At 44.3% G+C, this 72,089-nt stretch overlaps 1 long non-coding RNA gene across 1 annotated transcript; it reads right to left on the bottom strand.

Annotated features, from left to right (window-relative positions):
- Nucleotides 1-14,422: 14,422 nt before the first annotated feature.
- On the bottom strand, nucleotides 14,423-48,567 carry LOC142767120 (uncharacterized). The gene is made up of 3 exons (XR_012884763.1): nucleotides 48,445-48,567; nucleotides 46,337-46,454; nucleotides 14,423-14,680 (listed from the first exon to the last, which is right to left on the bottom strand). It is a non-coding gene; the product is annotated as an uncharacterized LOC142767120 (long non-coding RNA).
- Between the last annotated feature and the right edge of the window lie 23,522 nt (nucleotides 48,568-72,089).

Here is a 72,089-nt window from a genome sequence, read left to right as displayed (position 1 = left end):
CAATGGGCAACTGCTTTGAGTACTTGCTTCAGTGGTGAAGCGCTCAGTTTGTACGGTAGGCTGACGCCCACCGATGCAGCCAACTATGCAAAAGTGAAAGCTGCTTTGCTGAAGCGATTTAGATTTACTGTGGAAGGATTCCGGGACAGATTTCGAACTGGAGAGCCAGCTGATGGTGAGACGGCTACGCAGTATGCCGCCCGACTTTGCCATTATTTCGACAGATGGATTGAACTTTCAGGGACAGCGCAGGAGTACGATGAACTCATTATTACGTTAAGTTTTATTGGCGCAAGGGCATCCAAGGCCAAAGAGCGCCAGTACAAGTGTTATTTCATTTCGTTTATTAGTTTAAAATTAAAACAAATGATTAAAACATGAATAAAAATTAAAATAAATATCTACGAACCATTTAAAACGCAGTACATTTAAAAGAATGTCATTTTGTTTAAAAAAGAAATGTCACTTTGCTAAAACCTTCATTTTGTTGGCTGAAGTCTGTGCTGAAAAATTTGTCTGCAAGGCCCAAGACCCTCGTAGCTGAAGTCCTTGCCTGAGCAAGAACTGCGAAGGCTCAGACATACTTTTTATGCACCAGGGGGTACCTCACACTTGAGGCGCAGCCTGGTGCCTAGGATGGAATGATATCATTGTTAAAAATTTCACTTTCCCAAGATAATGAATAAGTCTCTTAAGGTCAACGACTGCATCAAGTGATAAAAACAGCGCTGGATGAAGTGGGATATGATATCGATAGAGCTCCCTGAAATGGGTCAGTCGTGCTTGGTGAAGCACAGGACATTGTATGAGGACATGCACAATGGTTAGACTCTCTCCACAGTGTATACATGTAGGTGGATCAGTGCCTGTCAAAAGGTGTTTATGTGTGGCATAAGTGTGGCCTATTCTGAGCCGTGTTAGAGTGACTTCGGCGAACCTGTTGAGTTTTTGGGGGATAACATTTCTCAGCTGGGGTTTTACAAGGTGGAGTTTGTTGTCGACTTCTCTGTCCCATTCAGCTTGCCAGTGGTTGCGTAGACCTCTACGTACAACAGGTTTTAGATCTACACCCGGAACAGAGGTTATATCTAAGGTTTGCCGACCAGCGGCTTCTCGTGCATTCTTGTCCACTATTTCATTGCCCGCAATTCCAGAATGACCTGAAACCCAGCAAATAACAATAGAAAGTTTTAAGTTGTAAGCTTCATAGATTTCATTAAGAAGCTTGTTGAAAGTAGGGTTCTTGCTGTACTTGCCACAAGACAGGGCCCTGACAACACTTAAAGAATCTGTGTACACTATAGACTTTTGTATCTTGTGTTGTTTAATGTGTTGTATAATAAGCAGGATACCATAGGCTTCCGCTGTTAAAATGCTGGTATGTGTATGCATGGTTCTGGTGTCCGAGAACTTTTGTCCATAGGCTGCACAGGATACAGATATTTGAGATTTTGAGCCATCAGAAAAGAACGCGGTTGAACGATATTTGTGTTCAAGGGCCAAGAAATGTTGCTCCATAAGTGCACTTGGACAATTTTTCTTTATGATGTCTTTGAAAGACCAGTCACAAGTGACTGGAAATTGCTGCCAGGGAGGGATGTGTTCGACATGGTCACTTTCCTCTAAGTCATTGAAGAAAATTGCAAGTTTTTCTACTGCAGGTCTTATTGCGAATGGAAACGGTGGGGCGATAGAAGGACGATTTAGGTATAACTGGGTAGTATACACATCGTTCATAAGTGTTTTACATGGGTGCTGCTTCAGGGACATGATCTTAACTGCATAGTTGACTCCTAGATACGTGCGCTGATAGTCTAGTGGCCACTCATCTGACTCTGCATAAAGGCTTTGAATAGGGCTGGTACGGAAGGCACCAAGAGCCAGCCGGATACCTAGGTGGTATACAGGGTCCAACATTTTCAGTACTGACCTTGAAGCTGACTGATATACTATGCATCCATAGTCTATGCGTGACAGAACCAGGCTTCGAAACAGAGATATCTCCCCGACGACTGATGCGATAAAATCTTTAAAAGGTTCATTGTCTTGAGACATTTTAACTTCAGCTGTTTTATGTGCTGGATGAAGGTGAGTTTGGAATCAAAAATTACACCGAGGAATTTTTGTTCTTTCGCGATGACTATGTTTTGTCCATACATTAGTATGCAGAGGTCAGGATGCACACCTCGTCGTCTCGAGAACAGCACACTAGTAGTCTTGTCAGTGTTAAGCTTAAAACCATTCTCGTCAGCCCATTTTGCAAGTCGGTTAACACCTAACTGTATCTGGCGTTCGCATACAGTCAAGTTACACGATTTGAAACTAATTTGAATGTCGTCCACGAATAGAGAGTACGATATCGCAGGTGGAATAACAGAGCGAAGAGAGTTCATTTTAACTATAAATAGTGTGCAGCTTAATACTCCTCCCTGCGGCACTTCATTTTCTTGAAGAAATGTGCGCGATAACACAGTACCTATTCTTACATGGAACTTCCTTTCAGACAGGTAATCTTTTAAGATGGTAATCAACCTGCCACATATACCGAAAGACAGTAGATCTTGCAATATTCCATATCGCCAGGCAGTATCATATGCCTTCTCAAGATCGAAGAAAACAGACAGACAGTATTGATTGTGTACAAACGCGTCACGTATATACGACTCGAGTAGGACAAGATTCTCGGTTGTGGATCTAGCTGTACGGAAACCAGACTGGCACGGGTCCAATATGCCATTGTATTCCAAGTAATAGACCAAGCGGCGGTTGATAATTTTTTCAAACACTTTGAGTGGACAGCTTGTGAGGGCGATAGGCCTGTAACTATTTACCGAAGAGGGATCTTTGCCCTGTTTAAGGATTGGTAGTACTATTGCCTCTTTCCAAGCAGAGGGTATTTTGCCGGTACTGAAAATCTTGTTGTAAAGTGCAAAAACGCAGTTCAGGGTTTCATAAGGGAGATTTCTGATCATTTCATAAGTAATTGTATCAGAACCAGGAGCAGAACTTCCACAGGAACCAAGGGCGAGCTTCAGTTCATATACAGTTAGTGGTTTATTGTATCCGTCTGATCGAGGCTTGTTCCGGCACAGAGGTACACTTTCAGCTATACTTTTGTGGCGTAAGAACTTAGAGGTATAGTTTTCTGAGCTTGACATTTTCTCGAAGTGTTCGCCAAGAGCGTTTGCCTGTTCTTCTATTCTATCACCGCAGTCATTCACCAAAGGGAAGGGATTTGGGCTTTGTCCTTTAAGTTTATGCACCCTATTATAAACCTTGCTGACGTCTGTGTAGAAGTTTATTGAGGATATATAGCGTGTCCAGCTTTCCCGTTTGGCTATACGGCGAACACGCCTTCGATTCGCTTTGCAACTTTTAAAGGTTATCAAGTTTTCTGCTGTTGGGTAGCGAGAAAAAACCCTCCATGCTTTGTTTTGCCGTGTTTTAGCAATTTCACACTCCCGATTCCACCATGGCTTTGCGTTAACCTTATCATTCCTGGACTGCGGTATGCACTTTTTTGCACAAGTAAGAACATATTCCGCAATATAGTTGGCCATCTCTTCTACTTCCAAATGGTCTACCTTTTCGAGGTGTAGTGTACATAGCTCTCTGAAATTCACCCAGTTTGCAACATGAAAGTTCCACTTTTTGGGATAAGACGGCCGGTCATCCCGTTGTTTTGTTACTAAAAGAGTTGGAAAATGGTCACTTCCATATGGATTATTAATAACTTTCCAATCTAAGTAAGGTAAGAGTGACGGTGGCCCAATGGCTAAATCTATGCATGAATATGTATTGTGTGTGGTACTGAAGTATGTTGGCTCTGCCTTATTGAGCAGGCAGGCTCCAGATGAGAGAAGAAAGTTTTCTATTGCACGACCTCTCGCATCACATTTGGTATCACCCCATAGCAAACTGTGAGCATTAAAATCTCCAATTAACACATATGGTTCTGGAAGCTGATCAATAAGCTTTTCGAACTCTGTTTTATTGAATGGTTCGTCAGGGGCTATGTAAATCGAGCGGATAGATATAAGACGGTTGAATAGAATAGCGCGAACAGCCACAACCTCAAGAGAGCTTTGTAGCACAATATGCTGGCATGCTACGCTTCTATGTGCAATGATGGCCACACCTCCAGAAGAGAAATTGCCCCCATTTCGATCTTTACGAAAAACCACGTATTAATTTAAGAAATTCGCATGAGTCGACTTTAAACGAGTTTCTTGAACACAGAACACTTTTGGCTGATAGTCATTAAGCAAGTCTTTGATATCATCTAAGTTATTAAATAGGCCTCTGGCATTCCACTGTAGTATTTGTGTGTCCATTTTAGGTGTGTTTTGTGTTCTGTGCTCAAGGATGGAAAGTAAGCTCACGGACCCTTTCCAGGGGCCGTGACACGAGATTTTTCTTTTTTGGATCGGTCGACAGAGTCGTGCCGATCCTTAGGTGCTGGCTGCGCCCTCACGCTCGGTGTTGTGTTCATTGCATCTTGCGAGGCGCTGGACACGCGCTCTTGCGAGCGCTGCATTTGTTTTGAGGGCCTCGCCTCAAAGGACGAGACCTTCGTGGCCCCCAGCCCGGAGGTTGGTGGGTCTTTCTTGGATGGCGGAGCAGCACTGGCTGCAACCGCCGAGGGGGCGGATGGCGTCACCGCTGGCTCACTACGCGTGTGCCAGACAGGCGCCGGAAGCCGTCGTGGCGCTGCCCCCTGACGCGCCACTTCGGCAAAGCTGGTTTCTGGCAGGTAGGACACCTGCCTTCGTGCCTCCTTAAATGAAATGTTTTGTTTTACTTTAACCGTGACGATTTCCTTTTCTTTCTTCCAGCTTGGGCATGACCGTGAGTATGCGGCATGCTCCCCGTTACAATTCGCACAATGAGGAGAGTTTTCACAGGCATCAGACGTGTGTTCGTCAGCACTGCATTTCGCACAAGTTAGGCGGCCTCGGCAGTTCTGAGAACTGTGGCCGAACCGCTGGCATTTGAAACATCGGAGAGGGTTCGGTATATATGGCCTCACTCGAAGCTTGATGTACCCAGCCTCAACGGAGTCGGGCAGTACACTTGAATTGAAAGTAAGTATCAGGTGCTTAGTCTGGATTTCTTTGCCATCACGCCTCATCCTAATTCGTTTCACGTTGATGACATTCTGTTCGCTAAAACCCTTCAGGAGTTCAGCCTCCGTCAGCCCTAACAGGTCATCATCTGAGACAACGCCACGGGTGGTGTTCATGGTTCGGTGTGGGGTTACTATTAATTTGGTATCTCCAAATTTCACTAGTTTAGACAATTTTTCATATTGTTTCTGGTCGCGGAGCTCCAACAGGAGGTCACCACTTGCCATTCTCGACGCTTTATATCCTGGGCCAAAGATTTCTGTCAAAGACTTTGAAACAAGAAAAGGTGAAATTGTTCTCACTGGTTTGCCGGGTGTGTCAGCGTGGACAACGTGAAATCGGGGAAAGGATACTCTCTGGTGACCATAAAACTGGAAGACTTCATCGGTGCGCCCTCTTTTCTGAGGGCGATCAGGGAGTGGGGGGAAGGAACTAGCCATAAGAAAAGGTTTCTTTTCGGCAGCGGTGCCAGCCACCCACCATGGAGTCCTACAAGGGGACGCTGCAGGGTCTGGAAGCACAGGCCCTGCAGACGCCAGCTGTACACCACCACTATAACCGAATATGGTGTATCCAAGGTAGGATAGCCACACAGGGTTAACCCTTGCCGCCAGGAAACACGGAAGTCAACGGAAGAGAGTAGAGAACACGAAAGATTTAAAGTAAGAGGAAAGACGAAGATGTGAGGGGGAGACAGGAAAAGGCGACTGCCGATTCCCCCCAGGCGGGTCAATCCGAGGGTGCCGTCTACGTGAAGCCAGGGCCAAAGGGGTGTGTTGCCTCTGCCGGGGGGCCTTACAGGTCCAATCATCCAGCGTCGGCTCAACCCCCAGGATCCCCTTTTCCCCGGACACGGCAAAGCCACGCACGGCTAGGCGTGGGAGGGAGTCAAAACTCCCCCGTTAGCTCGGGTCCATGGTGTCGCTACACACCAAACGCCTACTTGCGCAGGCGCCCCTGCGGGGAGTACGATGAACTTAGAGAGCTCCTTATTAGAGAGCAGTTTCTCACTAGTTGCCACCCAAGCCTGTCACTGTACTTGAAAGAGAGGAAAGCTAAGTCACTTGAGGACATGCTTGAATTAGCTGATCAATTCTTGGAAGCGCTAGGTGGCACTAATTTGGCCAAGGTCAAGAAGGATTGTCCCGAAGATTCGAAGAAATTGGCTCCCGAAGAAAAGAAGCGTGCACCAGAGAGCATTCCGCGATGTTTTCTGTGTAACCGAGTGGGTCATCGCGCGAAAAACTGTCGAACGATCTTTACGAGCCCTAAGGTAGTAAAATGTTTTAAGTGCGGACAGACTGGGCACAAAGCAGGCACATGTCGAAACGGAGCGAGTCAAACTCACCAGGTATCTTGTGTGCAAGCGGCACCGAAATCCGGTAATAATGCCGTCACAGATAGATTCGTAGAGTTGAAAAATGGGGAGAAAGTTCCTATTGTGGGTGCTGTAATGACAAAGCAGCCAACCGGTGTTACGAAGGGAATGCCAACGCTGCCTGGAAAAGTTGCGGGCAAAAAAGTTACGGTGTTAAGAGACACTGGTAGCTCCACGGTTATCGTGCGGAGAAATTTGGTACGGGAAAGTGAGTTAACAGGCAAAACGAAACCGGTTTGCCTAATTGACCGTACAGTTCGGATGCTTCCCGAAGCAGAAATTGAGGTTGAAACCCCGTACTTCAGCGGGAAGGTTACTGCTTTATGCAAGACGACCCCCCTGTACGACCTCGTCATCGGAAACATCGACGGGGCGCGAGGGCCGAATGATCCAGAACGTTTGGGGGAAGACCCGAAGATAGAGCCCTCGCCAACCCAGCGACCGCGAGATACAGTGGAGGAGCAGCCCGTGACGGATCTCACCAGAGCCCAAGATGAAGCCGCAGTGCAAGAGACAGTGAATGAGAAGATGATCGTGTTGAATGAGTTCACGTGGTGGGCAGCTGGACGTACGTCGGCACAACCTCAACCGACCGGCAGTGTAAAGGTGACGGAGTCGGCCAGCCGGGCCAAATGTAGAGACAAGAACAAGCTGGTAAATAAACAGACAGGACCCGTCGAATGTTATGACCCGTTAACGGTGTCGGAAGTGACAACGATGGCTGAGACGCCGCCTCAGATACCGTCGTTGGGAAGGCCTCACCGAAAGAGAACGAGGAAAAACAAGAAGAGGTCGAGCGAGCACCGCAAGAAAGGGCGCAAGCGCCGCTCGAAATGCACCAAATAGGTGTCGAAGTCGATTTGGGAATGTGTTTGACAGTGCTATATGTTAAGTTAATGTGATTGTTTTCCTGTGCCACAACTGTATGTCGAGTGAGTCAAAATGTTTGTTACGGTGATGTGATGTATAGTATTGTGTAATTGTTGTAATGAGAGAACTTTGTACATTTGTATTGTTTGGAATATGTGATGGAGTGTTGCACTCATGTACCTGTGGTTATATTTCATGTGTTGTGGAATTGAATTACAATGTACAATTGTATTGAGCGATCTATTGTGAATGTGAAGTGTCATGAGCGACGGATTGTGTTACAGTCTGTGAGAGTGTGCGGTGTCTGTTCGCGCTCGTTTGTGTGGTTTTGAATATTATAAAATAATATTCTTAAAGTGGGGGGAAGTGTCACAGAACGAGCGCTCAAAAAGAGCGCGCCGCCAACTCCTCGCGACGAAACGCCGGAGTGACGCCGCGAGGTCAACGATAAAAAAAAGAAGAAAACAAACATCCAGACTCCCCGGGCGCGACTCTCTCCCTCGGAAGCGTAGATTCACCGACAAACTTCCTCACACCACAATGGCGGCCGAGCAAGCACTCGAACTTTCTAGATGGAAAGGGGCGTGGTAAGGCCGGGTTGAGTCATCCATCGCGGACGGCCTTCGAGCCGTCTCGTCCCCTCCCCAGCCTTCGCTGCGTATCGCGCCGATGAAATGACGAGAACTTTCTGGAATCTTGCGCGGAGGGTATTTAATTGAGCAGCCTAGGTGAGAGATCAGGAGAAGACGGAAGTTAGCGCCAGAGCGCGTAGGGTATCCCGCCGTGTAGTCGGCGAAGGTTTTGTCCGTAGGGACAAAGCAGGAGAAGACGTGAGGTTTCCTGGAAGAGAAACTTCGAAGGAGAAGACGGAAGTTAGCGCCAGAGCGCGCGGGGATTCCGCCGTGTAGTCGGCGAATGTTTTGTCCGTGGAGACAAAGCAGGAGAAGAAGATGATTTCCACGTGAGGGGTGACGACTCGAGCTACAGGCAAGAGTGTGTGTTTACCGCTATCGAGCGAAGACGCGTGGCAACAGCTGCGTGTGTGAAGCCGACGTGTTTCCGGCGAAGAAGTTTGAAGCTTGGAGAGTGGCCTATTGAAGACGCGAGGTTTCCTGGAAGAGAAACTTCGGCGAGGTTTCCTGGAAGAGAAACTTCGGGGGCTGCGCAACGACAACAACGCGGGACTTTGAGTGAGTGATTCTCGGAAGAGTATCATCTAGACTTTTGTTCCAATGACTTTGGACTGGAAAGGTTTTCTATCTCTTTAGTCTTTAAGTGTCTTGGTTGTTCAATCCATGCGACTGCATTGTAGTGCATATCGTTGTCTGTGTCCGTTGTTTCGAGTGTGGCTGATTGTACTGTGTTGTACGTTGTTTGATCGGTGACATATTGTACTCAACTTTTGTGGAGTGTGCATACTTGTGTATTGGTTTTAATCTGCCATTACTGAGAATATAATTCTGTTTTGTTTATCAACTTTCGGCTCTGACTTGTTCTTTGGGCCACAGCCGGCGTCCGCTGGCGCGCCAAAAAGGACCACTTTTTATTTGTCCACGCTTTCGTGGTGCGGTTCGGGGGGCCGATACTTCGGCCCTTGGAATTAGCCCGGTGATCGCCTCCCGAATTAACGGGACCATTGTGACACACGAGCTGCGGCGAGCACGAGCCAGTATCCAGCATAAACAAAGGAAGTAGTTTTTGGGACAGCGCGTGCTCTCGCAGAGACTTTTTGGTTGTGTCACGCCACTGACCTGCGTCTCTGCAACTACACGGTACTCCTTACCTGAAGTCCCTCTTTTTCACATGTGACAACTGGTAAAGGGGCTGGGTATTTCCAGCCAATGATTAAAACGCCTCCTGGTAGCCCTGTATCTGCAGTCACGACACCTGGCCACCAGGCCAATCGGAAAATTTGAGGATTGTCCCCGAGCGTGAACCTCTGCCGAAGATTACGTCAACTGCACCACCCCAGAGCGCTACGGAAAATACTCCAATGGATAATTACACGCTGCAGAAAGCACGAGTGCCGAAGGTGTTCCGCGGCTCCATTTTGGAGGATGTCGTGGTCTGGTTGGGTCAGTTTGAACGCATTTCTGCTTTGAACGAGTGGACCGACGCCAAGAAGTTGTGGAATGTATACTTTAGCCTTGAGGAAAGAGCTTGTACTTGGTACGAAAACCGCGAACCCTTCTCGTCGTGGACGGTGTGTCGCCGTCAGCTGCTGGCAAGTTACGCCGACCCACATCGCCGTGAACGAGCGGAGCGGGCCATCCAGTCACGCATTCAAGTACCGAACGAAAGCGTGGACGTACGAGTAGGACATGACAAGCCTTTTCCGTCGCGCCGACCCAGGTATGGCAGAAGACAAGAAGTTGCGGCACTTAATGTGAGGAGTAAAGGAGGAGCTCTTCGCTGGTTTCGTTCGAAGTCTCCCGAATACTGTGGCGGAGTTTTTTTAGGTGAAGCTACGATGATAGAAAAGATAGTGCAGCAGCGATTGGCTGTGTACAACCGTCATGTCAATGTAGCTTCGCCGGTGGGCCAGATTGGAGTTGCGAGGAGTAACGTCAGTCTCGAAGCTCCCTGCAACCTCATCCGAGCAGTAGTACGCGATTAGCTGCAAAAGATTCACGGTCCGCCTCCTCGTGCTGCAGGATCCATCTCCAGCCTCATCAGGAGTGAAGTACAGCAGGCTCTGCAAGTACCGCTTTCCAGCGATTATTCTCTGCTTGCATCGACGGAGCCTCGCCGTGCACCATATGCCTAAGCTGTGAGCTGTTACGCCCCTCCTGCATCGTACTCCAAAGCTGCGAGTCTTTACACCCCTCCACGCTGTTTCCTACTCCCTACACCTCACGACGCACTTCCATCAGTTCAACCAGTCCAGCATTTCGAGAATCGGTAGCTCCACTCACGGAAATCGGATGTATGGCGCACACCGGACAGGCAGCCGCTGTGCTACCACTGTGGCGAAGCTGGACATGCATACCGCGAATGCCAGTACCGCCGCCTCGGATTCAGGGTTTCGCCGTCGATTCGCCTAGGCCAAGATTAGGCGAAAGACCCGTAGCGATCGAGGAATACCTGACCAAGCTGCGCATGCCACTGCTCCCAAGGCGCCAGTCACGATCACCATCACCAAGAAGGTCTTCCAGTGTCCCGAACTACCCAGGGGTGGCGCCAGCGCGGTAGCCCAGCCCTAGGCGGGAAAATTAACAACAGTGACCTTTGGGGGCCAGGCCGCTGGTAAACGACATGAGCAAGGGCCCACCATCGACGCGAGTACGTGCCAGCAGTGATTCAACGATGACAGTTCACGAATCAGAACGCCGAATTTCCCTAGACAAACCTGTAGTGTTCGACAGCCGCCACGATGCTAGTGCTTTATTAGGCACAGGGGCTGGCTACTCCATCATGACCAGAAAACTGGCGACGCATCTCCAGAGAATTGTTACGCCGTGGTACGGAACACAAATCCGTACAGCCGGCGGGCACGTTGTCACCCCTCTCAGTATGTGCATGACTAGAGTCGGCATTCGCGGAGGCAGATATCTCTGCAGCTGCCTTTCCACGTTAGAGTCTGTCCCTTATGATCTCCCTGCAGTCGTGTCATACCACATCAGTTCTGCAAAGTTTCGTGTGAACGAAACTAACTCAAGAGCAGCAAGACCATGAAATGTAAATTATCACATTCATGGCACACAATTCATGATTTGTATATAATGAGTAGTCAATTATGTTTGTCATACATAGTTGTTATGACCTACAAATTTTGGTATCGATACCATTGTCGAGATGGCCAGGAAGGCAAAAGTCGTACGCGGCAAGATATATAAACAGACAGACAGACAGACAGACAGACAGACAGACAGACAGACAGACAGACAGACAGACAGACAGACAGACAGACAGACAGACAGACAGACAGACAGACAGACAGACAGATAGATAGATAGATAGATAGATAGATAGATAGATAGATAGATAGATAGATAGATAGATACGCTCAAAGTCGCGGAAGTTCGATAAGAAATGCTTCGCATTGAAAATCATTATGTTATGCGTGAACAAAAAATGTTGAACTATGCAAATAAAATTATTACATGATAAAAAGAACTCGTCTGCATTGAGATTTATTATAGAAGACCTCGGGCCGAATCCACAAAGCTTTTTCTTCGTAACCATTCTTTTTTCATCATATGCCTACCAGATTCTAGTACCTTTCCTTTCCCTCGATAACGCGGTATTACGGGAGAATGATATATAGCAAAAGCAGATTGACACTAAATTGGTTAGGTGCGAAAGCAAGAAATAAGGACAGGAGAGGCCTCAGTTACCGTGTTCACTTTGTCCTTATGACATGAACTCATTGCGGCAAGTATACATACGGCGTGCCTCCTGTGTTAGCGAAAATTAGGTGAAACTTGAGCTTCGCCTTCAAGAATTAAACGCGATAGTGAAATCTGGCCCCTGATGCACCCTTCAACCACTAAGTGCATACATATAATAACATGTTTTGTTATATACACATGCACACAGTAGACTGGACAAGCCCGCGCTATGGACTCGTTTTTGTCATGACACCTGTCGAACAAAATGCGTTAAAGGCGCCATAAAACCTCTTTGGGTAACCATGGAATGAATTCACTAGAATAGATTATTGCCTCACGAATCCAACGCCGCAAAAATTTTAAGAATCCGTCCAGTGTGAGTGCAGTTACAAAGGTTTGTCGCATGCTGTCATTGCATTCTCTCTCCTTTCGTCCCGACGAAAGCGCTGCAAGCTAAGCACGGAGGGGTGATTGGTTGGTTGATTGTTCCTCAGAGTCAAGGAAACTACCATGCCTCGTGACCTTGAGCATTTTTGTTTCTTTGAACTCGCGGCGTTCTCAGCGTGGTCGCGCGCAAATGAACAAGTAGCGGCCTCCCGCGGCTATTTCGGTGACTTGATTTTTCGGTTACAGACGCACAGACGTTTTTTTACTCACAACCAACGGGGCCGACGCCAGCGGTGGGTTTCCAGCGACACAAGCTATCTAACGCTATCACGTTAAAATGGTTGGAGCAGAGTGGGCACCAAACCAGGGTTGTTTAAATCCGAGTGGGACCCGGGTCATTCGCGTGGCAAGCAGATGTTGCGCCACGCGACCACGCCTAGGCTTGTGAAAACAGTGAAAGGAAGATCCTCTGTTTGGAAATGCTGTGAAAGCAGCTTTCATGCTTCATAAAAACACGCGTCTTGTATACATTTTTCACAATTTAACATGAAATATTGCAGGGATAATGTGTGGTACAAGCGTCCATTGCCAACGGGCGTTGAAATATGTGATTATCATAATGGCTCCATGGATGCAAGCCGAAACCAAACTACAAAAGGCACACACGCTACTACACTTATTCTTCTAAGGCCAAGTATAGTGGGTGCATAGCGAAGTTGAAAAGGTTTCATGCAATAAGTGTTTGAAATACGCACTAGGAATAGGACGTCACTATCGCGTTCAACCCATAAAGGCGAAGCTTGAGAGTTTACTGAGTTTTTCATGTTTGGGCCACCGCATCGTTTTCGTGAAATCCTTTTACCCTCCTATACTAATTTTGGTTTACGCCAACTTAAGGGCGTGAACCCCCGAGAGCACCCAGACGTAAGGAGATAGGTAGACAGACAGGCAGACAGACAGACAGACAGACAGATAGTAAATACATAGATAGATAGATAGATAGATCTTTTCTACGTAACGCTTGTAAGGTGATGTTGGGGGCCGTTCCCAGCACACACTGCTTGTTACCGACTATACGAACAGCGTAACGTAGAAGTAGTTACAGCTCAACTACAAATAGAAAAGAGTGCTGACTATCAACAACTCAGCTTGTTACCCCTGGCTACGCTGTTGATGCACTGTTTCACAACATTACAATTGGTCTAATAACTTCCCCTACTTTCCCTATACATTTCTTGCCATTATTGTCTCTTAGACCTCATTATTTTGTGCACGGAAAAACGAGCCCTTCTTAAGTATACACTTTATTCCTATATATATATATATATATATATATATATATATATATATATATATATATATATATATATATATATATATATATATATGCAGGCAGAGTGGCGAAAGTAGCCGTAGCGTTGCAATAAGTCACATAGGTCCTTCGTGAGAACGGTAACAGGTAACAACGGAAGTGTTTATTTCGACCGTTTCGACCAGAGTCTGGCCTTCGTCAGTATTGAGGGTACATTTTGTTCGCACTCTCATTTATAGTATTTTGAGTGAAAGATGAAAGGAAAAGAACGACTAAGAAAGGAAGAAAAAAAAGAGAGGGAGGAAATAAAATTCAGAATGTTCCAGGGTCCACTGTGCTTTGCGAGTTACGTCGTCAGTGTGTATTTTCTTAGAACTATTGCGTGCAGTGTAGTCGAGTAGCAGTCGCTTTATTGTAAACGTATATATATATATATATATATATATATATATATATATATATATATATATATATATATATATATATATATATATATATATATATATATATATATATATATATATATATATATATATATATATATTATATATATATATATATATTGTCGTGAACTGCTTCCTGTAAATGATGCCAGGGCTAGGTGGGAAATCAACTCTCACTCTCTAAAGGAGGAGAGAAACTGCCACAAGCGGGGAGGTCAGTCTTCGCCCAGTCTTCGCACCGCTGGTGCGAAGCTCTTTCAAATTCTGCACCTATTTTCATGCTGTTTTGTAGTGAATATAATGTGATGCCGCTGATTGCTCCCGAACGACTGCTTAGCTGAATGGACGTATTGAAGAACGAGCAGAACAAGTAGCAGAGAGGGGCTTCAATTCGAAAGCTAAAAAACCACGAACAGTAATTTGACTGCGGGAAGTTTTCTATAGTAATATGCTGCGTGGAAAAAAACAATGTAAAGACCATATGTAGGAGTCTTGTGCAAAAACATTTTCAAAAAAACAACAGTGGTGGCGAGCATTGGCTTGGTATGTTGTTATTTTCACCCGCTTACCTGAAATACTGACACCACTCGCATGTCGTAGAGCAGTGGTACCAGTGTTGTTGATGTTAAAATCATCGCCAAAGGAATCGGGCCAACGGACCACGCCAGGTGAAAACCATGAGCGTAGAAGTGGCCAATGAATGCCACGACATTTAGTCCAGTTACAATTGACGCCACCAGTGATACAGCCAGCGCACAAAACGGTAGTCTTCGGCCTCCAAGGAAAGCGTCTACATCCACGGTGGCGTTTCCTCCGTCTTCGGCGTGTCCACCCTAGAGCGTAGAACACTGTTTAATGAAGGCAATGATTTTGTTTCAGGCTATTATTTTAGAGCGTGTTTCATTACACTTGGTCTGATGTTTGCTTCGCTGGATGTCACCATCATGCAATGACTTTGACCGAAAACTTGATATGACTATTAAATGTTTTTTATAATATTAAACTGCTGAGAGCAAATAGACACATTAGACACATGCGCTGGCCCTTATCACCCCTGTGTCTACTTCCTGAGCTTGGCAGTGTATTAATAGAATACTAACTGGCGCGATTCCACACTTTACATGTGTTTCTTACACGCCGCCGCAACACCGGATAATAACTATGATATGAGAAAGCACTGTTAAAAGAGAGCCTCTATGGTAATATATAGATATATCAAATATTATATATATCAAATATTCTTATATCAAAATGCCTACGGCAATTTAATTATCATTGTCTATGTTTCTTGATTTACATGGGTACCAATTTTCCCATGCCGTTATCACATGCCACTATACATTTATTTTTTATACTAATTCAACTATTTAGGCAATCGTAACATATACATGAATGGAGATATTGTTAATACCTAAGAAGCACTTGCATAGCCCTTTTATTTATGGCGTTCTCTTTTTCATAGTGTTGTAGCTCGGGCAAGCTTGTATCAGCGTGGTACATATATGAAGGAAACAAGGCACAGTAGTAATGGAAGGTACGCGCTAAAATTCCAACTATTTATTTTATGCCTCTAACACCCCTCTTAAAACAAATGCTGGTTAATTTCCAGTACAAACAATTGTAAATAAACAGTTGGAAGTTAAGCACCGGCATTTCTTCACGTCTGTGCCATGTTTCCTTCTTATATGTGCATGCTGATACAAGGTTAGTTTATCAGTGTTCACTGATACTATACACAGAAGACCATGGATCTTCAAAAACAGCTCGTGATATTGCGCTATTGATTTTCGCACAAGTCGATCACTGGTTACCGCGTTCCATTGCTGACACGACGGTCACTTCGCGAGTTCAATATTGGCCATGGCGGTCACCTTTCAATAGAGGCAAAACACGAGAAGCCCGTGTGCTGTGCGACGCCAGTGAACATCATAGAACTCCCCATGCTCGAAATTTCCGAAATCTTGCACTATGCCGTCACTCAAACTCACGTCATATTACACATGTTGAAAACGTCATATTACACATGTTGAAACGTCATATTACACATGTTGAAAACGATAGTACTTTGCCGATGAGTCATATTTAGATATATTTCGCAAGAAGTTAGCCTGTGCTCATGTTTGATAACAAAAGTAAGCAGGTATCCATGACGTACCTAAGTGTGTCTTATGAGATATGCTGAGGCGGGCGAGTTCAAACTTACGAGGGCGGCTGATAACGCTTGTTCAATCAAACAACTTAAGAAGTACACTGCGTGTACGAGCGGTGTAGTTTATTTATTTATTTATTTTTTATTTACTTATACTGCCAATCACAATTAGGGATTATTGCAGGAAGGGCACATACATTGTGAAAGGGCAAGATTTATACAGAGAGTACTCACTGAATTATTATAATAACGAGTGAGACAAAGCTGACAGAAATACATTTGATGACTACATCAGTACCACCAAAATACATTCAGTAGCATAGGACATCAATTCCAACTAGTACTGAAAAAATGAATAGTGAGCACTTCAAACAGTGGACAAGAAAAAACAGAGTTCGTCAATTCTGAAGACAATAAATAACATTCGAGCAGGGATGGAAAAATTTCCAATGACTGACTGTTTGTTATACTGATTGGCAAGTTATTCCACTCACGAATTGCTAGTGGAAAAAAAGAATATTTCAGACAGTCCGTCCGGCACTGATATTCATTCAGTGTCTGAGAATGCTTTTGTCGTGTTGGCCTTGTTTCTTTAAATGACATGTACTTTGAACTGTCTATGTTTAGCTGTTTGTGGACTAACTGATATAAAATTATAAAATTATAAAATTATTTGCACGTAAAGCAGTGCCTGCATCGGACAGACCGACAGATATTTGAATACCAAGCTGCGGGAGCATGACAATTATTTAAAGGGTAGGGTATCGTCTCACCTCGCCAGCCATTGCCGTGATTGCGGTTGCACTCCTTTTTTTAAGCAAATATCAATCATCGATCGCCATCAAAATCAACGGACACGTGAGATTTCTGAGGCCTACCACAGGACTAAGTGTGTTGGTAGTCGCGTTGAAATAAAAGCAAGAAATTTGTTTCATAAATCGGATGTAATCTTTCGTGGCATATGATTTAATGTATATATGCTTTCCTTCGAATAAATTTTCAGTTGTTAAATAAGCGCTTGTCTTGTTTCCTTCTCTTGTGTGTTTCCGTTTGTGTGCTGTCCAATTACAAATAAACTCCGATTCTCCCGCTTTTCAGTTCTGCTAGTTTATTGCTTGTTCTTCGGGCTCTCCTTTGTACCAAACATGAATTTTACAGACGCTTCTGCCATTTCTTTAGTCATCGCCGTTTGCAACCTAGAGTGAGGCATTCCTTTTCGGTTGCTCAACAGTTTTTTTCCGCTGGCGATCGTGTTCTGCTCGCATAAGAGAACACGCGCTCTACGCCACAATGACATTAAACTAGTACTGCTCCTAGACCAAAGTTGCTGGCGTCTGTGTGTAATTCCGTGTTGGCGCTTTCCTGAAAATGACCTTGTACAGGCAGAACCTGGAGAAAGTTTTGGAGTTTGTCGAACGCATTGCACTAATCGGTACTCCAAAGAAACGAGACACCGTCTTTTGTAAGCTTGTTGAGGTGTTCAGCGATCTTCGAAAAGTTTTTGACAAAGTGCCTGTAGTACGCACAGAGCCCCAGACATTGGGGTAGGTTGTGCTTATTTCTGGGCACGGGAAAGGCGGCAACGGCACGGTTATTTTCCGTATCTGGGCGGATGCCGGCATGGCTCACAACATGACCGGAGAACTTCAGTTCTTCGTATCCAAAATAGCATTTCTCGGGTTTCAAAGGAAGCCCCGCTGTTCTAAGTGCCTGAAGAACTGCCTGAAGAAGTTTGACGTGTTGTTCGAACGTGTCTGCAAAATTCACGACGTCATCAAGGTAAACAAGACATGATTGCCATTTAGCCCCGTGAGAACCGTATACATCATTTTTGGAAGGTAGCTGCCGCTGAGAATAGACCAAAATAGAACACTTTAAACTCGTACAGGCTATCGGGAGTAATAAAAGCCGCCTTTTCGCGGTCGCGCTCATCCACTGCGATTCCCCAGCAGCCGTTACGCAAATTCATGGAGGAAAAATATTTAGCGTTCCGTATACGGTCCTGGGAGTCATCTATCCGGGGTAAAGGATAAACGTCCTTTTTGGTGACCTTGTTAAGTTTACGGTAATCAACGTAAAAGCGCAACGTACCATCTTTCTTTTTTACTAACACAACTCACGAAGCACAAGGGCTGGTCGATGGCTGGATGACGTCGTCCTGAAGCATCTGCTGAACTTGGTCAAGTATCGCGTCTTGTCGCTTGGGTCTTTCGGTAGGTTCTGTGATGATACGATGCTAAGCAAGTGCTGTCTGTTGAACCTTCGTCGTAGTGGCAAAGCAGTCTTGAAGTTAGCCGAGTGTACGTAAAAGCCTTTCTCGTTGTGTAGAAAGTAAACATTTGTTTACGTCTAAAATGCTCGCGAAAACCTCGTCAGGGCGATCATTCAATGAAAGTGGAGCTAATGTGGACGAACATTCGACATCGCTAAGTTCTTCAGAATATGCAATGGCAGTGTGTCTCATGAGGTGGCGATATTCGTCGCTGAAGTTCGTGACCAGCAGGAGAACATGCCTGTTGCTAGGCTGAATGATTCCTTGGGCAACACAGATTATTCGTGAAAAAAGGAGAGACAAATGGACCTCTGCAGTTACTGCGTCAGACACGTCCTGTCCCAATTCTACCTTGACAAAGAGGCTGCTTCGAGGTGAGAGAGTTAGAGAGGTGTGGGTAACACGGAGCCTCTTTCTGGGAATTGCGTAGTGTCAGTTACAGCGTGAAAAGGATTCTCGAACGACACAAGTACTTTACGGAGGTCGATGATGGTGCCGTATTCACAAAGGAAGTCTATATCTAGATTGACTGGCCGAGAGCACACGCGCAATACGAGGAAAGAGCCCGAAAATGTCGACGTACGTACTCGAATGCGTGTCGTGTTCATACCAGTAGGCATCATCAGACGGCCACCTGCCGTGCGCAACTGAGGTCCTTGCCACGGTGTGGTAACCTTCTTCAGTTTAGAAAGGTGTAGCTGTCTCCAAGATGGCCGACACCAACGAAGTACTCCACCAGTAATGTCACGAGCAAAACAAGACCCGACAACCAGGAGTTGACCTGAACACGAGCAACGAAAACGTTCTCTTCTTCTCAGCCCAAAACAAGTATAACCCACAACGACTCGTTCATCAAAGGCAGCCTGCGTCAATATATATATATATATATATATATATATATATATATATATATATATATATATATATATATATATATATATATATATATATATATATATATATATATATATATCTGCGTGTGTGTGTGCTTGCCTTCAAATAAATTTTCAATTGTTAGACCATTGCTTGTCCTGTTTCCTTTTCTCGTGTGTTTCCTTTTCTGCGCTTCTCAATCATAAAGCAGAAGAAGCCTGGCAACTTGCCATGTTGCGAACCACCGAACAATAAGACGACAAAGATGAACGTTACAAACTCCGGCACAGACCCATCATATACAACATGGGCGACAAAGTTTGAGACAGGACACCTATTCACCGGCGTCGGCTCTCCGAAAAGCTGTTGTAAATGTACTTAGGACCCTACACGGCTCTGCGACTCATCAGTGACGTAAATTATGAGGCTGTTCCGAACACCTCTCAGTGTTGTAAGCGCCAAAAAAAAAAGCAGATATTGTCCACGTGCTTCAGTTTAAGCTCTACTTTCAGTGAATAACTGTGTTGTTTTGGTTCCACCTTGGTTCCCGAACATTTAACATTGGGGCGAAACTTTTTTTAAGAGGGAATAATACCTCGCGTATGTCCCAGCGGCGGCGACAATGAAGTAGCGTGAGTGTTGTTGGCCAAGCACAGAGACTAAGAAGACGTCCCAGTATTTTGATGTCATCTATAAAGCGTACCTTTTTTGGGTTCTTTTTGCGCTCGTCGATTCCACGTCTTCACGACGTGGTACATGATGGCGGCGCCTACGACTACGGCAAAAAGCGGCCGAGGGCATTTATATAGTTACATCAGCAATATCATTTTGGTACCGTAGTTAATCAAGGCTAATAAAAAAAGGTGAATATGAAGGCGGCATATTACCAGCTATATATATATATATATATATATATATATATATATATATATATATATATATATATATATATATATATATATATATATATATATATATATATATATTTAGGGGCGTCTGCGTAAGCAGGCGTTTGGAGTGTAGCGACACCACGGACCCGAGCTAACGAGGAGTTCCCACCAGAGAAGCATTGACCACCCTAGTGCAGTATTTGGCTAGTGCCTTCCACATGCAAACGTCTATTAACTCACGGCCCTCAGTCCCCAGCAGCTGTGAAGCAACTGACCATGGCAGCGGTCAGATCTGCATCACAGCAGAGGGTGCTAACAATCGCAGGATCCGTACAGGCCGCCATTGTAACCTGAACTTGGCAACGTTTAACGCATGAACCTTATCTAGTGAGGCAAGTCCAGCTGTACTATTCGAAGAGCTAGAGGGTCTTAAATGGGATATAATAGGTCTCAGTGAGATAAGGAGGATAGATGAGGCCTATACGGTGCTACAGAATGAGCATGTACTTTGCTATCAGGGCTTCGCTGACAGAAGAGAATTGGGAGTGGGGTTCCTAATTCACAGAGCAATATTGAAAGGGTGGTAGGCATAGTAATCAAACTCAATTAGAGATACAAGATGAAGATGATACACGCTTACGTGTCTACATCCAGCCATGATGACGCTTCAGTTGAAAGCTTCTACGAAGAGGTGGAATCAGCAATGAGTAAGATAAAAAACGCAGTGTACTATACTGATGGGAAACTTTAATGCAAAGGTAGGGAAAAAGCAAGCTGGAGACCAAGCAGTAGGAGATTATGGCATCGGTACTAGAAATTCCAGAGGAGAGCTACTAGTAGAATTTGCAGACCACAATAATTTACGGATTTTGAATACCTTCTACCGAAATGAGGAAACTGTAAGTGAAGATGAAGGAGCAATAATGGCGAAAATAAGAACGAAATAGACTATGTTGAGTGCACTCCCAATCACCGTGCAGGATGTGGAAGTGGTTGGCAAGGTAGGATGCAGTGACCATAGAATGGTATGGGCTCGAATTCGCCTAGACTTGAAAAACGAACGACAGAAACTGATACGCAAGAAGCCAATAAATGAGCTAGCACTGAGAGGGAAAGTACAGGAATTCATAGCGTCACTTCAGAACAGGTACTTGGCTCTTATTGAGGAAACCAACCTTAGCGTAGATACAATGCATGATAATCTGACGAGTATCCTTACGGAGTGTGCAGTGGAAGTTGGAGGCAGAGTAGTTAGACAGGACACTGGCAAGCTTTCCCAGGAAATCAAGAATCTTATCAAGAAGCGTCCAAGCATAAAAGTCTCAAGTACAACAGACAAAATAGAACTATCAGAGCTTTCGAAGTTCATTAATAAGCGTAAGGTATCCGATGTAAGAAGGTATAACATGGAGAGAATTGAACATGCTCTGAAAATTGGAGGAAGCGTCAAAGCACTGAAGAGGAAACTTGAGATAGCGACATATAGGATGGATGCACTAAGGGCCAAAGAAGGCAAAAGAACTACCAACATGAATAGGATAGTTAAAATAGTGGAGGAGTTTTACAGACATCTGTACAGCAGCTGGGACAACCATGACCTTAATACTATAAGAACTAGCAGTAACGCAGATGACACCCCACCTGTAATGATAGAAGAAGTCAGAAAAGCCTTGGAAATCATTCAGAGGCAAAGCTTCTGCTGAGGATCAGGTAACATAAGATCTGCTTAAAGATGGATGACAGACTGTGCTAGAAAAACTAGCTACCCTGTTTACGAGGTGTCTCCTGACGGGAAGAGTACCAGACTCTTGGAATAATGCTAACATTGACCTAATACATAAGAAAGTAGATGACAAGGATTTGAAGACTTACAGGCTGATCAGCTTGCTCTCCGTAGTATACAAGCTATTTACAAAAGTAATGGGTAACCGAGTTAACAAAACATTAGCATTTAATCAACCAAAAAAAAACAAGCCGGATTTTGAACAGGCTACCGAACAATCGATCACATTAATACTATTGATCATGTAATATAGAAATGCTCAGAATATAATCAATCACTATACATAGCCTTAATATATTACGTGAAGGCATTCAATTCAGTAGAAATATAAGAAGTCATGCCGACACTGCGGAATCAGGGCGTCTATGAAGCATTTACAAACATCCTGGAATAAATCTACAGGGTATCAACTGCTGCCATAGTGCTTCATAGAGAAACAACAGAATGTCAATCAAAAAGGATGTAAGGTAGGGGAATACAATCTCTCCAATGCTATTTACTGCGTGCTTACAGGAAGTTTTCAGAGACCTAAAATGGGAACAGTTAGGGATTAGAGTTAATGGAGAGTACCTTAGTAACCTGCGCTTCGCTGATGTCATTGCATTGCTGAGTAACTCAGGGGACATATTGCAACTCATGATTACGGAGTTAGACATGTACACCAACTTTGGAAGGGAGCAGCGCTTTGAGATAGGTAATTGTGCACTTCAAGTTGTAAAAGACTATGTCTACTTAGGGCAGGTAATAATTGCGGAGCCGAACCACGAGATTGAAGTAACTAGAAGAATAAAAATAGGGTGGAGGACATTTGGCAAGCACTCTCAAATATGACAGGTATATTGCGACTATCCCTCAAAAAGGAGGTATATAACAGCTTTATCTTGCCGGTACTTAGCTACGAAGCAGAAACCTGGACAATACAAAGAGGGTTCAGCATTGAGGACGACGCAGCGACCAATGGAAAGAAAAATAGTATGTGTAACCTAAAAAGACAACAAGAGAGAAGAGTGGATTCGGGAACAAACGGGGGTTGATGATATCATAGTTGAAATCAAGAAGAGGAAATGGACATGGGCCGGGCATGTAGCGCATAGACAGGAGAGTAACTGGTCATTAAGAGTAACAAACTGGATTCCCAAAGAAGGAAAGTGGGTTAGGGGGAGACAGAAAGTGCAGTGGGTAGATTAGATTAAGAAGTTTGCGCGTATAAATTGGCAGCAGCAAGCACAGGACCAAGCTAACTGGCAGGACATGGGAGGGTCTTTTGTCCTGCAGTGGACGTAGTCAGGCTCATGATATATATATATATATATATATATATATATATATATATTGTAACGACAATAAAAGAACTTCATTGTGCTCACTTGTACATGACCATCATCATCGTTCCTTCTCGCTGGTGTTCTAAGCCAAGGGAGACATCGTGGAATAAACGCTTCTGCTTGGTCTGCCTGGTGAAGTCTTCTTGAATCTTTCTGAACGGTTGAGCTGCGTAAAGGTACGGGCATCCTCCTACGTTCCTTTCCCACCTGGTGCTTCTATTCAATCTTTGCTTGCACCCATCCACCTCAACAGTTATGGAGATATTGGACCTAACACCTAGCCCTAACGCTACAGCCCCTATGCCGGTGGCTCTCCGCTCTTTATCAACTGTCACCAGCCCTGAGCACGAAACACAGATGTTCGCGGGTCTCCGTGGTGATGACTTCGAGATCTGGCTCAACCTTTACAATCGTGTGGGTTCAGCCAATTGATGGACGGAAGTGGATAAATCGAGCTACCTCCCTTTTTATTTGACTAGCATAGCCAACACCTGGTGTTCTAATCAATAAGCGAACTTCGTCGATTGGTCGACCTTTGCCAACCCACTGCGACAAATCTGCGGATGCTCATAGGGTCGTTCCGAAACCGTGAAACAGAAGCTGGCGGCGCGTGCTCAACTTGCCCAGGAGTCCTTCACTTCGTATATTGAGCATGTTATTGCCGTTTGTCACCGTTCGAACAGCGATATGACGGAAGACAAGCGTGTTCACCACGTCATTAAAGCAATCGGCCCAATTGCATTGAACGCCTTCGCGGTTGTCAATTCCGCTACGGTTGAATACATCATTTCGATGTGCCAACACTTTTACCAACTGCAGTCTTTTCGCCTTTAACAAGACAGCGATCCACGTTTTATGCCTCCACCTGTTTTTAAAAGCGCTTATCCACAGCATTATTCGGGAGGAACTTCGAGAGCTTGAACAGCAGCGGTTCACTGTCACCTCCACTACGTCCTCACCGCTCGACCGGCGGACTCTCGTTAAGCAGGAGTTGGCGCCAATGGTGGCACCGACAGCCCTGGTTTCTCTGCCAGCAGAGCTGATGCCCACACACGTCGATGTGGCATCCTGGACGACAACGGCAGCATAGGTTGCTGAAACTCTGATGCCCACATGTGCGCAGATTGCTGCAATTCCACCTGATCCCATGACATCTGGGTCTACTGACATTGCTTGTGGCCTTTTGGCTGCTGTGCTCGGTGAAATGACTTCTGCATCATCGTACCTTCATTGGCGTCAATCTCGTGCCGTCTGCTTTTACTACGGTATCCACATTTCTCGTTACAGCCGACGCCGCCAGCAGGAGGAACGAGAAGGTTATGTTGAGTTCGAGCGAGACTGGTTCCGAAGACCAGATTTTTATGCTCCAGACAAGCAGTACCGGTCTACGCCTCCTCCAGTGTCCCATCGTCAACATCAGAACTACCGCTCCCCCAGATGATGCTCTCCATCACCGTACCGCCACTCCACATCACCGCCTCGGCCCATCATCTCCTGTAATATTGAGAAATTTCCGGAAAATAAAGGAAGGCAGTTGTTTAAAACTGCGTCCCGCTGACCACGAAAAACACCTCCTGTTCGCCCAAGCAATATGTTCTCAGTGGCTCTTGGAGGTATTATTGTGCAAGATCTTGTTGACACCAGTGCAACCACTTCTGTTTTGCGTAGTGAGTTGTGCCCGCGGCTCTGTAAAGTCAGAACACCCTATATGGAACTTCTGTTGCATGGCACATATAACGCGCTGATTGAAACTGACGGACAGTGCATGGCTCGTGTTTTCATCGATGGCATACGACACCGCACAGAGATGGTTGTGTTGCCCACGTGTGTTCATAAACTTATCCTCGATTCAGACCTTCTATATTCTGCTTCCACCATTATATACTCTAAGGAAAACGTCGTTCACGTCACAATACAATGAAATAGATGCGACCATTCCAGTTTTGTCACCCTCGATTTCCCGTTTGGTCATTGATGAAGTGTGTGCTGTGCCCTGGTCACGAACACGTGATAGCTGTCGCATCTACCCAAGTAGCTGATGACGATGCACTGGTGGCGCCTACTTTTCGCCGCACTTTCCGTAGAATTTTTGTCGCCTCTTGCCTCTTATGGCTTTCCTGTGGCCGCGCTTTTCTGCCCATTTGTAACACAACTGCTGAGTTTATGCTGCTGCACAAGAAAATGAGAGTAGCACATATAAACGCCTCACCACTGAACTCAGTCGCGGCACTGTGCACATATTCGTCACCAGTACCAGCAGATATAGGTTCACGTCCTTTCTTTTTTCAGGCTGTCATCGGTTGAGACCTCACATCTGAACATTCCAAAGCACTATTGGCTCATTTAGCCAAGCACAAAGCCTGCTTTGAAAGCTGTGTCGCAATATTTAGTAAGATTTCCGCTGCTGTACACCGCATCGAAACCGACGGTTCTCGTGTGACACGCTGTCGGCCATATCGCATTTTGCAGTCAGAGAGAGAAATAATTGAGAAAAGAAGTGAACGGCATGCTATCGCGAAATATATTACGGCCTTCTGGGTATCGCAAGTCGTTCTAGGTGAAAAAAAAAGATGGCTCTATTTGTTTCTGCGTTGACAACCACGTGTTAAATATGATCACGCGCAAGGACCTATATCTGATGCCTTTATTGATGACACTTTAATTACACTCTAAAGGACAAAACCTTTTTCGAGGCTTGACCTACGATCAGGCTACTGGCAAATCCCCATTAACGAGGCTGACAAAAAAAAACTGCCCTTGCTACGCCGGACGGCTTTTATGAAGTTGTTGCAACGCCATTTGGCTTGTGCAAATGCTCAAGCCACGTTTAGGCGCATGATTGATGCTTCATTGTTGCCTAAAATGGAAGACCTGCCACTGTTATTTAGATGATATTATTGTTTTTCATCTACGTTTGCCCCCAACATCTTCAAAGATTAGATGAGGTACTTCAATATCTTTCCAACGTTGGCCTTCAGATAAATAAAAAAAGTGCACATTTGCAAGCAAAAGTATCAAAGTCATTGGTCACGCCGTTTGTAAAGACGGAATCCAACAAGATCCCGAAAAGATCGCAGCTGTACTACAGTTCACTCGACCTTTCGGCGAAAAGACGTTGCGCAGCTTTCTTGGTCTCGCTTACTAACTTTGTCTCTTTATGCGCAACATTGCTACCCTTGCGGCTCCGCTAAGTAAGTATTGGTCACTGGTGCTCCTTTTTCGTGGTCCAACGACTGCGAGTCTGCTTTTCAAATTTTGAAAGAATGCTGGACTTTCGAACTAGTGCTGCGCCATTTCGACGAGAAAGCGCCCACTATACTCCACACTGACGCAAGCGCACAAGGTATGGGAGCAGTCGTTCTGCAGTGTGATTCCACCTCTAAAGAGCAGGTTGTGGCCTGCCGACGCGGGGCTCAGTCAACAACTGGGCAACACCATCACGAAGCAGCAGTACCTAGCTATCGTCTGGTCGATACAGACGTCCCACCCGTATCTCTACGGTCGGCACTTCGCCATCGTCACCGATTACCACGCACTCTGTTGGCTCTCGTCATCTCGTCAGTGAAGAATATGTCAGGACGTCTAGGGCACTGGAGACTGCGCTTACAAGAGTACGGCTTCACCATCATGTACAAGTTTTTCAAATGTTATCAAGATGACGACGCTCTGTCCCGATGCCTACTTCCGCTCTCTAATTTTAACACGTCCACCGCATCGCCTTCAAATGACTCTAACACCCAGCTTGCCTCACAACACGCATCACTCGCCTCGCTGGACACAATGCAACTATCTTCGAGCTACGATTTATGTTCGCTTCAGGTGGCAAGTTCCTCCTGTCGGGCTTTCATGGATGGCCTACGCGGTGTCACTAAGGCACCGAACAGCTGCTTGTGACAGCTGCTTTGACAATTTTGCCTTCAGGACGGTGTGCTTCACCACTACATTTACCATCCCACCGGTAACAAGTGGGTGCCAGTTCTTCCCCACTGCCTGTCTGTCTTCAAGTTTTTAAATCATCCTACGATGATATTGCTGCCGGTCACCTAAGCTTGCACAACACCTCCGATCGCATCAAGACGCACTGCTTCTGGTCTGGCTTGTCCATAATGGTTAGCAAATATTTCGGCTCGTGTGCATCGTGTCAGCACCGTAAGCAACCCACATCCTCACCTACTGGTTTCCTTCAGCCTCATCGCTTTCTTACCACACCTTTTGAAATAGTCGTAATAGACTTGTATGGTGCTTTGCCGCTGACGTCTTCCGGTTAGCGTTAAACAATTACTGCTGTCGGCCATCTAATAAGATACGCTGAGAATTCGCCTTTTTGTTCTGCTACTACCACAGAAATTACCGAATTTTCCTTGCAGTCTGTTTTCTTGCGCCACGAAGCCTCTCGCGTTTTTTTTTTGAGTGACCGTGGCAAAGCCTTCATTCCTCAAGTCCTCAAGGAATTCCTGCGGGCGCGTAATACAATGCATAGAACCACTTCTACATACCATCCACAGACAAATGGCCGTACCGAGCGCTTCCACCGAACACTCTCTGACATGATATTTACGTACTTACATCCTGACCGCAAAAACTGGGATAACATTTCACCCTTTGTCACATTCGCCTACAATACTGCGATACAACGATTAACTGGCTACAGCACGTTTTTCCTTGTGTATGGCGGATCTGCCTCCTAGGTCTTCGAGACGGCATTCTTCTTTGCACCTGCTCCGAGCTGTACCTAACTCTCAGAAAAGTTCACAGCTTGAGTCATGTGCTGCCATGAAATCACTCGCAAAAACATGGTAGTGAGCCAAAAGAGAGAAAAGGTCGCCGTAACAGCAAACCACATGAATTCCTTTAATTCTGGCCTTAAGGTTTTACTATGAGCCGCAGTTCAAGTGTCAGAACTTTGCGACAAATTTTTTCACCGGCATGTTGGTCCATATACCGTTGTATGGCAGACATCCCCCGTTAACTATATCGTCACCCTGCTTCAGGCCGTCACTGACCGGCGTCTCCGCACCACACAAATTGTTCACGTCTCGCGCGTGAAGGCTTTTGTTACTCGTTGGACAGGTACAACTCAGACATGATAGCTATTGTGTATGGTCCTGCAGGGGGCAATATTTGAAGCTTTCAAACCTTTTTTTGATAAATTTCTACATTACGTATCGCTAAATAATTTTACAGTAGAGTGCGGAGAAGATTTCAATATCAATGTCTTGAATGATAACCCCATTGCGACGGAATTTCTGAGCACGCTTCGATGTACCAGATTTAGGAATGTCATTTCTACAGCAGCACGTGTTACACCATTAACTGTCTCGTGTCTTGACTTATTATTAACAAATAATAAAGCCGGTGTATTTCAGTGTAGAACAGTTTCATCAGATATAAGTAATCATTGCCCAGTATTTGTGTGTTCTTCACACAAGCCGAATATTAAGGAGACTTATCGAGAACCGTACGCAATGCAAACTGTAACGAACCACAGTTTAAATCTTTTAAGTAGGACACTAGTGATAATGACTGGTCTTTTTTTTTTCAACTGAGCCTATGTAGACGAAGCCTATCGAAAATTTCTTGCTGACTTTGTACATATAGCAAAACACTTCCATTCAAGCGAATTGAACTATCGAAAAAAATGTAAACCATGGGTGACCCCCTCTCTTGCTAGTATGATATGACATTAGAATAATCTTTACAACTTATTCTTGAAATCATGAGTGCTGACAGATTTGGCTGAGTTCAAAAACATGCGTAACCAGTTGAACCGGGAGCTTAAGCGAGCTAAGACAACTTACTACGAGACAGTGTTTGCTGAAAGTGCACAGCAATCGCCTCACGCTATATGGCGCTTAGTTAGTGATGTGCCAGATCGCGGTAAGCGAAACTCAGCACAAGCTAAGATTACCGTTGATAATATCGAGATCGCTGGTAAAGAGCTTGCGGATCTCTTGAACAATCATTTTTAGAATGTGAGTATATCAGTGAACACGCCTTTACAAACAGACTTTTTCAGGGATACAACAGAAATCAATTCCCCGACAGTTTTGTTCTATCACCAACAGATGAAAAACAATTACAAAACATTCATGAATATAAAGAACAGTAAGGCACTAGACATTGACAACTATAAAATAAAGCCGACGAAATATCTTTTAGATTGCATTGCTTCAGCGCTCAGCTGCATTTTTGTTTCATACTTGAGTCCGGTGTTTTTCCAGAAGATGTGAAAAGGAGCAGAGTGAATGTGTTGTTCAAAAGTGGTAACAGGAATCTGGTGACCAGTTATAGACCCATATCTATCATTTCTGCGTTTCCTAAAGGATTAGAAAAATTAATTGATGCGCGTATATCTACTTTTCTGCTCCAGAAAAATGATCACTGACTTTCAGTTTGGTTTTAGAAAAGGAAGGTCGACGAAGACAGCTTTATTTACATTTAAGGAAACAATACTGCAAACTTTTGAACAAAATCTCCTCACGTAAGCTCGTTTTCTTGATTTCAGCAAGGCTTTCGATTGCATTGATCATAACATTTTACTGCTTATGCTGGAATGATATAGAATCCGTGGCACGTCACTTCAATTGATAGTCATACTTTGTTGAAAAACGGACAGGAGTGCGTTCAGTTAAGCACTCTTACGTCATCGTATTTATTGTCTTAAATGGTGTGCCCCAGGAAAACGTTCTGGAGCTGATATTGTAGATAACTTACATAAATGATATCGTGAATATTGATCACAGTGTGAGTTTCGCCATATAGGTTGATGACACGAACCTACTTTTTTCAGGCCCTGACACAGACGAGTTTATTGTTCAGTGCAATGACTTATTGAACGAGCTTTACTTGTTGTTTACCAAAAATTTATTGAAAATTAATCCACATAAAGGAAAAGCCAACGTATTCCTAGCAAAAACAAAATATTTTCATCAACACCATCGTATGCTTACGCAGGTGAAGACAATCTTTTTGTAGATGAACATAAAATTTGTGGTGTCACGTTTTCATCAACTGTCAGCTGGAACCAACACGTCATTGATATCTGCAAAAAAATCTTCTAGTGTAGTTGATGTGCGAGCTCGTTGCACACATTTCTTACCCGCAAAAGTGAAACTGGAAGCGTATCAAGCTTTTTTTTCCCACACTTAAATAACTGTACTTTGGTGTAGGCAACCACGACAAAAGCTAACATAATGAATGTTCAGATCATGCAGATGAAAGTTATTAGATATGTAGCTAATTTAGATTATTTGTTATCCGCACAGCTTGTCTGTCCGGACTATACGGTAATATAAAGTTGGCTATAGGCCTACCATTTGCATTCTGCGATTTTGCTTTTCCTCTACCATTTCTTTTAAACAATTCGTTAAAAATGCCGCATGTGTAACTGCAACAAATGTTTTGTAAACTACAAGAAGCAGTGATGCTTGATTTGTTCTGAGGTTTCGCAATATTTACCAATTTCCAACACTGCGATAAAATTTAGCAATGATTTTTAACAAATACAATCGCGTAAACAGCTTTTCATTACAGGAACTGACATCTTTTTTTTTAAATATAGGCTAAATGTTTGACGTTGTGAAATGTGCTGTTTTCGTACGATTTCATTTTTTCTTTCTGCGTGTGCATGCATACTATACCAAACAGGTTGTATGATGGAAAACATACAGCAGTAATATTGTTCGTATAATATTGTTGTCTGACATCTGATGTACATTGTATGATGCAGGTCATACAAAAGAGGGAAATTTTTATATATCTTGCATAGTATGTCACCATTATCTCTTTCGAAAGAGTCATATATATATATATATATATATATATATATATATATATATATATATATATATATATATATATATACATATATATATATATATATATATATATATATATATATATACATATATATATATATATATATATATATATATATATATATATATATATATATATATATATATTATATGAAAGTAGATACGCTTTCACATAACAACTGTTTATTATGCCGACGTTTCGATGGGAGCACCGTCTTTTACAGGGCATAATAATATTTACACATGTTCGGTGTCTTCTTATAGCCTGTCGAGACAGGAGGGAAAGCGTCAAAAGAAAAGTAAAAAGAAAAAGGAAACAACGAAACGGGGGGAGGCCCGTTAAAGAAATCTAGGGGAAGAAGCAAGACCCACATGGTGGAATTAGAAAGTGGCAGCATCTCAACAGAGTAGGGCGGTGGTAGACGAACAATGCCATCATTGTCAACAATACCTCCCCCGCACAAACTATATATATATATATATAGTTTGTCTTGCATTGCACCGCATTTTCTTATTGTAACGCCAGCTTGAATTAGACGTTTTCGTCATCGTCCCAACAGCCTTGTTCACTGTTCTCGTCAATCTGTGCATAAACAGCTTTTACAGTGAACCTCTCCAGAATCTGTCTTTTTCTGGGAAATAAAAAAATGATTTAATTTGTTTGAACTTAGGATGGTCTCGACAATTTGTAGCCTAGATCCATGCTTTCTCAAGTGATAGAGAATTTTACTGCTCGCAGCCTGGTGTCTATTCTTCAACTATCGCAAGGGTCAGTACTATCACCTTTATTATTTAATCTACTACTATGTTCCAATCCCATACAGCAAGATGGAGAGGTCTATGTGTATGACGATGGCATTGCATTTTTCGCTGAGCCAATCAACAATCACGCACTTTGCCAAACTCTGCGAGCATAAATGAATAGTCTCTAAACATGGCCAAAGGATATTGTCTTATCCCTCAATATTAACAAAAGCGCAATCGTAGTTTTTGCACGAAATGCCCCAGTGCAAATTTCACTATTGTGACAAGATGTCATACGTCAGGCCGAGCAACTCAAGTAACAAAGGGTAAAATACACCGAAATGCTTAACTGGAGTCCGCACATAGCAAACATGAGCCTGATAAGTTTTGGCACTACATAAAAGATAGCAAGAAACCAGTTACTCAAATATCAATTGACGGGAAGCCGGTGACAGATAAGTGTGAGATTGATCAACACTTCAACAACTATTTTCAAAGTGCATTCTCTAGCGCAACTGTATGCGCTTGTGACGGCACATTCTCCAAACAATTAGATACGAGTTTTGTATCGTATGCTGGGGTATTTAATATGCTTCTTAACTTGAAAACTAAGAGTTCTTCTTGTCCCGACAAAATCCCTAACATATTTCTCAAGCTATATGCCGAGCTTCTTGCAAACTTTCTTGTAATTTTGTTTCGTGTCTCAGTCATCAATGCGCAACTGCCAATTGACTGGAAAACAGCCCGGGTTGTTCCTGTGTTCAAGAAAGGTGACAGGACAGTTATACAAAATTATCGTCCTATTTCAGTAACATCCCAATGCTGCAAACTTGTGGAACATATTATAGCCAACTGTGTTCGTGAATTTCTAGAAAATAATGCTGCACTAACAGAACATCAGCATGGCTTTCGAAAAGGGTATTCAACGATAACCCAACTAATAACAGTAGTTCACTCGTTCGCTTCATCTCTTGATTCTAATGGCCAAGTAGATGTAATATTTCTTGATTTTAGCAAAGCCTTTGACAAGCTTCCACACAATAAACTAATCATAAAGCTTAGAATTCTTGGCATCCCTGAACACTTCATCAGATGGATGTCTGCTTACCTGACTAACAGGAAGCAATATATTGACATTGGAGGTGAACGTTCTGAAAGTTTGGCAGTCACTTCAGGAGTGCCACAAGGCAGTGTCCTAGGCCCCCTGCTTTTCTTGGTTTATAATTATGATATTGTTAGCGTAGTAAGCCCTGGTATTCAAATTCGTATATTTGCAGACGATTGCGTATTATTCAAAGAAATTCTTCACCTTGATGATCAGGTTGAGTTAAATAGCAATTTAAATAACGTATTGCAGTGGTGCGAAAAATGGGGCATGGTTTTGAACGCCGATAAAACCGTACTGCTCCCTATAACGCGTAAAAAAGCACCCCTGTCTTTTACTTACCAGCTTGGTTCTTCGCCACTTAGGCAAGTCAATAGCTATAAATACTTAGGTGTTACAATAACAACTACCTTATCGTGGAATAAACATATATATATTATTTCCTCCTCTGCATTCAGAAAACTTTGGTTTGTAAAACATAAGCTTCATATTGCCCCAAGCAGTGTTAAATTACTGGCCTATTATTCTTTAATTAGACCTAAATTAGAATACGTGAGTGCAGTATGGGACCCACACACTCAAACTAACATCAAGTGCCTGGAAAGAATATAAAGGAAAGCCATCCGGTTCATTTTTAACAAGTTCTCACGAGTCGACTCTTCTTCTGAAATAATGAAGGCCAATGGCATTTCCCTTCTTAGCACACGCCGAAAACACATAAGAATTGACCTTTCTCTTCTTTTGAACCACAAACTTGCGATTGACCCATCGCCGTACCTGCGATCGTTATCAATCAGAACCACAAGGTATCATCATGCCAAATCTCTAACACCCTATTACTGCAGGACAGACGCTTATAAGTTCTCATATTTTCCACGCACGCTCTCAGATTGGAACGGAACAACTCGGGCATCCTCAGAGAATCTATTACTCCTTCGCTCTAAATAGCATTGTCCTGAAAATTCAGGTTTTCGATCTTTTATAACAGCGCTTTTTTTTCTTTTCGTTTTTCTTTTTCATCTTGTATGTGCTGTACATATTGTATACTTATGTATTCATTACTTTCTTGGCTTGAACGGTGAAAATATTTGTGTTTATTGTTTTGTATTTATTATGTATTTATTTTTACTCCAATCGCACGACATATGAAGTATGAATTTTTGATGTTTTTTCTCTTTTGTCGGGTACATGCGTTATTATGAAATAATTTGCTATGTCGCTCCTTGTGTTCACTATGAGTGTATGAAACACTCACCCCAAACAATCTGTATGCCACTTCTTGTTTCGACCATGTCCCCGTGTAACTGCCCACCTGCTTGGACCTAAAGGTCTGCAGTATGTATTAAATAAATAAACAAATAAATAAATAAATAAATAAATAAATAAATAAATAAATAAATAAATAAATAAATAAATAAATAAATGAGTGCTGAGGCAGCACGTGCCGCAGGGATGTTGCGTAGGCTCAGTAATTATCGTGACGGATTGCGTAGAGACGTTCTCGTAATGATTCATTGCATAAACATTCGACCGATAATATAATTCAGCTGTGTGTTGGTTTCTGGCACTCCGGCTTATGAAGTTCGACCACTGATTTAGTTTAAACGCGTATCGTCACAGTTATGCCTGGGGCTACCTAAATATGTTGCAAAAAATATCCTATATGAAGAATCTCGTCTGCACTTCCTCATCAAAATATTTCATATTATTACTGTAGGCACATTTCTAAAATTCTTTGCATCACCCCAGAGGAGGTCACAGTATGTGTTCACTAATCAGCAGGCCTCATTTTGCAACCACCAATAGCCTAGATTGCGGTGCCCTCAAGCTATTAAATGAGAAGCATTTCTTAGCGAACTTCGGCGACCTTCAGCGTATCTATCTATCTATCTATCTATCTATCTATCTATCTATCTATCTATCTATCTATCTATCTATCTATCTATCTATCTATCTATCTATCTATCTATCTATCTATCTATCTATCTATCTATCTATCTATCTATCTATCTATCTATCTATCTATCTATCTATCTATCTATCTATCTATCTATCTATCTAGCCACTTACGTTTCGGTACTCTCATGGTCACCTCGTTAACTTGGCGTGAACCAAAATTAGCGCACGAGGGTAAGATCATTTGAGGAATATGACGTGCTGGTGAAGACATGAATGATGTCAAAACCTCGACGCATGCATCGGCAAACACTTCCCGTGAAACAGTGGCACATACCCACGGGCTGGTATGTGCTGCTGGTATGCGAGTATGTGCCACAGGTGATTGATACTGAGTATCTACCCAGGAACAACGAGAACAAACATGGAAATTTTTAACGCGCGAGCGTTAAGAAATACCCGACATCAGTAGTGTTGATTCGGCGAATGCAAAGAATAAACGTCAGGGCCCCACTGGAATTGAACCCAAGCATTCTGCGTGGCAATGAAGTATTTTACCACAGAGCTACCCCAGGTCTCGGAATTACTTTTCGAATAGACGCTAATTTTTGTGAAACACCAATAGTGGTTGCAGTGCTGCCTACCCAATTTTATAAACATTACATATGTACTCCTTCGATACAGCCGTTACGTCAGGTTAGCGTCAACTGTGGTTAGTTGCCATGCGCTGAACTTGATTCATGTAGCAGTGTCCATATTCAGCATGGTCGTGACCATCAGCGCTTTATATGAGCTTCCGGTGTTGCTAACACGCATGTTAGAGTTGGCATCGTTGTGCAAGTGCAAACAACTGGGTATATAAACATCTGCAACACTTCAACATATGTCTATGCTTGCAAGATTTGTACATATATTTAGTGTCATTTCGTGGCATGTTGCTTAAAAGAAAAATTGTAACACGGTCACATTTCCTCCACATGCTTCGCATAACGTCTATTCCCAGATATTAGGGAGCTGCCGAATTTTTTTTTACACAGAAACTTTTAGACCACTTAACGTGTTATTATTTGGAAAGTACTTGTACTCAATATTGCAGAAGCATTTAAGACTGAATTTGATTACAAATATCTCAAAAATGCGAACGATTTATCATATCAGTATCTAAATGGCATTTTGGAATAGTACTTAGCCAATCTAGAAACATCCACAGTAATAGCCACTGATGCTTCCGTTTGTGAGGAGAAGGTAGGCGCAGGAATCGTATCATGCTCTCTAGACTGGACATTCTCATTTCGATTACCCGACTTTACCCCTCTTTACCTAGCTGAGATGCTGGCAATAACCCTAGCATTGCATAAATTGACCCAAGGTGTATCAGCGGTGGTTCTTCTAACAGACTGTCTCTCTGTCTGCACTGCCTTACGCACACCCAATTTTTCGCGTAGCTTGGAGATATTCTACTCACCCATTCTTAAACATGTGCGACTCGTGTGAGTATTTTGGGTACCAGGCCATAGAAGGTTAGCCCTCAATAAGCATGCAGTTGCACTAGCTATATCTTCCTTTGATGGTCCTATTTAGCCTTTTTTACCTGTGACTGAATATATCACAGCAGTGCGTTTTTTTAAAACGTAAAACGGCCAATGACTTAAAAGAACCTCCCTTGATTTCATGAGGCTATCCACAGCTAAAATTCTTTTGGAAGAACAGGCGGTGTACATCAAGAATGGAGGAAGTAGGGACTACACGGCTGCATTGCCCAGTTCCTTTATTGAACTTTTCCTTCAAATGTCGGGTCAGGCGCAATCCCCTTTATGCCTTCCCTGCAATGAGAGTGAATCTATAAAGCACTGACTTTCCACATGTGGAAGATTTAAAGGTCAAATGAAAAGACTACTAGAACAACCCCTGCGAAAGTTGGAACAAATCTTGTCGCTTCCGGGGATTCCTTCGTTCGACGCGTTAGCATTTGGTGCGTTTGGCGACACAGCAGCGTTTTTAATGCTGTTACAAATTTTTTTCAAGAGTCTAAAAACAGAATGTTAAACGAAATTATTTTCTAGGCACATATTCTTTTTTGGAATGTTTTAAAGTTGACTAGGTGGTCATTTGCTCTTCCACACAGCGAGTAGTCTATACCTCAGGCTATCACGTTTAGAATGCTTCAGACCAGGTTCTATCCAAGTCTATTTTTCCTCAGCATAGTCTCCTTAAACGCTTTTGACTCTACTTGTCCTGATTGTGGTGACGTTCGTGACTTCAAGAATATGCTTTGGCGGTTCCCCTCGTTACGGACCCAAGTCGGCTCACAGAAGAGGATTGGGTCCCTGCCTCGCGAAGTTCAAAGCTACTACCCCAACTACGGCCTGTCCAGTGAGCCCACGATGCGGTGGTCACACTAGGCCTCACCGTTCTTAGTGGGAGCCGCCCGCGATATTGCTCTTAAAGAGTAGCGTTTCTCAGGACCCAATAACCTTCTGTGTCTGTCTCTCTGTCTAGTAGCTAGCATGCATGGTTAAAAAATACTATGAAGTGAGCAAAACAAACAGCATTCTTGGCTCGGCCTCGACATTTCACAGCGGTATCTCAAGCACACATTTCCGGATGTTCTTGAGAGGCACCAAGCCAGCCAACGGTCGAGAGTGAGGATCTAGCAAAGGGGAAAGTGGGGTGCAGGGAGGAGAGAGTTAATGGTGGAAGAAGGAGTGGCAAAGCACTGCACCTAATCCTCCTACACTCTCTCGAACAACATGTTTCTGTTGCTAGGGGCGAGGTTAAGCATGTGCGCCCGCAGCTGTTGCTCTCGGAGTGGGAGTGAGCGCGGAGAGATAACACCAGCCGGCGCTCGAACAACGCTGCGGACGCCGCGGCCAACGCTGAGTGCCTGGCATAGGCCGACTAAGAAAGACATTCGCCTTTAGCAAGGTAAATTAAACGCCCAGTCAACTGCAATGCTTACACGCAGTGACCACGTCACTCACCACTGTAACGAGCATGAGTGCTCATGGTTACCAGCGGTTTTCTAGCCATATGCACGCCCCTTTACCCTATAGTTTGTTAGACTCAGCTAGTGCTTTATAAAAAGACTGATATTTATAAAAAGAATGACTTTGAACAAGCTGGTGGTAATTGACTTTGTGTGGTAGTTCCGTGTTTGACATGCAGTGTGCAGTCAGCTATCCAACATGCATAGGTCATCACGGTTTTTCTAGCTGTTATCGTCTTGCAACGCTGCTCTCAAATTGTTCTTTTAGCCGTCCGATGATTGCGCATGGCGACATGGCTCATGTTAGTATTTTTTCATTCGGCTGAATGTTTCGGGCCGCACCTGACAGGGTGGCGCTTCATGTCCGCGGAAACTGCCACCGGCCATCCCGTGGTGGATCTGCACGTACACCAAACACGCCAATGTTCTTAGTGGATCTTAGACTTTTTTGCTTAGGGCAGGGTTCGTCGTTTGCCGTGATTTATAATTATCGAATGGGACAATCGATAAGGGCAATTTCTGTCAAAAAGACATGGTTAAAAAAGCTGTAAAATGATAGGATGCAGGTTGGGTTTGAACATGGACGCTAGTGTGGACGCGAATAAAGACGAGGCTGTCGCCAAGTACAGGCAATGAGAGGACGAAGAAAAAATAGGAAAATGATGATTGCCCAGCGTGAACTGCAGATGAGAATTGCCGGCCTGGAGACTGCGTTGACGACTGAGCAAGAAAAAAAACAAGGGCTATGAAAGAAAGGCTTAGGTCAGCCGAGGAGGCACTAGCGAATGTGCACAAAGAAGTGGCTGGTGGAGAGACCGCTAGGTCCCCGGCACCAAGAACGGTTAGGAAGAAAGGAAATATTGGTTTGGAAAAAGCAGGTTCAACCAGTTCAATGGTCATAAGACCCAGCTTTCGCGAAGTAGGGGGGGGGGTAGCATGGGACAAACAGCCGGCGTCACAGGTGAAAGTAACCTTCGGGCGCGGGACGCTCAAGCTGAAAATTCACAGCACGTGATAATCGCCGGGGTCTCGAATTTAAATCGAAGCGCCGAAACAATCACAAATAGGGTAAAAGTGAGAAAAGTAGGGACGCTTCCAGGACGTAAGCTGGAAGAAGTCATGAGGCAAGTGACCTCAAACCTCGCAACTAAAGCTGATGGATGAGACTTCGTGATAATTGAGGGCGGTTGAAAGTATGTTCTGAATGAAGATTCGGCAAGACTGGTGACCACACTGGCGAAAGAAGTCGATTACATGAGTGGTATTTCTCCTCAGGTAGAGGTAGTGATGTGCACGATACCGGAGGTACCGGTGCGTGACGGCCACCTGCAAAGGACGGTTGTCAACGCAAACAGAGATATGGCAGATGAGTCAAGAGAAAGGATTTGAGGTAGTGGAAATAAACAGAAAGGTACATACGTGGGGTGGTTTTCAACGAGACAGAATTCTCTTCGATAAGAGGCTATGTCATGAGAAGGGTTGGTGACTTGCCAGACGCACAGTAGCTTTTTGGGGTGGGGGGTACGCAGGCCCTTCGGGGGTCCAGGACTAGTAACAAGAAAAAAACCAGGGCGACTCCTTGACAGGTGGTATAGGCTGATACAATTCCAAAGTTGTGCCAATACCTAAGACAGGTAGAGTACAGGGAAGAAAATGACGTAGGCACGAGGGCCGAGCCAATTCAGACGTAAGGTGCATCAACATGCAGAATGGCAGGAATATGATGAAGTGTGGAGAGATAGAAGAACAGTTAAGGGAGGAGAAGCTGATGGTATTTGGGTTTGTAGAAACACATCTTAGGGACATGGAACAATCACCTAGAAATCCGGACTACACATGGAGATATTGTAATAGAACGGAATGGAAGGCAGCCGAGAAGGGGATGCTATTGGGGCATTCAATCATAAAAGTACAGACTGGCAAAAGGTTAAGCCAGAGTGCAGGGAACATTTATGGCTAGAAGAGGAACTCACAGGGCAGATGACGCTGCTCGGTTTTGTATGCTAGGGGACAGTGGCGAAAGCATAAAGGAAAATAAAAAAAAGGTGCAGTGCATTGAAAACGACTATGACGAACTAGGAAAAGACTGCGAGATAGGTATAATAGGGGATATGAATGAGCACATATAATATATGGATGGGTGTACTTAACCAACAGGCCGAATGCTAATGGATATGTGTGAAAGGAATGATTTATTTATTTGCAACAGCACCGAGAAATGCGAAGGGCTGATAACATAGGAAGTGAGAGGTCTGGAGTCGACGAAAGATTATGCAATCATGTCACATAGGATGCATGATCGACTAAGGGTGATGAACATAGAATAATATAGTTCCAGATTCTTAGGCAGTGATAACAAACGTATCAAGCTGAGTTTTGGAATAGAAATGAAAATGAAAAGGAGGCCTTATGAGCAACGACACGGCAATAGTTATTCAGAAAGGGAAATGAAAATAGCAATTAAACAGATTGAGAAAATAATCACCAAGGATACGAAAACAGAGTGGACGTACACAAGTCTATCTCGATTTTTTGAGTTAGAGCTTGCCAAAGCATGCGTCAAATCAACCGAAAAAAAAGACACAAACGCAGCAGCGGGTGGAATGAGGAAGTTCGGAGAGCCATAGTAAGACGTCAGGAAGCCTCCAGGGAACACAGGTACGCAAAACAGAGGGGTGAAGTAGAAGATGATGTCAAAAGAAATTGGGATAACTTTATGAGCTGCCGAAAGGAAGCGCCCGAACTGATTAGTGAAAAGATTATAAGAAAGAAGGCCCGATGGATGGTGGAAGTAAAAGAAAAAGGACAGAAAGTTCACTGCAATGTTTTGTAACCATCTCAATTCTTCGAGTAAGAACACAAACGTGGAACAAAAGTTTATAACAACAGTTTATAACAACAGTTAACAGTTTATTTCAAGGGGTTAGGCTAGAAGGGGTTGAGGCAATGAAATATATAAAAACAAGGATGATCGAGAAATATAAACACCAAGGGAACGCTGCATGCACCGTACCAGATGAGGATGGACCAATTAGATCAGTGGCCTCACTGGGACAACGAGAGTGGAAAAAGGCAGAAAAAAGGGTTCTTAATAGCACATCAAAAGACCCTGACGGCATCCCAATCCTGCTAATACAGAAACTAGGACCAAATTTTAAGCAAACATCAAGGGAGACAGCGAGCAAAGCAATAATGAATGGTGAAGCTCTCAATGGGTGGAAACTAAGCAGGATGAGCATGATCGATAAAGGAAAGGGGGGCAAAGTTGATATAAACAATTACCGTCCTGTGACAGTGACATCAGTAACATCAGTGACATCAGTTTGCAAGCTGCTGATGCAGATAGTAAAGGAAAGACTGCAGACATGTGTGGAGAATGAGCGGGTGCTGAGAGAAGTTAAAAAAAATGGCAGCTTATCCACGGATTGAATGGTGGATAGTGGGGCGAAGCATCCGTCTGTCTTTTCGTTCTTGCTTCCGTCCATTCATGCGTGCGTCTGTATGGCCGCCCGTGCGTCCATCCGCCCGTCCGTGCGTGCGTCTGTTCGTGCGTCCACACGTTCATCTGTGCGTCCGTTCCTGCTTTCGTCCATGCATCCGCTCCTGCGTCCGTCCATGCAGCCATCCATGCGTCCGTCCACGCATCTGTCTGTGTGTCCGCTCGTCCACCTATTCAACAGTCAAAGTACCACCATATCGCATCTTTCCGTCATGTATTCCTCATATAGAAGCACTGCCATTCAGCGGACATTCCAAGGACTGAACGACAGGAGGCACACGCACACTTTCTTACGGCTTGCGCTTCGTGTCTACCTCCCACCTATAACCACCTCGAGTTCATGGTATATACTAGTTCACTGTATTCATGGCACTGCGGCCAGACGTTCGCTAAACCTTTCTAAAACCTAGGAGGTTACGCCCAGTGAGTATAACGTAGCAACCCTTTCTTGTCTTCTGTGCGTTGTTGAACAATAAAAACTCGCAGCGTGCGCGTTAACTAAAAGCCGAATTCTCCTGTCTCTCATTCCCCCTTAGCAGCCATTGGCATGTACATTGAGCACTGTCTTTTATCGTTCAACAACGCACAGAAGAAATCACTCACCGACACCACCTTGGAGGTCGAAATATAATAATGGTTAAACACTACTACTACGGCCACGAAAGACGAACGGGTGCCGCTATAAGGAGCTTCGGGTTCCATAAACGAAGGAGGTGGCAGGCCAATACCTCGTTTTCCGTATTGTAGGGTATCTAAATCGCGGAAAAAGAACACAGGCCCCCGTGGCTGGCATTTCTAGATGTCAAGGGAGCTTACGATAGTGTGATTCAAAAAGACTTGTGGATAATGCTGTACACGCTTGATGTGGAAGATGGAATAACTAATATTCTAAAGGACATCTATAAGAGTAACCAGATAGTTAGCAAATGGGAATAACAGGTAACTGAACCTATAAAGATACAACGCGGGCTTCGAAAGGGATGTCCCTTGTCACCTTTGTTATTTATGCTGTATCTCCAGGAACTAGAAGCCAAATTAGGGGTTAGTCGACTCAGCTTCAGCCTCTATTTTGCGAAGCAAGAAAAACACATTGAACAGTCATTACTAGCATTGATATATGCAGATGATATAGTAATATTAGTCGACAGCAAGGACGATATGCAGGGATTGATAGGCATCTGTGGTAAAAAGGGAGATCGGTTAAATTTGAAGTTCCGCCAGAAAAAATCGTCAATCATGATTTTTAGTGATAACAAAGGCAGTGAGCATAAGATACAGGAAGTGATGCTACAAATAGTGGATAATAAGAAATAGTGGGCCGGGTGGATAAATAACGAGGCTGAGTACCCAAGGTAGCACGAAAGACACGTAAAGACTAAGGGTAACAGGAATGCAGCTGTAATGAAAAATAGGGCATTGTGCAACTACGATAGGTATAACGTTGTGAGAGGGATTCGAAAAGGTGTCGTGGTGCCTGGTTTGACGTTCGGAAGTGGGGTCTTGTGCATGAAGTCAAAGGTTCAAGAAAAATGAGAAATTAGACAACGTGGCATATGTAGACTTGCTTTGGGAGCACACCGTAATACCCCAAATCAGGGGGTACCGGTGACATGGGATAGATGTCGTTTGAGTGCAGACAAGCCTAGCGCCAAGATAGAGTTTGAGGGTCGATTGAAGAAAGTTGGAGAGAAGCATTGGGCTAGAAAAGTTCTCATCTCCTTGTACATGAAGAATGTTGATAATAAATGGAGGAAGCGAACTCAAAAATTGTCAAGCAAGTATTCGGACAACAGAAGAATACCAACGCAAATTGAAACATCGGTTAAGAAGGTGAAGGAAACAGAGATGCACATGTAAAATATTGTAATGGTTAAGAAATTATCACTGGGCACCTACCGAATTTTCAAACAGGTTTTTGAAAAGAAAAAATCTGCTTTTGGAGGGAAGACGGCAGTATTGCAGAAAAAGACGTACCAAGCCAAATACGAAAGCACAGACACGGTTTGTAATGTGTGTGAAGAAAAGGTAGAAGTGACTGAACATTTCAAAATGTCCTGTAAAGGACACCGCCCTATGGTCCAAGAAAATGGCGCGGAATTTTTCAAAGCATTGTGGTTTAGAAAGAGCGAAGGCGAAATACACTTCAAACGGGTAGAAATAACCAGGAGGAAACTATATGATTTGTGGCTATAATCAAGGCACGAATAAAATTAAGTCCTTAAACACATAGTGATAGTACTTAACTTTATGGCTAGGTGGCGTGAGCTACCACCCGATCTAATGGGCACAGCTGGATACATCCATCCATCGATCCATCCATACACTTCAGCGAAGTTCCCCCATGTTCATGCAGAGAAGAAACGCCCCGCCCGTCTTTAGCGAACGATAAAAGGCTCGAAGGAGCAGGAGGAGGATCTCTCAAGCAGCAACTACGACTTCTGATCTTTGATCTTACGAGCGCAGTGCTCACTGGCATGCGCGTCGTCTGACTATTTCGACAGCCGTGAGTGGGCGTAGTGTACCCATCTGCGTGCTGCGTTTTCAGCGCAAAGAGACTGTGTGAAAATTGTGCATACAGAGGTCTTAGTTTCTTACACTAGCGTTTTGTAGAATAGTGTGAGACTGCATTCAAAAAAGGTGCCAGCGTCACCTTGTATAAAATCACAATATTCTTGCTTTCTAATTCATTGCTTCCCACTTCCGATGAAACTGTTATGTGCGAAGGAGCTCTTTTACTAGCCTGTGTAACGCTGTCCCTCCGTACACAGCACCACGAGCAGTGCCAGGTAGGTCAAGTCGCAGCTGCGTGCTTACGTCACTCTTTCACCCGCAGCAGCTGCTGGCTCTCCACCCGCTCGCAACACACCTCTCTCGCTTGACCGTCTCCACCACCGTAATGCTGCACTGCAGGTTAAGTTAAAAAAACTCTTTCGGCTCAATTATCCGTGATGAAACCTATACGAAACCAAACCCACCTTCATGTGTCTTTGCATTTCAAAGAAACGTTTACTCGAGTAAGTGCTACACCGAGTTCTGCTTCAAACCGGTCTTGCAGCAGCCATGCCGACGCCCATTTCAGCGGGGTCAACGCCATTCGCACCGCGGCTGCTTCTCCGCCCTTCAGGGTTCCCTTTGGGCGGATGGTCCATCTTTTTTTTTATTGAGAAGCACTTCTCAGTCGCGCAATGTCGTGCTTCGGCGTCAGCGACGGTGCCATTCACACTCCCACTGCGCATTTTCGTGTATCATGCCACATGCTCAAGTCTCGTTGCGGCACAGAAGACCCCTGCAAAACTGCCACTCCCCTGCCCCTTTTCCACCTCACAATGCTGACGTAGGCAGCGTCTACTAGTGCAAAAATGGCTGCTCGCGCTGCATAACCGTTGACTGGCCACCCCATATATGTAGGCACTGGATCGCGCGTTCGGAATCAGTTAAGGAAGTATTTACCTGTTTCACTTGTTGTTGCAGGCAAAGTTTCTCCTTCATTCAATAAATAAGAATAATAAATAGGAAAGAACAATGTAGCATTCTCTAAACACAGCCAATTACGCTGCATTCACGCAATACCATCCCACTCGACGAACTTACTCAAGTTTGCCCCGCGAGAACATGCGGGCGGCATTTTCCCCGTTACCCCAGTCTCATGAATCGGTCTCGCATTCAGTGCCTGTCCTAAGTAGACGCTTTCATTTACAACTTCTATCTATATAAGTAAGTTTGTGCTCTCGTGGCCTTTTCATAATCAGCATATGCACGAGAATTCGGTATAATGCGGTGTGAAGTAATGAGGAATAGAAATGGCAGGTCATAACATGAAAATCTAATCACTACATGCAAGCCACCTTTTTGTTATCGTGTTATGTATTGCAATTACATATGTACGTTATTTGTTGTCGCCATTTATATTTTGTTGGCTTTCATAAGTGTTTTACGTGCATATGCCAGACACTCAAAATTTGTATAGCTGTACGACAATTCAAGCTACAAGCCTGCTAAAAACTTCATATCTTAAGCTTCATGCGCTGGTTCATGGTGATATGCTCTCCGTATATCTCGATTGTGGGCTGTTTGAAACAAAAGTAAAAAATCTAGATGTGAACAGAATAGAAAGGGCTTACTCTTATCTATGCTTGTTGCTGTCTCAGCGCTTGTCCCTGTCTATCTTGTCGCGTTTACGTTTCGCACTCTTATTTCAAACACTCATGTATCACCTACTTGCCCGATCAATCATTTGGACAAATTCATTGTGGAGTGTTTTCGACAATTTTTGCTACCAAATTACCACTCCTGCCAAATTACTCATATGAGATGATAGCAGCGCTTCATAGTTAAATAAATATTCAGATGGAAAAATGAATAAATGGACCACGAATTGCAACGATCAAACGCTAATGCTCTAATCATTGCACTGCACGTTAAGGACGTTCATAAACCATTTGTTCTGAAACTGAGAATACAGGCCAGAGAAAGTCGAGAATAACACTAGGCTGTGAAACCACGATTGCGAGGATTGCCTCGCCGCGGTGGCCTAGTGGCTGAGGTACTCGGCTGCTGACCCGCAGGTCGCGGGAACAAATCCTGGCTGCGGCGGCTGCATTTCCGATGGAGGAGGAAATGTTGCAAGCCCGCGTGCTCAGATTTGGGCGCGCGTTAAAGAAACCCAGGAGGTCGAAATTTCCGGAGCCCTCCACTACGGCGTCTCTCATAATCATATGGCGTTTTTGGGACGTTGAACTCCACATATCATCAATCACGATTGCGAGGAGATGCTGTCTCGCTATAGAAATGTTTTTACCGTGGTGTCAAATGGAGAGAACAGAAATGAATGTGCCGTCTTCTCTACTTGCCTCGCACTTGATCATAGCGCAGCAAAAAAAAAAAAAAAACTGAACATGAACTTCCACCCATCAGCCCAATTTAGCATTCTGATACTTTCTCGCACTTAACATTTCATTTTTCATCGACATCACAAGTTTAATTTAGAAACATTGCCAGATTGAAATCTTCTTGTTGCATAAACAAATGAAATTTGGTCTTAAAATGAAAAAGTGTTGCACAAAAATATCCATATATATTCTTTTCATGGTCACACTGTATGCAGAAAACGTGTGATTATCTAGAGGAGCGATATGCATTGTCAAACTTACCTCGCGTTGACGTCGAGAGAGAGAGAAGTACAGGCCGATCAGGTATCCTAGGATGGTGAGCACGCCGAACACGGCGCAGTCAGCCGCACCCAGGCTTTTCAGAGAACTCATTGGAACTCTGTGGTTTGGCGTAATAAATGTTTTGTTTGTATTTTGCTACGATCTTCAATAAAAATTATTTGCTAAGGATTTATATTAAAAACTGCGCTCCTACGTGACATAGCTTCGTCATCTTTATGGAATATTTGGACCCATGTAGTGTCACAGAGTCGCACTAGTCTTAGAAGCTGCCTCCACAATTTCATTGAAACACGCGTAATTTACAAAGTAACAACTTTTCTCAAACTAATATTTCGCTATTTAAAACAGCGCCCCAAAAAATTTCTTGAATAACGGCTACACAGTTAAAATTCAACAAAAAGATCTGTGGGTACCACATAACCGTTTCTCATCATGTACCGTTATATACAACCATCTTTTGCATTAAGCTCGACTTTCGTCTTTCGTAGCTTTTGTTGACCATCCACCACCGCGGCAGCTTGAAACGAGTAACCTTTAGCGGCAAACGTGAGCGGGCAGGACTACGTGCCGGTGTGGTGTATTATGTCAACGTGAAAAAAGAGATGGTGGAAATTATCTGAACTTCTTCGCTACTGCGTTTCTCGAACCTTCAGTAGCTTTCGGGACAATAAAGTCTATAAACCAGGAGGCCTTGTTTTCGATCTTTTGTCTTGTGAGTGAAAATGTTTGATAAAAGTGCGTATGGCGGATAGCAAAACTTAATATACGACGAACATTGTTCGTAATTGACTGGGGGAACGCTTAGGAACGCAAAAAAGTAACATTCTTTCTTGAGCGCCATACGCAGATTTTAATGTGGAAAGGTTTACTATTTTCAAGGCCACAGTAAAATAAGGATTTAGTGGATCTCTAAGCAAAGAGCGAAACATTATTGGTTGTCGCTTGCACCGTTTTTCATACATGATGAAGCAAAGCAACACAAAATTGGGGGATTCCTAAGCTGCCCTCGGAAGAGTTCAATGCGATAGCGATATCCTGTTCCTACTGTGTTCTTTAAACACTTGCTGCAAGAAATCTTTTCAATCTTCCTATGCAGACACTACGCGACCATGAAGGAGTAAGCGCAGTAATCTGTGTGCCTTTTGTAGCGTTTGACCAGCTTTATACTATAAAGGCATTATGATAATCACAATTTCTGATGCCCGGTGACAACGTACACATCTACTAAGCATTATAACTGCATTATTTAATGTTGCACTGGGAAGCATGAATCAGGCTGCGTGTGTTTGGCAAGCGTGAACATTCCTTTGGCTATATTTTCAAGCCGAGGAAGTTATTTCACTGTATGCACAACCAGACACCTGGCTGTGTAATGGAACACCCGCTGCCACGCAAAAGACCTGGTTTTGATCCCCCCTTGGACCCAGAAGTTTTATGATTTATCTTTTCTGCATGTATCTCAATCTGTTTGTCGCACACCAGTTCATGATTTTTCATGGACAGCCAAAAACGCTGACACCACGATTTCTGCGAAAAGAGCTCAAATACTTCACCTTTATTGAAAGTTTCAGGTACGCAAAGAGTCGGTCTGTTTATGTGTCTTAAAAATTTGTAGTTTTTGGGAGTACACGGCTGCCATAATTGCATTTAGAAATAGTGCTTCAGACATAATTCTATTGTAAGAGTAGAGTGATCTCATCTAGAGAACCAATTTTATTCTTCTTTTTGACTGACTAGTGCAGCGGTACAGCACAATGGTTATGCGGTTTGTTGCATATTGACCGATAAGCTCTAGTAACAGATAAATACTATTGCGGGATCAACAACACAACGAGAAAAACGTGATTCTTTTCCCATATAATTTAGTTGTAGATTTCCACAATTTAAAAGTAATTTTACTTTCAATATTTGTTGCAACAATGCCAATAACCGTATAAGTGATGCTTCACCATTTTGCCCAAGTTTAAATCATACCCAAGTGTAAATAAGCCTTTTGTAAGCTCCATGATGCCTGAGGTTCCAACGATTGCAAGAAAATGGTTTGATCGGACCTAACAGATATTGTAAACAATGTTATGTTTACTTACCCTTTTCGACGCGGCGATTATTTGTTCTTCCTTCACTGTAATGGGATCACCTGCCTCAGTAAGTCATTCGGTTACAGTAAATCAAACGAAAACAAAGGTGCCAAAACTCCACGTGAAAGTAGTCTCTCAACGCTACTGAGTCACTGGCAACTCGCTTAAAAGAAACAAAATGTTTTCGACTGTTATTCCAGGGCTTATTTCTTTCGCGGACACTGTACCGAAACAAACCTGCTATAAATGCACTTCTCTCGAAGCACCCATTTCCGGTATGCGTTACGTGCGTGCGTGCGTGCGCGCATACGTACAACATACATACATACATACATACATACATACATACATACATACATACATACATACATACATACATACATACATACATACATACATACATACATACATACATACATACATACATACATACATACATACATATGTTGCTGGGATTACAGGTGCCTTTCAAAAACAAAGCGCTATGAAACCTCAATTCTGGAGCCATGCGCACGTACAGGTAACCACCAGACAATTGTGTAGGGAAAACATGTCATTATCCTCCACAAAAGAATCACGTTCTAAATGAGGATCGCGCCTACGAAGTGCCAATTGTATCAAAATTTTCAAAAAAGAGTGCTGCGCAACAGTGCGGCGGCACCTGCGGAAGTCACACGCGAAGCGCCCCTTGTCACAATGACGGTCGCAAACATGAGCTCACCACACCGTCATTAGCACACAAGTAATGCGCGCAAATCTCCTGCGAATGCCTATGGAGAAATATGTGTGCGATAGTTGGGTAGTAGAAACCAACCACGAATTACGGAAAGGCAAGAAAAGGGTAAAATTGCTCGGTAATTCGGTACAACATTTTAGCTACCATACACTAGCAAGCTCTTTTCCGTGTCTGAAGTTCTTGATGCGAGAAACAGCGAATAACTCACCAGAAAAGGGTGCAACTTCAATTTCATTGTAATAGGCGTTTCCAGAAATGGCAAAGCTTCCCAGCTCAAAATGTTGGGGTTGGCCTCAGACGTCTTTCATATGACCGCTGTTTTCAAGATCGCACTCTTTGATTTGTTTTTCAGGTGGAGGAGGGGGTCGGGGGTTATGTCTATATGGTAGCACAAGCGAATCCACCAGGGTGCACCGAAATGTTTTATACATATTTCACAAACGCACCTCCGTCTACTACGGGGCTAATTTTATAGCAATGCACTCTCCACTAACTAGGTGGTGCAGTAAACACTGCACGCTGCTCACGACATAAACTTTGTATTCTGGCTTAACCTATGTATAAATATGAAATTAGACATATAGGTGTTAGGTACATGACAGACAAAGGCGCGACAGCAATGTCCTAGGCCTTTTTTCTGCTTTTAAATGGTGGATACCACTGTATGAATCGCGAAGTAGAATACATAGGTGCGTTACGTCAGTTGCAAATTAGGAAATACTCACATGTTTGTAGGCAGTCAACATTGAGATGTGCACAATTGATTTGTTTTATCTTGGGACTTTTTAAGTGTAAATTGCATTTTCTATAGTCGCTATCAAAATATTTATCGTATGGCACATGGTTTTGTTACATAAAACTGATTTCGTGATTATGAATGAAGTATGTGCCTACAAGGTCGAGCGTTAAGTAGGACAGCTGGTAAAGACGCGATTATGTATTGTATGTTCGTTGCATTATCACCGATGTGTAGAAACTTCTAAAGTTCTTGCATTGAAACTTGATAACTGTGCTCTACTGAATTTTCGCTGAATAACCAGTTAGTGTGTTTAAAGAAAGAGCTGAAAACGAACATGACCATTCTGTTTTGTACCATGAACTTTTTTCTCAGTAGAGTGACTTGTTGTGTGAGTTGGTTAATTCTTAACAAACTTATGGCGAGAAAAAACAAAACAAAAACAAAACAAATTGAGTAACGCCATTTTCCTTTGAAAATATCGAAACAATACATTTTATTAGAGAAGATGCATTTCTTTTGAGCACTTCCGTGCGATGACGATTACTTATTTGATGTTGACGATGCGTTAGAAAATTCAAGCACGTATGTTGTCTTCAGGCACTTTACTACGATGGACTAACACCGGTCATATGGGCTGCGGTGAACAGTGTAAAGGAAATACGCAGAAACACACATGTGATTAAGTCCCTTAGGGAAACTCGAAAGGGCAGCACCTTCCACGTTGAGCTTTCTCACCTGCTTTCAGTGAGAGCCGGGCAAAGATACTTTTAAATTATATCGCGGCATACAACACAAGATACTCAAGGAAAAAGTATTGAAGATACAAATACAAGATACTGTTGCAAATATTGTATCCTATACGATACTTGCCAATTGCATCTAAGACACTTCGATGCTTCGCTAATTTTATGTTATAGACCCGGAAAACCTAGTAGCTAACGCGTATGTATAAAAACAACGGCAAGAAAATTTCTGAAATCTGCCCAATTTTGTTTCAAAGACATGTTCGATGATATCTCAAAAGTTTTGTCCCATAGTAAAGTGGTTTACTTCCGAACAACGTATTAGGATTTGCTTTAGCTGCTTAAAAGGACAGCACTGCAGGCCCTTCGCTGTCAGTGGTTGTTGCTTGTCATTTCTTTAATAAGTAAGGGTGGCTGCTGAGCTAGCCAACCATGCAGCTAATTGACATCTCACATGAGCTTCAATAGAAATCGTTTGCATGATGCATAAATACCGGTCTGAAACTTCACCTTAAATGTCCATAAGAGACCGCTTTGCCACACCGAATCACCGATGCACAGCAGCAACCGATTTCTATGTTGCCAGTATTTCCGAAATCATTTGAAGCAGTCATAAACTGCAGGCTTGAATGTTTTTTAACTAAGCACAACATAATATCTGTTTGCCAGTATGGTTTTCCGAAAAAAAAGTCCACAGAGCAAGCGCTGCTTGTTATTAAATATAAAATAATTGAAAACATAGAACACAAGCTTTAGACCTTCGGTGTGTTTTTAGATTTTCGAAAGGCTTTTGACTGCGTACTGCACAAAATCCCTTTACAGAAGGTAAATGACCATGGTTTGCGTGGTATTACACTCATCTTAGTGCAAGATTACATATGGCATAGAATGCAGTACGTACGAGTGAACGACATTACATCTAACCAACTAACTGTCACTTGCGGAGTTCCTCAAGGCTCAATACTAGGGCCACTATTGTTTAATATATGTCAATGATATAAGCAAACTACCACGTTCTCATGACATGATCGTGTATGCTGATGATACAAATATAGTTTTTACAGTGAAATCTTTTGTACAAGCAGATGCTATGGTAAACAGGTACTTAGTTAACGTGCAATCATGGCTACAATACATGTTTTTTTTCAATTTATAGAAAACCAGCTATGTTATTTTGAAACCGAATAACACTTCAAATTTCTTCAAGGTCGAAATCCACTTTGGACACGTAAAAATACATGAGGTTGATTCTATAAAATTTCTCGGTGTCTGGTTCCACCAGAATCTTTCCCGGAGCACGCATGTCTCAAAATTAGCATGTGAAGTAAGCGAAAGTGTTGGCTGTCTCTTCAAGGTGACTAGTCTTGTAGCCGTATCATCGAGACTGCAGATGTGTTATACGCCTGTATATTGTAAGTTAACCTATATTGTATACTGGTCTAGGGAGCAACTATGACTACTATCAGAAACTACAAGTACTTCCAAAGAGAGCTTTGCGGTGCATTCATGGTTACTGCGGCAGTCCCTAGGGTCTTCCCACTTCGCCATTGTTTTGTAACTATGCTTCGCTTAAAGTGAATCAAGGCAATTTTTTTGTCTGTTGCAGCATATTAAAGTCAATAATTTACATACTCAAACTAATGATTTGACTAATGATGCATAGCCTTTTCGAAAAGAAAGCCTGCTGGGCCTAAAGGTGCGTACTAACTAAGGCAAACAAAAATGAACTTATCAGGTGACTATGGCTCTAAATAAAATGTCTACAAATGCTAATTTTGGTGTTGCAATGAAAATGTTTAAAAAGAAAACACAGAAATATTTACTCGACTATGGTCTCTGTTAGGTATAACATTTACACTGCTATATGCTTAAGAACATTTATTTTGCTGCATTTGCAACTGTAGCTGATTTATATATTTATTATGCCGTGTATGTAGATATATATGGTTAACTGTCGTCAGACTGTACAATGGAGCCGAGGTCTTTGTCAGGCACCCCAGCCTTTAGCCCCGGCTTCCTCCTTTGTATTAAAGGAAATAAACTTACTTCCCTTCACTTCAACAACGCTGATGATGACGCTATTGTGGAACATTCTGTATATAGGCCCACTTTGAGCACGTAAAGCTGCTATTGCTTTTCTTCATCTTCTGATCTGGCGGCGTACACCATTCTTTATAATGGTAACGTGAATACATCGTCCTTTGAACTGTGAAAGGGCTGCCTGCTGTTTGTGTTATCTGCATGCTCTTGGTATGCTGTCATCTGTTGGAGCCGGTGACATTACACCGGTTGCTCATCACCTTGATTATTGCTTATTCTTGGTTGTTCAAGCTGTGCCTCGGTCAAAAAATGTGGCGACGAGGATGGGATGCTGAACCCAGGCGGGACAATGCAGTACAACGGCGGTAGCGACTGCACTAAATGTGCACCTGTTCTTGGATCATGGCAGCATTCCGGCAAGCACCAGCCTTCTTCGATGGATCTGCAGGAAACGCCCCTACTCCGCCATTTCGCACCTGAGTAGGCCACGCTTGTGACACACCGATGGTTCAGTGTCTTCGCCTCTGTATAATGGCGCATATTGGGGAAGTTAACTGAGTTTGACCCAAGAACTTTGAGTCATACCTTCAACGCTTTGAGCTTTTCATCACTGCCAATGACGTAAAACCGGGAAAAGTTTTACTAGTGTTCCTTACCGTAACTGATGCATAAACGTACGAGGTGCTAAAAAGTTTCGTTGTTCCGGACACTCCTGCCGCTAAAACATTTGCCAAGGTGAAAGAGCTGCTTAAGCATCGTTACAGTCCCTCGAGTTCAGTTATTGCTGAACAGTGTAAGTTAAACAGGCACGTACAGCACGAGCAAGAAAGTGTCGAAGGCCTTGTTGTAGGGCTCAAGCACCAAATCATAAAATGCGATTTTGGCAATTTTTGAATGATGCTTTAAGAGACAGGCTGGTCGCCGGGGTGCGAAATGAAGAAAGTCAGCGGGCGTTATTTACCGAGGAAGATCTGACGTTCGAGAATGCTTGAAAAATAGCTGTGGTCCGAGAGTTAGTCGCACGAGACTCCGCCCTTATGAAGGCTAACGATGGAAACATAAATGCAGGGAAGAGTCAGCAAAGAGGGTAAAGGAAAGGCTACGCTACTTCAAGTCAGGGGCGTCCGAACATAAAGTGTGAGCATTGCGGCGAGAAACCCTCCTCAAATAAGTGTTGGTACAAAGAGTTCGGGTGCCGCAAATGCAAAAATAGGACATTTGCAGAAAATGTGTCAAAATGAGCCCAGACACAACAACCGAACGAACGCGATAGACGATGTGGGGGAAGAAACTGAGCAGGAAGTGTGGCATTTCGTAAACATGGCACGGTCCTGTTACGAGGTCAGCATAGAGGTAGAAGGCAGACAGCTGCAGATGCAGATTGGCACCGGAGCAGCCATGACGATAGTGCCAAAAGGTGTCTACAAGGCGACATTCCACTACGTAAAGTGCACCCCGTCCCGAGATTCGCTACGCATGCGCACAGAGGAAGAGATGCAGCTTAAAGGGCCATTCACCAGGCCCCATACCAAATTTTAGGTTTACAGTAAAAGCTGTTGGGTGTCTGATGAGGAACATTTCGCCACAAAAAATTCTTTGAATCGGTTCATCACGAGCGGAGGAAACAGGTTTTTTGAAGTGGCGCGAAACGAGGATGAGAAGAGGCGAGCTCGAAACCCTTGCCGCTCCTCTGCGTAGCCTTCGCAAGCCAAATCTCTTCCCCACCTTCTCCGGCATCCGACCAAGAGGTCACGTGCGCATGACGTGCTCAAACAAGTTCAACCTCCGAGCACGCGAGCGGCGTTGCTTTGTTGACCAGCGTTATCATGTGGTCTTCTGCCTGTTTCTTCGGGATGGTTTAGAAACGCTGGCTTAGACGCGGTAGAATAGATGAGCACAATTAGTGCGCGAACGCACAGGAGCGTTCCTCGGCAGCCGTCTGCTCCATGCGCTGACCGCGGAGACACGAATGCGTGCGAAACGCCGACACATTAGCCCCACATCTCGTTGCAATTTGCAGGAGAAAAATGAAAAAAAAAAGCTCACCCTTCTCTATGGCGTCTCGTTAATTATCTAGAGTTTCATTGAACTTTTCAAGCAACAAATTACATAAACTACACATGCCGTGTTAAATAATTTTCGCCATGTCACGTGACACTGTTTGCGACGTCAGAGCACAGTCGTCTACGTAGAGAACCAACGTCACTGCATTGCCGTGTGCGTAGGGCCATTCATACATGCACGTCACGCCCTTATTTTCTGTGCGCGCGCCGGCAAAAGGGAGGGGGAGCAGCGTTTATTTTGAGATCTGACCCATTTCCGCGGCGCGTAGCCTTGCAAATTTCGGCAGATGTGATAATGAACGCCTAGTCTAGGCACAGCGCTTGTCAGCTCAAAATTGTCAAACCTGGTGAGTAGCCCTGTAAGGGACAGTGCGTGGTAGTGGTCAACCACAATAACCAGCGATGACCTTGCCAGTAGTGGTAGTGAATGACGAAGGCAGGCGACTTCCTGTGTTGTTGGGTCGAAATTGGCTGAAACGACTAAAACTAGACTGTCATGGTATTGGCCGCGAGATCGAGCGGAGTCGCCGCCTGGCGGCAACTGGCCGAAATCGTGAAGTGCGGATTGCTCCTTGCGTTTTCTGCTAGCCATGTCGTGTTTTTATGTGCGCATACGTCATGCACGTTCCCAAAGTGTGGTTCGTCCGGTCATGTCAGCGCGAGTTGAACTGTTTTCACGTAAGCATGAAACGACGTACGAAAGCATTTGGTCTTTCTGGGCTGGTTATGCTTAATAATAAGATCGGCAAGTGCAACTTTCAAGAGTGCTGTTCGTTGTCGTCGTACCTTTCATTCACAAAAACAATTTCAGAGTGTGTGCTGGCTTCTGTTTCTAGCACATCGCGAAATGCTCTTGGCATCGCCGCAAACACGAGGCTACTAAATTTACAGTGAATGCAGCGTGTTGTAATGACTCGGTAGTAAAAAATTGGCCCCGTACCTGCATGTTACACCGCAAATGTCGTCTTATGCGTATGGACAGAGTGAACCAAACGGTTATTTGATGTTCTGCGCAAGAAAATCGGTGAATGATATTCTGAAGGCACTGCGTTAGAGTGCCTCGAGCGTGCGGCGGATGCGAACAAGCGCATCAAGTCATGTCACACGTAAGACATGAGCGCTATCCAGCAGTTATCCTGGAAAGCGGGGGGGGGGGGGGCGTCTCTGAGGTGATAAGATGTAGAACCCAAGGCGACGGGTAGGTACCACTACCGTGTAGTCTTAGCAAAGCGTTGGTAACACTTGCCGTTTTGTGCAAGCGTTGCATGGCCAGCGCTGCTTTATAAAGGCTACGGTCCTTAAAATTACTTATGTATGTTTTTCTAGTAAAAATACAAATACATTATATGGACGTGTTGTTGTGGTGCCCTAGATATGCGCAATAATTGCTTTTTAATTTACAATCGCACAAGTATGAGCACTGAACCTTGAGCAATATTAGGGAGTTTTAGAATAACGTTTGCAAGTGTTGCGGGCGTTGCGGGTGTAGCGGGCACCATATGAGTTTTAGAGTAGCGTTTTCCCAGCTGCGATCCGCTACGCACGATCGCAGCGACACCGTAGCCTCGAAACCAGCACTTGCGTACCACATGCGGGCTGCCATCACCTCCCGTAGCTTCGAAACCAGCGCTTGCGGGCCACATGCGGGCCGTCATTACCGCACGCAATAGGGAGCTTTAGAAAACCGTTTGCAAGTGCTGCGGGCGTTGCGGGTGTAGCAGGCGCCATACGAGTTTTAGAATAGCGTTTGCCCTGCTGCAATCCACAACGCACGATTGCAGCGACATCGTAGCCTCGAAACCAGCGCTTGCAGGCCACTCGCGGGCCGTCATCACAATACGCAATTTCAGATTTTTCGCGTGCGTTCCGCGAACGCGAACGCCGACTCACGTTACAACGCATGCACAGTGGCAGCGACCGCACCGCAAGGGCTCGCGGTGCGCTATTCTAAAGCTTCCTAGTGGTGGGCGCTGCAGATGGGGTCGGCCGTTTGGAGTATCATTTGGTCACTTTGATGCCCTTTAGGGTACTGCTAAGGGTGGACAAACCGACATTTGTACAGACAGACAGACAGACAGACAGACAGACAGACAGACAGACAGACAGACAGACAGACAGACAAAGAGATGGACGGACGGACGGATGGACCAAAATGTTTGCGTTGAAGGTCCGTAAGAAAGACTATCGTCTTTAAAAAAAGGCTCTAGGTTATGCACTTGCGCGCTGTTGCCCAACTACGGCACTGTAGTTTATCGATCATGCGTGGAGCCTTAGTTGTGTTTATCTGTCAGTGCTACCACTACATAGTATTTCTATCACATAAACTGTGAGATTTCGGTACTTACACTGTACATAATACAGAGTTACCGTGCGCATCCGTGTGCTTACATTTAAAAACGCTTTAAAGAGCCCAGACGTTGAAAACTATTTCAGACGGCATGCCCTATGTATATCGTAGTATAGTTTCACTGAAAATTTCGCCTTTTTTACTTTGTTTTTAGCGCTTGTCTGGCATTGTTATTGACTGATGGAAGGCAGTGGTAATTTTTGCCTGAAAAAAAAAAACAAACATGCTCGTTTCATTAATCAGGCCTTCGTTGTAGCACCCTCATACACGAACTTCATCGATGAAAGCTTTCTGCTGAACTCTTATATAAAATTTTTACCGGCGCAAGAACATGTGCGTACATGTGGTTAATGCAGTGTAGCTCAAAGCGCTGTCAGCCACTAAGCTTTCCTGATTATATTTATCAACTGTCCCACATTTCATGGTGAACAAATTCAGAAAAAAATTCATGTGCGCATAAGGTGCAAACGGTGGTACTGAATAAATCGCACAGATATGCAAGCTTTCTACAATCTTCCTTTCTCACTTTTTTGTAGTAGGTAGAAGACATAGGTGTAAATAAGTAGTTCAGTGACACTACAGCAGTGCGTACCAGGCGGAACACAAGCTAACCACGTACAAACAACACAGTAAAGGCGTGATTTAGTGCGAAAGCGTGGAGAAGCAACCAAGGGCGAGCATTTCTATGAAAGGCGAAATGCGCTTAGCTCGCGGGTAATGTTAACGTTGCATAGGAGTCGTGCATTGAGTCAGCAAAGAAGAGCGTAGATATTAAGAGTAACTTGTATTCAACGCATTTTATCCGCTGACAATCGGCTCAGGCTGCACGCGACGAAGCGCCGCTGCGTGTATTTGTATACGCACCGCCGACAGCCTATCCACACTCTCGCGGGGCAGTGCTGCCACCTATAGCCCGATCTCGCGGCGAATAGGAAACATTCGATGTGAAGATAGGGTGCAGTCGCTCAAAGAGAAGTTTCATTCCGTGTTTACGAGTGAACTTGGCGAGATACGAGAGTTTGAAGCAAAAGTGCTACTCCAAAAAGGTTGCACGCCAGTGTTTTGCCGCGCAAGACTGGTTCCTTTTGCAAAACGAGAGGCCATAGAAATATGAACGTTAAATCTTGAGCAACATTGGTGGGCGCTGCGGACGGGGTCCACCGTTTAAAGTACGTGGTGCCGTTAAGAGTGGACAAACAGAGAAAGGTGCAGACAGACAGATCAAAATTTTTGCGTCGAAGCTTCCCAAGAAAGACTATCGTCTTTAAAAGAGCTAACGGCATAGGCGTATCAGCTGGGGGAGGGGGAGCGAGGGGAGTACGAGCCCCCCCCCCCCCCACCAAGAAAAGTTGGAAGGCTGAGCCCCCCCCCGCCCCCCCCCCCCACTTTTAACAGTGCACCATGATCCCATCTTGGCTGCCCGCTGGGGAAACTAACAAGTTGAGCGACGTTTTCCGTCACAACAGTAATCACTCAATTTCGTTCTTACGGGAGAATGAAAAGGATACGAGGCAATGTTACAACAGAGTGATATTTCACCAACATTTCCGCTGTGATGATTCTCCTTGCAGGCTCTTCGCGGTGCGGGTCACCTGTACGACACTTTCGCGTCTCGTCCTGTAGTACTGCAAAGCAGGGAAGCGCTGTACATGGGCTCTATATTATACATCACTCTTTTATGCTTTTATTCTGCTGTCACTTGTTGATGCAGTTACCGATGGAAACGAGCAAACTATTTATGGACCGGTCAAAGCATTTGCTGCTTCCGCAAAAGAATTTTTTCGAAAAGGATGTAACATCACCGCTGCTCTGTCAAAGCAGTTGCGAGCCGATGAGTGGGACGAATCGTTCTTGAAGTTCAAGTTTTCTGTACTGAAAGGCTAAATATTTTTTCCACTTTAGTCTATGATGAACCTGATCAACCTTGCTTATGGGAACTTGGAGCTATAGCGGCAGCTTGCAAAGTCACCACGAATAAAGCAGTGAACAAGAGCTAAGTGAGAAGCTCTGCTTTTAAGCTCGCCCTACAACTTTACCCACCGGATTAAGGAGAAGATTAAATACCGTGGTTTTACAGCGAAAGCAGTTATGAGATCAAAACTCGGGTCACGCACGCGCCGTAGTTGTCTGCCGCCGCCACCACCCCCGCCGGTGTCCGTAACCACATCGCAGAAAATAAGTAAATAAAAAAGTAACAATGATACAGTAGGGTTCGAACCCCAGTCGGCTGGGTACCAGCCAATATGCTATCACTGAGCCACGCCAGTGCTTGGACGTTTTGGCAATCTTACCTTAGGTAGGCTTGATATCGGGAAAGCAATCGCGTTAATACGACTTCTAAAAGGCTTTAAAAGAGCGAAAGAACAACCAGTCGTCGCACAAGGCGAATAGCGTAACGAGTGGGTCGTGAAATGCTGCAACCTATTACAAAAGGTTGTTCTTGTTCACCTTTTATATGTGGCCCATACCCACTTCAGGCATAAATAGCATACCGAATGCCAGACTACTACCCAAAAATGATCATTAATGCCGTAGGTGGTATCAAGAAGGTGTGCTTGCCGCAGTTACCCAGTGAATGTTTAGAAACCGATTTGAAAGGCCGCTCTTCTAGCTTTTGCTGTGAATGTGCCACTCCTTCCGTGCATGCCTGGCGTTTTTTAGCACTATGGAGGCTTAGTTAGGAATCGGACTACTAGGTTTTAACTAAACTTGATTTGTCTTTCACAGCTCAAAATACATCTCGGATAGCAAACAAGCACACACGCGCAGCGCTGCTTATTTCTCTCTATTTATCTTTCTTCGTGCAAGTATAAGCTCACTGAGATATATACGCGCAAGAAACTACTAAACGTTGCATGTGGAAATATTTTATGAAACTCATAATCTATCTCGCCACCTGCTATATGTAGCCACTGCTTATGTGATTGGCTGGATTACAGTTTGAAGAAGACGCTCTCTGGCTTCGTGACGTCATATAACATGCAGGTGATTTTGTGGCACTCAGAAAAGTCTAAAAGCGAAGAACTAATGAAAAACAGTATGCCGCACGAGAATAGTTTATTTCTTATTTTTTACGTGGTCGTGCATAAGTAGTCATTACGCGATGGGTCATTTTCTCGTCACTTGTTGTCTCGCATAAGAAGCTGCTGCAGTGTGCATGACAAACGCTGTTTACACCAATATTCCCTCAATGTTCCCCTCAAGCTGTTTAGTGCAAAATAAGTAATAGTAGTGTAATAATAATAATAGCGTAGCTTTTTCACCTGGTCTCCGCGCAACCTTGTTGCGCAATAAACTCTATTGAATTCGATATACAGCTAACGATTATTTTGAAAGGAAAACAGGGGATGGTTTAACGTTATAATTGTCCACTTTGCTCTTTCAAAGGAAAATTATATTTACACCGTTTGTGTTAATGTATTTATGCAAGTACCTGGGGGCCCGTTAAGAATTTTCGATGCAAATACAATGAACGTAAACAATTTACTGCACCCGTAACACCACAAGTGATACATATAAAAAAGGGATTGAGACGTTGATAATAAGTTAATAACCGGTATATAACAATAACAACATTATGAATATTTATACGCTTTAGAAACAGTAAATAGACGATTACCAAATAAAGCAAATTGTAATACATGCACGCCTGATCATGTGCAAGAAAGTATAGTAATAGTGAAAAAAATTACAGCAATCATTCCTTCAAAAATCATGATTGGTCCCTCCGTCATTGGAATCGGCATATAACAAGAAAGTAAAATGCACCTTTATAGGTGTAAATAAATGTTTACTAAGCATTGATAAAGGATCGAGCGTTTGCCAATTGTATGTTTTTGTGTTTGACAGCTATATCCCCGTTCAGCACGGATGTATCCTCGTTGACGCTTGGTACATCTCCATGCCGATGGCTAACTTTCATGATAAATTGATTAAGCTTTTCTGGTATATGTAGAAGTTAACTGCCAAAGCATAATCTGAGAAAGAGGCGTGATAGGAAGATGATCGTCGCATATTGGACGGGAAAATTGGGCTAGGGGCGCCATTCCTTGGCCTGTTGAAGTGTGATTGAACTTCGTGGTACTTAAGAATGCGCGTCATGTCACATCTGTGTCACCTCTGTGAATGCGCGTCGTGTCACACACACAAACACCCACACACGCATATATATATATATATATATATATATATATATATATATATATATATATATATATATATATATATATATATATATATATATATATATATATATAATGTATTATGTATGAAGCGATGGTTGGTAGAAGCTGAAGAGGAAGAAGTGACAATGGAATAGAAATAGCGTATGAGCCAGGCCACGTCGCCGATTCATCACAGCGTCACACGAGTCGACAGGATGAAGACATGCCAGCCCCTTCATCAGTCGCTCATCATCTACGCAGTTCTCCGCAAGACACCCTGACCACACATGGACTACCGTGCAAGCGCCTAGTATGACGCATCGGCCACCATCATGTCAGAACCATCTGCTGACCTTGACATCCCCAAGTACACCGGATCAGCGGACGACGGACCCGTAGAAGACTGGTTTAACCTCTTCGAGCTCCACGCCACCGCTGCATCGTGGTCGGAACGGGAGATGGTCACCAACTTTACCGACTACGTCTCCGGTGAGGCTTTCAAATTTTACCTCACCCACATATTTTAAAACGGTGAATCATGGCAAAAAAATAAAGAAGAAATGATCATTCGATTTAAAGATTACGATGAAGATTTACTTACAACCCGTGATCTGAAGGCAATTGATTTCAGTTGTCACAAGCACCAGCAGTCTTCAAGCACTAAAACAGCGAAATCGAGTCGGTCATTCTCATTCCGACAAGAACAATTTAAACATCCGCTCACTGTAAGACAACAAGATCTATTTCCACGAAGAGTTAATCTTTCACCTTGGTTTGCTACGGCATGACGATTGACCTCTACATCATTACTGCACCATAGGACTTGTGTTACCGAACCATTCAGTGCACTGTACTTATGCATCGTACACTTGGCCCACCACCTGGTTTTCCGTCACTTGGCTCTTCAGTTACTCAAAACGCCCACCTCACGCTTCACACGCTCGCTACGGTTGGTATACAGCTGCGGAACTCTGAATATACTCAGCCAAGCTTAGGGTCTACCGTCCAAATTCATGCATCAGAACAGTCAACCTGCAAAGTTGCACAGACAGAGAAACAATCCCAAGCAAAATCCGACCAAATCAAGCGTTTGTCAGTGTCGCCATCGAGTTACCAGGCACCTAAGAGTCCAAAGAACACAGTAGGCTTGGAAGAATCAACTCTCAAGCACTGCCCTGTACCAGAAGCGTCTATTAAGAATGGCATTGCAAGAGCCTCCAAAGACCTCCCGGTAGATTCTAGTGCACCACCTTCATTTTCTTTCTTTCGAGAATCATGACAACCCAATGACTACCAACTATCTACTAGTCACATCAACTATGGAGAAAAAGCAGGCTCGTGTTGCTAAAGGAGTACCACCTCGTCGGGTTCTGCAACATCAGCAGTGCCATCAAGAACTCAAAGAACTCCAGAAACCATGGCAGTTACATCAAGCACTACTACGTATGAAGTAAGATCACAAGCAGATTCACGGCTTAAGGATGGTTGTCAGGAACGACACCAACTAAAGGAAAGAACAAGTCAACATCTGAGCCATATTCGTAGAAGGAAACGTCAAGGAAGTCTTCTGTACCAGATATCAAGGCATCATGTACAATCCTACCAACGGTTATACCACCACAAAAAAAAAACACGAAACAGACTGGACGCTACCATTAGCAAAATGTAGGAACACAGATATCGTATCATCAACTTCGGTTCTCGCAGACGTAAGCTGGAAGCAATGCTTCTGTCTCAGCCACGACACAGAATACAGCGCCCACAACAGAAAATTCGGTGCCTACGACGTTCGACCTTCAAAGGCTACAAGGACGTCCAACCTCGTTCGTTCTTTGCAGCTGCTGAATCCGTGTCATGGTCAGTGCAGTTGTGCAAGACGCGGTTATCTTTTCCAGAACGCCACAGTCAGCCTCGCCCACCAGAACTCCTGCGTAAACCAGACTGCTGCACTCTCCCCTGAAGTCTTTGAAAGTTTACGGAACTCCCCTGAAGCATAGAACCGATTATGAATTTTGACATTTGTGACGTTGCAATCTCTCCTTGTTCACTACTTTTTGTTCGTAATCCATGCCTTCTTTCGGGGGGAAGGCGAATCGTGTAACATATGAAGGGATGGTTGGTAGAAGCTGAGGAGGAAGAAGTGAGAATGGAATAAACATGGCGTATGAGCCAGGCCACGTCGCCCATTCATCATAGCGTCACACACACACACACACACTTACACACACACACACACACACACTTACACACACACACACACACACACACACACACACACACACACACACACACACACACACACACACACACACACACACACACACACACACACACACACACACACACACACACACACACACACACACACACACACACACACACACACACACACACACACACACACACACACACACACACACACACACACACACACACACACACATATATATATATATATATATATAGTGGGAGTAATAATTCAATGGGTCAGTTAGTCTTCGTGAAGGTATGGGATATGGCGAACGGGAGCGTTGTCACCAAGGATAAATACATTTATTTCCCAACAGTTTCGGGAGGGGTCCTCCCTTCCCGAAACTGTTGGGAGGACCCCTCCCGAAACTGTTGGGAAATAAATATATTTATCCTTGTTGACAACGCTCCCGTGGTGCCATATATATATATATATATATATATATATATATATATATATATATATATATATATATATATATATATATATATATATATATATATATATATATATATATATATACAGTATAAAAAGAGGTCGACAAACGTGCGAAAAAACACTAGTTTTACTAACGTTTCGGCAGGTGGGTCTGCCTTCGTCGGAGTGAATACTCCGACGAAGGCAGACCCACCTGCCGAAACGTTAGTAAAACTAGTGTTTTTTCGCACGTTTGTCGACCTCTTTTTATACTGCATTTTCCACCGGATCCATTGAATATCACCCCACCATATATATATATATATATATATATATATATATATATATATATATATATATATATATATATATATATATATATATACCGTACGACGGGGGAGGTAGATTTGATTGATTTGATTTGTGGGCTTTAACGTCCCAAAATTCTCAAATGGTTATGAGAGACGCCGTAGTGGAGGGCTCCGGAAATTCGACCACCTGGGGTTCTTTACCGTGCACCCGAACCTGAGTACACGGGCCTACAATATTTCCGCCTCCATCGGAAATGCAGCCGCCGCAGTCGGGATTGTATTTCGCGACCTAGGGGTCAGCAACCGTGTACCTTAGCCACCAGACCACCGTGACGAGTGAGGTAGGTTTGCCCCACCCCCTCTCTCGAAAGAGTTCATGCGCCACTGGATGGTACAGAAGGGTACATTAAAACAAGTTTCTCGCAGTGATTGGGAAACTCCAATCCTGACTATTCAGAAAAGCGATGGTACGTACCGAATTTGAGGGGACTATAAGAGAACCATTAACCCAGTTTTAAAGACTCAACATTATTTCCAGCCGAGACTGGAAGACTTGTACTCGAGCATTGCAACCGGCAAAGTGTTTTGCTCTCTGGATTTATCATCCGCATTTAAACAAGTGCCGCCCAGTCCGGAGTCCAGACCACCGTTGACCATTAACACGAGCTTGGGTCTGTTTGAGTTTTATAGCACTCTGAAACGCGGTTCCGAAAACACAGCGCGGTTTATTAATGCATCTCCGCCACTGTTTCAACTACTTCCTCTTTTCTCCTCAGTAGAATACCCACTACTGGCTTATGTCCCAAGTGTGTCGTGCCAGAAGAAGAAAAGTTAGCCAGAGATAGCCCCCCCCTGCAAACAAGTGGCCGTGGGCACTTGAAGAAAAATAAAGATCGGACGGAGCTTGTCAGAATGGGTGCCGGCTTGATCCTTTCAATGATGACTGTGCCTTCATGCCCATTAATTACGCAGGATTGTAAAATGATGTTCAGAAGGCTTGATGACTGAGAAAGGACTGTCATAGCGAGGCTGAAGAGCACGGCGAGAAGCATCGACATGAACAAAAACGTGTGAAGATGTCTGTAGGTTTGCCGGCAGAAAAACGTCGTTCTTAGTGTGAGCTGAAGTTGGCGATGAGTGCAAGTTTTGCATGAAGATACGCAGACGCTGGACGAAAGAAGATGGATCCGAAACACTCTGCGTAGTAACAGGGCTGACGAGGCCACCAGGCAAACGGAGTGTGCAGCCATAAACTATCTCGGCTACAGAGAAGGCAAGTTCTGGCCGAAGTGTTGAACGCAGGCCGAGAAGCACGATGGGGAGGTGTGATACCCAATCTTCGGCGTGAGGCTGCGAGGCGAGTGCTGCTTTTAGATGGCGGTGGAGTCTTTCCACTAAGCCGTTTGATGCTGGATGATACGCAGTTGTGCGAATACGCGCACAACCCCGTAGAGATGTGACAGAGGTGAAAAGCGCTGACTCAAACTGTCTGCCTCGATAAGTAGTCACCATTGATGGTACACCCAAACGGCTAATCCAGGTAGCAAGAAAGGTACGAGCAACTGTTTCTGCCGTGATGTCAGGCATTGAAGCTGCTTCAGGCCACCTAGTGTACCAGTAAATACACGTAAGCAAATACGTATTTCCCCGACATGGAGGTAATGGCCCGACAATGTCCAAATGAATGGTGTCGAAATGTGCATCAAGGGGAGGGAACTTTCCCCATGGAGGCTTGGTGTGCCGTTGCACCTTGATACGCTGACATGCTCTGCAAGTGCGAACCCAGTCACGAATGTCCGCGTGTATGCGCGTCCAGACATAGCGTTCAGTGACCAGATGTTGCGTAGCTCTTACGCCTGGAAGGCAGATGGGGTGGAGGGTGTCAAAACAGCACGACGAAGTTGTGACGGAACATAGATACGAGTGCAGTTGTGTGAAACATCGCACCAGAGCGTAACGTCGTCGTCAGGAAAGTTGAGTTGTTCCATGCTGAGGGAAGTAGAGGATCAGAGTCGTGGAAGCTCATCGTCTAATGCCTGTGCTTCCGCGAGCGAGGACAATGAAAGGTCGGTGGTGCCTGTCGTGGCATTGATGGTAATACGACTGAGAGCGTCCGCTGTACTGTTAAAGCTGCCTTTTACAAAACATAAGTCTGTGGTGAATTCGGCAATGAAAGCAAGGTGCCGAAGTTCTCTAGGAGTGTGCGTTGCACTGCAAGAACGTAAAGCCAAAACAAGGGGCTTGTGGTCAGTAAGAATGGCGAATTGTCGCCCTTCAAGGAAGTACCTGAAATGCTTCACCACAAGGAGCTCCCAACCGAAAATACTATATCGGCGCTCAGTGTCGCGTAACTTGCGGGAAAATAAGGAATTTGGAGCCCATGCACCATTGATTCTTTGAGCGGCCCCAACTGCTTCTGAAGAAGCGTCCACCATGAGGCTAGTGGGAGCAGTTGGTGAAGGGTGGTGCAGGAGGGAGGCCTGGGCGAGCTTGGTCTTAACGGCGGCAAAAGCTTGATCCGCGACCATGTCCCCGGGAAGTGCGGCTGACTCGGCTTGCGAAGTCGAGAGTAGTGCTTTCAGAGGCTGCAGCCGCGTAAAGCATGTAGGAATGAAGCGGCAATAAAAACTGACGAGTCCGAGAAAACGTCGTAGACTGCGTATGGACGTGGGAGGCGGGTACTCCAGGATGGCTTGAACCTTGTCAGATAGAGGAGTGATGCCATCTTTAGTGATCTGATGTTTGAGGAATGCAATCTCCGAGACTCCAAACTGACATTTTTCTACATTGGTGACAAGGTCGTAATCACGCAGTAGAGTGAAAAGCTGACGTAGATGTGCCTTGTGCGTTTCAGCGTCTTTGCTGGCAACGAGAAGATTGTCGATATAGGCGAAGCAAAACGGCAAGCCTCTTGTGATTTCGTCTATAAAACGCTGAAATGTCTGAGCTGCGTTTCTCAAACCGAAGGGCATTTGTAAATACTCATAGAGCCCAAATGGGGTAATTATTGCAGTTTTAGGAATGTCAGAAGGCTCAACGGGGATCTGGTGATAAGCTTTCACAAGATCAATCTTCGAGTACACAGTTGGGCCGGTTAAAAAGGCAGTACAGTCCTGAATATTGGGTAACGGGTATTGATCTGGAACGGTGACTGCATTGAGAGCTCGATAATCACCACAGGGCCGCCAGACATTGTTATTCTTGGGAACCATGTGTAGCGCTGACGACCACGAGCTTGATGACGGACGAATGATTTGCAACTGTAACATATGCTCAAACTTGTTGCGAGCAATTTGAAGTTTATCAGGGCCAAGTCAGCGAGGGCGGCAGTGAACCGGTGGGCCTGTGCTAACGATGCAGTGGGTCACAGTGTGCTTGCGGGTCTTATTCATAAAAGACTGCGTTGTAATCTCCGGCAACTCGTTGAGCAGAGCTGTATATGGTGACGTGGGCGGTTTCACGAAAGTGGGGTTCAGGGCTGTAGCACGTGACAGAAAACCATTGACCGATGAGCTGGTATAGCTATCCACCAGGCGACAGCTGTTCATATCCGCGAGCAGATAAAAATGCATTAAGAAATCGGCACCTAAGATTGCGTAGCGTACGTCTGCTATCCAAAATAACCACTGCAGTTTCCTCTTAAGAGCGAGATCAAGGGTCAGAGACTTCTGTCCGTAAGTTGCGATGACCGAAGAATTGATCGCTTGTAAAGGAGTTGACTTTTCGCAAAGACGCCAGTCAGTTTTGGACGCTGGAATTATGCTGAATTCTGCTCCAGTGTCTACCAGCAAGCGCAGGCCTGTGGTTCTGTCGGTGATGTTAAAGAGGCGGCTTGATGTTTGGCCTTGATCGACCGCCGCTGTTATTGACGATCGGCCGGAGCGTTTCCCATGCGCCATGAGCAAGATGGCACACATCTGCGAGCCGCGGCATGAAAACGCCGGTGATATTACCATGTGTTCTGCGGTGAAAAGTAGTGCTCGGGCTGGGGGAGGGGCCGTTGCGGAGCAGCGGACGTGAGAGATGGTCGATGTGGACGAAGCTGGTCATATATGTTGCGAATGCTCAGCAATTGCAGACGCAAGTTGGCGACTTCAGCTGCGAGATCTTTTACAGTTTCTCGAAGGGAATCTGCTTCGGAAATCGGAGAGGTGTGGGCAGCGTTTGTGACTGCCGGAGCAACGTCCATCATGTCATCGGCCATTTCTGCCAGCTCCGACAGAGGCTTATCCTGAGCTGCGACAAGAGCCATTCGCATGGTAGGTTGAAGACGCTGTAGAAACAACTCACGTAGTATGAATGTTTCCGAGCCATCCGGCTGGTCCCCAAGCAGGTGCTGCAGGTGATGTAGAAACTGTGTGGGACGGCGGTCCCCGAGCTCTTTGTTGCACAGAAGTTGCTGAATGCACCGATGCTTAGGCGGAACGAGTCGGTAAAGAAAAGCCTGTTTGACTGTCGTTTATGAAGTGTCACCAGGTGGGCCCACGAGGATATCGCGTATTTCGGCCATTGCCTGTGGCGGCAACGCTTCAACGAGGAGCTCATGCTTGCGAACTTCTGAAGTGAGGCGACTAACGCGGAACTTGTTCTCGACTTGAATGAACCATAAGGAGGGATCGGCAAGCCACATCTGTGGTAGCGTCATGGTAGTAGTACCTCCAACAACACCCGAAGAGGGTACATGGCCGGGTGCAGTGGCAGCGGTAGCAGGGCTGATGCTGTCGAGATGCTCACGCTGCTACATGGAAGGTCGCGTTCGTAGTCCGGGTCACCAATAAATATAGCACTTTGAAACGCGGTTCCGAAAACACAGCGTGGTTTATTGATGCATATCCGCCATTGATGATGATGATGATGATTCCACAGCCATGGCTCGTACTCACTCAGGGAAATCGGCCAAGAATCGATGACTTAATTCAGTAAGATTTTTTATTCGATATCGAAACCACCAACCGGAAAAAGAAAGAAAAAATAAAAAAGAAAAGACGCCCTAGGCAGAACGAAAGGAGTGCAATAGTTGTTTGTCACTCATTCAGAAAAGACAATTATTCATTACCTTGAATAGGAATCAGCATGGTGAAACAACGCTCTTGTGTATGCTGGAATTTTTTTGCAGGAATAATAATCACGTCATTAAAAGCTTAATTCTTTTACTTTCACTAAGGTACTCTCAAACGGCATATAAAACGTTCTCCCTGCTGAAGCCCACATCGCAAGCACCGAAGGAAAGTATATTTTCCATAGTGAAGTTCAGCCCCAGGCTAGCGAATGGGAGGACTAAGAGTGTTTTACTGAGCACTTTGTATCAGCGACAAAATAAAAAAATAGTGCTCTATTGTTCCAACTACTTCCTCTTTTCTTCTCAGCAGAATAACCACTACTAGCTTATGTCTCAAGTGTGTCGTGGCAGAAGAAGAGGAAAAGTATGCTACAGTTCCAACACCTTCCTTACGGGGGGGCCAGTGTGCCTGCAATCTTTCGTTCCCTAATAGATACAGTCTTAGAGCATACGCAATGTCGGGTGTTATATCGATGACGTCGTTGTGGTAGACTTCGAAGCAGCGGAGTGGCAAAAAACTCTCAAGCGTGTCTTCGCGCGGCTACACGATTACAATATCACGTTGAATGAAAGCAAATGCCGTTTTTCAAAGATTATGTGACGTATTTCGGTCACAAGGTAGACGCAGAGGGAATATACCCGACCGAGACAAAGAAAAATGCAATCTTGCAGGCACCGCAGCCTACCGCAAAGACAGAACTAAAGGCCTTCTTGGGCATGTTTAATATTTATGCCAAATTTCTGAAGAACATCGCAACAATTGCAGAACCACTTTATAGGTTTCTAAGAAAAGAGAAAAAGTGGTCTTGGACGAAGGAACACAGTGATGATTCCGTCGCAACAAATAGGCCACTCAAGAGCAGCCGTGTGTCAACTTTTTATGAAGTAGGAAAGGCTATCGGTCTGTTGTGTGACGCGGTGTCATACGGGTTTGGGGCAGTGATTTTTCACGAGACGCTGGAAGGTGAGTGGCTGATCGCATTTGCTTTGCGAACCAAGAATACGGCAGAATAAAAAACTACGCACAGGGTGAACGCGAGGCCTTTGCCTTGATTTTCGGGTTGAGGAAATTCTACCGCTACCTGTACGGAAGGACGTTCAACCTGTACACAGACCACCAGCCGCTCATGGGTCTTCTGAGGCAAGGTCAACCAGTACCTAGCATTGCCGCGGACCGCATGCAAAGTTGGTCGATAACACTGACAGCTTACAAATATCAGCTAAAATATGGACGCGGGAAAATGTAGAAGTAGGAGACGCATTGTCGCAACTTCAATGCGCAGATGGCAGCATAGAGGAGTCAGCCGAGTGTTTGGCAGTCTTTGGATGTATTCCAATAACAGCGAAAGCAATAGCAAGAGCCTGAAAAAGGAACAAAATCTTGTCGCGCACGGTGGAATTGTTCATGAATGGTTGGCCAAACAACTGCGAACATGATCTGAAGCCTAACTACGTCAGGCGGCGTGAACTTTCTCTTGAACAAGGCTGTGTGATCTGGGGCTCAAGAGTCATCATTCTCGACTCCAGGCGCGACCACGTGCTTAACTTGTTACACGAAGAGCACCCCAGGGCCAGCCACATGAAAATACACGCCAGAAGTTTTGTGTGGTAGACAGGAATAGACCAGCGTTTCAAACAATACGTTTATGGCGTAATAAACTAAGCTGTGTTTTCGGTACCGCGTTTCAGAGCGTTACATTTACTCGTAAACCCAGACTACGAATGCGACTTTCCATGAAGCAGCGTGAGACTGTCCACGGCCTAAACCCTGGTACCGCTGCCACTGCACCCGGTCAGGTACCCATTTGCGGTGTTGTTGGAGGTACTACTACAATAACGCTACCGCAGCTGTGGCTCGCCGATCCCTCCTTATGGTTCATTCAAGTCGAGAACAAGTTCCGTATTCATCGCATCACATAAAGTTTGCAAGCATGAGCGACTCATTGAAGCGTTGCCAGGCACTGCCCGAAATACGCGACATATTCGTGGGCGCGCCTGGTGAAACTCCTTATACGACAGAAAGGGTTGTGTGGGCAAAAGGTAATGAAAATTCTTTAAAGATTGGGAATAAATAAATAAATTAATTAATATATATATATATATATATATATATATATATATATATATATATATATATATATATATGTGTGTGTGTGTGTGTCTGTGTGTGTGTGTGTGTCGCTATGATGAATGGGAGACGTGGCCTGGCTCATACCCCATGTTTATTCCATTCTCTGACTTCTTCCTTCTCTGCCTCTACCAACCATCGCTTCATACGTCACACGATTCCCCCTTCCCCTGAAAGAAGGCATGAATTATGAACAAAAAAAAGTAAACAGGGAGAGGCTGAAAAGTCGCAAATGTCAAAAGTCAAAATTGGTTCTATGCTCCAGAGGAGTTCCGTAAACTTTCAATGACTTCAATGGAGAGTGCAGCAGTCCGGTTAACGCAGGAGTTCTGGTGGGCGAGGCTGACTGTTGCGTTCTGGATAACATAACCACACCCTTGACATCTGCACTGATAATAACACGATTTGAGGTCTTGTGAGGAACGAACAAGGCTTGAAATTTGTGTAGCATTGGATTGACGGATGTCTTTGGCATCGGATGCAGCGCCGTCGTGGCAACAGACGCGTTGCTTCAAAAATGCGTGCTTCTTGACGGATTGTGACGGTGTGATGTCTGCGGGCTGGCGGTATGCAAGAAGTGCTTCCGCATCTTTCTTGGCGTTTTCCGTGGTGTTGCGGCCTGTTTAACTGCAGGCACAGAGAGCGTCTCTGGCAACT

The sequence above is a fragment of the Rhipicephalus microplus genome, chromosome 7, assembly GCF_043290135.1.
Source record: "Rhipicephalus microplus isolate Deutch F79 chromosome 7, USDA_Rmic, whole genome shotgun sequence".
NCBI classification, from domain to species: domain Eukaryota; kingdom Metazoa; phylum Arthropoda; class Arachnida; order Ixodida; family Ixodidae; genus Rhipicephalus; species Rhipicephalus microplus.
This window is presented reverse-complemented; position numbering and strand designations above follow the sequence as displayed.